General features: G+C 38.3%; 4 protein-coding genes and 1 long non-coding RNA gene across 6 annotated transcripts; 1 reads left to right on the top strand and 4 right to left on the bottom strand.

The window, feature by feature from the left end:
• Positions 1-13,479: 13,479 nt before the first annotated feature.
• On the bottom strand, positions 13,480-17,171 carry LOC110789917 (uncharacterized). Its single transcript, XM_021994638.2, has 4 exons — positions 16,372-17,171; positions 15,072-15,927; positions 14,621-14,649; positions 13,480-14,280 (listed from the first exon to the last, which is right to left on the bottom strand). Exons 1-4 carry the CDS (start codon positions 16,429-16,431, stop codon positions 13,903-13,905), a joined length of 1,323 nt encoding a protein of 440 aa, XP_021850330.1. The 5' UTR covers positions 16,432-17,171; the 3' UTR covers positions 13,480-13,902.
• Positions 17,172-32,801: 15,630 nt separating this feature from the next.
• Positions 32,802-34,029, bottom strand: LOC130459845 (uncharacterized). The gene is made up of 2 exons (XM_056827451.1): positions 33,754-34,029; positions 32,802-33,648 (listed from the first exon to the last, which is right to left on the bottom strand). Exons 1-2 carry the CDS (start codon positions 33,964-33,966, stop codon positions 33,061-33,063), a joined length of 801 nt encoding a protein of 266 aa, XP_056683429.1. The 5' UTR covers positions 33,967-34,029; the 3' UTR covers positions 32,802-33,060.
• Positions 34,030-39,166: 5,137 nt separating this feature from the next.
• LOC110789915 (uncharacterized) lies at positions 39,167-44,265 on the bottom strand. Of its 2 annotated transcripts, none has more exons than XM_021994637.2 (4): positions 43,048-44,265; positions 40,400-40,655; positions 40,200-40,321; positions 39,167-39,905 (listed from the first exon to the last, which is right to left on the bottom strand). In XM_021994637.2, the coding sequence occupies exons 1-4, from the start codon at positions 43,117-43,119 to the stop codon at positions 39,450-39,452; spliced, it is 906 nt and encodes a 301-aa protein (XP_021850329.1). In that variant the 5' UTR covers positions 43,120-44,265; the 3' UTR covers positions 39,167-39,449. The 2 variants fall into 2 exon arrangements, with proteins under 2 accessions (XP_021850329.1, XP_021850328.1); XM_021994636.2 differs by having other exon boundaries at positions 40,400-40,673; positions 43,048-44,259.
• A 10,008-nt stretch (positions 44,266-54,273) lies between these two features.
• LOC110789910 (uncharacterized) lies at positions 54,274-57,919 on the bottom strand. The gene is made up of 4 exons (XM_021994628.2): positions 57,096-57,919; positions 56,563-56,703; positions 55,205-56,123; positions 54,274-54,747 (listed from the first exon to the last, which is right to left on the bottom strand). The coding sequence occupies exons 1-4, from the start codon at positions 57,153-57,155 to the stop codon at positions 54,515-54,517; spliced, it is 1,353 nt and encodes a 450-aa protein (XP_021850320.1). The 5' UTR covers positions 57,156-57,919; the 3' UTR covers positions 54,274-54,514.
• Positions 57,920-59,172: 1,253 nt separating this feature from the next.
• On the top strand, positions 59,173-63,359 carry LOC110789909 (uncharacterized). The gene is made up of 3 exons (XR_002533680.2): positions 59,173-59,409; positions 59,599-59,745; positions 62,935-63,359. It is a non-coding gene; the product is annotated as an uncharacterized lncRNA (long non-coding RNA).
• The last annotated feature ends 8,730 nt before the right edge of the window (positions 63,360-72,089 follow it).

Raw genomic sequence — 72,089 nt, forward strand, 5'->3', positions numbered from 1 at the left:
TTGGTGTCATGCCCAATGTCACTGTGAAAGTGACAGTACAGTTTGGGGTCCCTACTTTCTGGTGGCGACTTCATGGGAAATGGACGATCAATGTCATATTTGGACCCGACGTCCATCAGAATTGTGTACATGTCTGTGTTATACTCAAATCGCTCCCGATCATAAGTTCTGGACCGTTTCTGACCTGCCGCTCCGGGGGCCCTGTCTGACTCTTTTGCAATAGCCCACGTCCCGTTAGGCCGGTTCTTCTTTTCGAATTTCTCCTTTTTTGCCGCTAGCTCGGCGATATCACTTCCTCTGGGATCTTTCGGGACGCTGCAAATCTCTGTTGCATGAATGAAGGCCTCGGCCTCATCCAGCACTTCTGGCATTGTTCGGACGCTTTTCTTTACCAGATCAAACTTGAAAGAGCCCTTTTTAAGCCCTCGAATGAAGTTATCGAATGCAACACCATCTGGCAAATCCGGAATTTGCCCTGCCTCTAGATTGAATCTCTTCACATAACTCCTCAGAGACTCGTCTTTCCCTTGCTGAATCCTACTCAGATGCATGCTCGTCTTCTTCTCTTCCTTGTGAGCCATGAACCGAGTAGAGAACAATAGCTCGAGCTCCGAAAAAGAGCGAATAGTTCCAGCTGGAAGTCTCTCGAACCACTTAGATGCTACTCCTTTGAGTGTGCCCGGAAAATACTTACAACAGGTTGAGTCAGTCGTTCCTTGGACATACATGTGATGCCGGTAAACCAAGAGGTGCATGTCTGGATCTGTGGTCCCATCGTAAGCATCAATGTTGGGCGGCTTGACTTTGGGTTCCCTCGGGGCTCTCATGATGGAGTCTGCAAAAGGGGTGGTGTGCCCTAGGGCCATGTTGGACACCCCCTCCTGAATGTGATACACAGGATCTTGACGCCTTGAGTAGGGTACCCGCTGGGAAGACTCGCGTCCACGAGTTTGACAGGTTGGACGGGTGACCCCTGGGCGCGCCCGGCTCAGATGCGTATAAGTTGGATGAGGGAGAGGTCTATCCGGCATGACGGGGGTTGACCCAGTGTCAGAAAGTTCAGACTCAGAGTCAGGCAATTGCTCTGCGCGTGGCTGCTCATGTCCTCGGGACATTTCTCCGATCAGCCGCCGTGGCAGTCGGCGTGGTAGGTAAGACATTGCCTGATTGGGCTGACTTGCTGGCGGCTGTCTCCTCAGGTCCTCGCCTGTCAGCCTGGTCCAGACGTTTGGGGGGCGCAAAGAAAGTGTTGGCCTATTGCTTGCCGGCCCCTCATGATTTGCAGCCACAACAGTGGTGTAGATCAACATACTCTTCTGTACCTCAGCATTAACTGTCTTTCCCACATCAGCTTGGAACTCAGCCAAAATAGCCCGAAAAGCACCCACAGAGACATGCATATCAGGGTTCTCCTCTATTACCGTATCCACCCGAGGATCCAGGTGTCCTCTAGGAGGGGTGCGATTGGCCTGGTCGTCCTCCTCGCTGAGCACCTCTACCTCGGCAGCGTGACGAGGGGTGTGCCCGGCCGCAAATATACGCGCGGCATCTCCAGTGATTCTCGTGGCCGGCGTATGATGTTCAGTCGGCATTTCTCTTTCGAGGGGTGGCCGCTCTACTCGCGTAGGCCGACCAGTATCGTTGTCCTGTCGTTGATCTTCCATGTTACCGTACCTCCGCACAGACGTCGCCAAATGTTGTGGGGTTTTTCCGGTGAGATACCTTGGAGGTTTTCCGGTAACTTTTAAAGATTTCACAAGATTGTATTTTTATAGAGAGAGAAAGTAGAGAGAAGGCAGAGCAGCAATTGCTCTTGAATGTATAGATTGTGACCCCTTTTTCTAGGGAAGTGGGACTATTTATAGTACTAGGTTTTTGTGGGAATGACCTAATATTCCCTTTACATGATTGGCTGGGGTATGGGAGGAGGACATGTGTCCTTTCTCCTTACAATTCTTTGGCCCCTTTTGGCAATAGTGGGCTATTTGGGCCTATTGTGCTTAGTCATTCACTTGGGATACATACTAATTAAGCCCCTTTCCAGGTATAGGTATAATACATACATTTATACACACTTAAATACAAATACACATACATTGTAGATACCTAGATTAATACTCATGCTCCGGAGTAGACTTCGTATGGTTTCTGCTTAGGGGGCGTAATACGTGCCATGTGTCACATCCTCATTGGTACACGAAGGCATGGTAATTTTGCCCACAACAAAGGGCATATAAGATAGAATTATATGTGCATTAGTAGCTAGTCAATGATAAGAAATTGATTGTTATGTATGTGCATGTGCTAATTGTTTAAGTGTTACATTTAAATGTGCATAAAGAATTGTTTGCTTCCACCAAACTTATTGCGTTATTGAACTTTGTTTATGATTTGGTTGGAAAATCGTTAGTGAGACATGAAATTATTTATTTCAGGAATAAAATGTTTCTTTCCAAGTACACCAATATAGGATCTTTCGAGAAACTTGATATAGAAACCCCAGATATTTACGTGAAGAAAATTGTGTTTGGATGTGAATATTATGCTAAAGTTCAAGGGCAACCTATCTTAATGAGAAAGGATATCATAGCAGCCACTATCATTAATTGCTTACCTAACAAATTTCCATACCTAGAACTCAAGGAAAAGTTTAAAGACATGCATTCTGATAATGGAACTCCAAACCTGGCTAAGTATGGGACTTGGGATGGTAGATGGAAGTATGATTCAGAAATTCTGACCACCATTATTGAGGCGGCAGAAAGTGGGTTTAGAGATGGTAAAATCGTAGGGAGTCATGTTGGGGATTCACTTATAGAAGAACCTATGTGAATGAGTGTAAATAATGTAGTTGTGGAGAATGGGAATGTAGGTGTTGAGGCAGAGAATCCTAACCCAGCGGCTCATGAGCCAACCATTGAGATTTCTAGTGATTCGGATGCAGAGCTCGAAAGTGAACAGGTGATGGCAAGTGAGCCTAATCAAGATGAAGACATGGGAGAAGATGCAAACCTTGAGGAAGACCCCGATGAAGACCCTGAAGAAGAGTTCGATGATCTTGAGATCTAAATTTCCCCCCGCAAGTTTCAGGAGCAATGGATAGGCAAGAGGCCACAAATATTTTGAAGTCATAAGTAGTTAATTAGCTCTTTTATGTTTTAAGAATAAGTAGCAAAGCTACAACTGTTTAAGGTTTAAGTTTATTGAAGTTTGAAATGTTCTTTATTATTTTCAAGGATGTAATAAACCTCTATGGAGCTAGCAATAAAAGTTAAAGTTTTCAAGGAATTGTTCTTTATTCTATTTTGAGGATTCCATAATACCCCAACCGTTAGGTAACACGTCATGGATTAATTTTTCTATTGGTTGCATACTCAGTGTGAATTGTGGATCAATTCAATTGACACAAAAATATTAAATGATTTGAGTACATAAAGGAAGTGAGGGCCAATCTAGACCCTCATGGCCAATATGATTCAAATGTTATGCCTTATGTGCAGTGTGTGAATGTCTTTCGTGAATTATTGAGGATGATTACTTTTCAATGATTATTGCATCTTGTAGACGATCGTTGCACCTTCGTAAACGATTGTCGTGCCTCCGTAAATGATGTATATTAATGTGAACATTGTTGGTTGATGCGATCTTTATGGTCAATTCAAATATTAAATTGTATGGGATAACGTAAAGATGATGTTTCAAACCTAAAGTAGGGTATACTAATTGCAGGTCGCGTCCTAGAATGGCCAACAACAATGATCTAGCTGCTGCGATTCGCCTCTTGGCGGAAAAGCTAACCCAAGAGAGAACTGAGCGCCCCGACTCTGCAGGGGAAATGTTTGAAAGACTTTCTAAGGTTAAGCCACCGTATTTCAAGGGGCAAGCCGACCCAACCTTCCTTGAAAACTGGATTAGGGAGTTTGAGAAACTATTTGAGGCTGTGAGTTGCCCTGGGAGTATGAGAGTAAGTCAAGCTGTCCTTTATCTGAAAGATGAGGCCGACCTTTGGTGGAGGGAAAATGGAAATAGACTAAGTGCTGTTGAGGGATTCAATTGGGATTCATTCATATTTGCCTTGAGGGGGAAGTTTTATCCTCCTTTTATGAGAAAGCAGAAAGCGCAGGAGTTCATCAACCTTAGGATGGGGAGTATGACTATTGCTGAATACTATAGCAAGTTTATAGATTTATCGACGTTTGCACCTGAGGTGGTAGCTACTGAGGAGCTAAAGGCTCAAAGGTTTGAGCAAGGGCTGACTGATGAAATTCAATTGAGATTAGGTGGAGAAACTTTTACATCCTTAGACATAGTGTATGGGAGAGCTGCTCATATTTATGGTCTGCAGTCTAGAAAGGACAAGAAAACTGTGGTAATTGGGGAAAAGAGAAAGGATTTTAATGCTTGGGGTAACCAAGAAAACTTTAAAAGGAATAGAAACAGAAATGAGAATGGAAATGGAAATGGAAATTTCCAAGGAGGAAACAATCAGGGGCCCCACAACAACTCGAACCCATCTGAGAGAGTACATCATTGCAAGATGTGCAGTAACAATCACCCTGGTAAGAACTGCAAAGGAGAATTAGTGACCTGCAACTATTGTCAGAAAAGGGGGCATAGGGAGTATGAGTGCTTCACTAAGCACATAAAGGAACAAAATGGTAATATAGGTGGAAACCAAGTGAGGTTTAACCAATCTGTAGGTCAAAATTCAAAGTCAGGAGGGGCACAAAACAATCAAGAGAACTATAATAAGCCTGCAAATGATAACAACAACCCGAATAAGGCTCCAGGAAAGTTGTACATGATGAATCAGAATGAGGATGAACGATTTGCCGATATAGATTCTGGTACTTTTTCTATTAACTCCGCGCAAGTTAAGCATTATTTAGTTCGTGGGTGACTCGTTCTTTTGTTTCGTCATCTGTTGTGAAAAGTCTAAAGTTAGTAGTTTTAGTGAAATGTGAATTTTGAGGATAGAATTCGTGAAAAGAGAATTTTGGTTAGTTATTCCCTGAGGTGAGTTACGAGGGCGTAACTCGTTTTCTTTAAGGGGGTAGAATGCGATAGAAATTCGCGCTTTTTACCTATTTTATTGCACTTTTATGCATTTTTATGCTTATTTTAGCAAATTTTACAAGTTGATGCAAAGCAAATAGATTCTCCGCATAAGAAAAGGTGTTCATGAGTAACACAAACAGCTTTGAGTTGGCAAAAGAGTGCACATAGGTGGCACAAGTACTTCTCTAGCAAGAATAAGTTAAAAGCTTTTGGGAAAATGTGGGAAATTTCGTGTCAAGTTTCGGGACGAAACTTCTTTTAAGAGGGGTAGATTGTAATCCCCCGCAAATTTATAAATTTTATTAATATATTTTAATGTATATTATTTATATTTAAATAGAATTTATGAATTTTAAGTAATAAATATATAATTAACATATATTGATTTATTACATTTTAATAATTTCAACTTTACGAAATCGAAAATAATTTTAGAATTTTAAGTTGAAAAGAATTTGAATTACGAAAATTGATTGAATTTAGAAAACGATCCTATTCAGTTTGGATTCGAATCATAAAAGCTAAATCCTAATTCTAGCCCACTTGGGAAATCCCAACATAAAAATCCAAAGATCAAACTATTTTCACGTAACACACCAAAGCACTTTCCTTCTCTCTGTTTCACGTACAGCAAACAAGTCCTCACTGCAGTTCTCTGCTCCTCCTTGCGCAACCGCTGCCCTCACCGCCGGAACCTCTCACGTGTCGCCGGTAACACTCATCTCCTCCGTCGTTTCTCTTTCCCTTTCTTTCTTTCTTTCTTTTTCCTTTCGTAATTCTCACCACTGCTTCCCTCCCCTTTGTTCGTTTCTGATTCGCGCAGCAACCCTCGTCGCCGCCGCAACGCAGCCACCAATCAACGCACGCAACCGCCCTCCTTGCACCGGACCACCGTTGTCCTTCCATACGGTAGTCATTCTCCTCCTTCTCGGTCCTTCCTTCTCTTTCGTTCATTCGTTGCTTCCCTCTTTCTCACTCTGTTTTCTTTGGTTGCTGCCCACGCAAAGCACCACCATGACGTCGCTCCTCACGACCACCTGCCGCCCAGCACAGCTGCCGTGCCTCCCTGCCGCCGGCCAGCACCCTTTCTCTCCTCCTTTTGGTTATTTCTTAAACCCTAAGTAATTAAATGCTTTAATTATACTTTATCAATTTAATTTATGTTTTGATTGAATAAATTTATGATTTTTATGATTTAATTACTAATTTTCAGATTATATGTTGTCGAAATTAATTTAATTATTTTCAGATTTGTTAATTACGTTTAAATTAGGGTTTTAATGAAGTTTTATTAATTTAATTCAAGTTTCATGAATATAAATTATAAGTTTTTATGATTAAGTTAGATTTTCATATTATACATTATGCTTAATTGATAATTTAATTTTCAGATTACATAGTTGAGTTGAAATAAGGAATTTAATTAATAAAGCATGGATTTTTAAGGTTTTAATGTTCTAAAATCATAATAGAATGATTATACATTATTAAAGCTATTATTTTTATGATTTTAAGAATGTTAATTATGTTTTGGAGTAGTTTGAAATTAGTTATATTTCTGAAAATTTAAAGTACGATGTTTGCAAAGAGTTTTCAACGAATTTCAATCACTAATTCAATAATTATGATGCTAGGAAATCAAAGGTTTAAGTTTTGATATTGGGGAATGTTCTAAATATGTTTAGGATGCATTTAGAATGCTTTGTTATGGTTGCCAATGATTAGGAATTGATTTGGGTACGTTTCTTGATTGTTTTAGGCGGAGAATTCTTTGTGGGCGACTTTTGAATTCGTTAAAGTGGCCTATCAGTTTGTTTACACAAGGTACGTACGTACATACCGTGTGCTTGGATGTGTGTTGTATTGAGAATATGATGAATATATTTATGAACTTGTTTATGTTGGAATTTCATGTTCAATGTCGTTGAATTAATGCGTTGAGCATAGAACTTTATTTATAAGAATTAAATCATGTTAGCATGGAATATTGATGCAAGCATGTTGGTTTTGTGGAACTTCATATTATTTAATATTGGTTTAGATCTTTATTGATCGTTGTTCCTCTTTAGATTTTCACTACTTTATAAGGTCCGAGGACCTTGTTTGGTAGTTGAACCTTATACCTAATAAAGGTTTTTAAATATGGATAAAGGAAGGATTAAAATAGTTGGAATTGGCTCTTGGTTGAATGTTGTGATCACTGGTTTAATTCAAAGATAAAAGAAGTTGTGTTTACTTGTTGAATATAATATTTATGTTTGATGAGTCATAACCAAGTATTAAAAGTTAAGTCATGTAAAATGAAAATGAGTAGCAATAGCTTTAGACTGTGCACGTCTAAAGTGACGGACAATCAGGAGTTGGGATCATGGGTAGCCTATGGCTTTTTCTGGGGCCGGATTGATCACCGGTTCTATTTTTATTTAAAAGTCCCTCGATATCGCAGGTCATTGGGGTTTACGGAGTCGCGCCCGTACCTCGTCTTCCTTAGTGAAGAAGAAGAAGTTTCTAGTAGACAACTCAGTCCATTGACTATTTCAATTAAAATAATGTTAATGATACAAAGGTCTAGTTCAGTCAAATATAGTCTTCAAGTCAATATATCTTGATTATCCTTGCTTATGTTTTATTTAGTACCATATTAGGATTGTTCGTTTAATAGAATCATGTTAGGATTATAATTGATTCAGTATGTAGTACTCAGCTTTGCTGATTACGTGCTTTTGCTTGTGCATGTTGATCATGGCTATGCCTTATTGATCCTGTGATGACCCAATCTTTGGTGAGCAGTCTCTAAGGATCAATAAGCATTGTCCATCTGCAGGTTTGAAGATGTTGCATCATTGGGATCGGGAATAAAGAGCTTGTATGTAGTTTTGATTTGCTAAGTTAACTTGGGTTTGTTAATTGGGACTTTAAACTTGTCGTACTATTTATATTTCCTTATTTTCGTTGGATGATTTTTGGGATTAAACCTGTAATCGATTATTTATAAACCTAAAGTTAGTTTTATGTTTTCCGCTGCAAAATTCTGAATAAGCCGTTACGTTTTCACACGGGCGATAATGCCTTGATAATTCTCTACGTTTTATATTAAAATGTTGTTTTAGAAAAGAGAGAATTGTCGGGGTGTTACAAAGTGGTATCTAGAAGCTAAGGTTTTATTTTAATAAATTTTTAGGCGCCTAACTATCTAGTTATTTAAAATAAATTTCTTAAAAATCGAGATTCTACGTATTATAGTGATAAAAAAAATTGGTACTTTTTTTTGGGGGGCCGATTTCCTTTTATCTTGTTTGAAAGTATATAATACTTCTTATTTAAGTTCGAAATCAAATTATTATTCAAGTTAAAGTGATACTTTCGACATTTTTATTTTTCTTATTATTTATTATTCAAAAATATAATGAGTACACTTTTTTTTAAAGAAGTTCAATTTTTTTTTTTAAAGTTGTTTCAAGAGTTAGAATTCGTTAATTAGGAATTATAAATATTTTCGAATTAATAACTTTATTTTCGAATTTATTCGCTACGCATTTTCTTAATTTATTTTACTTTATTTATTTATATTTTTATTTATGTTATTATTCTATGTTATAATTTTATTATATTTTCGTTCTTTTATTTCGTTATATAAATGATTCTAATGCTTTAGTTTATGAGAGATGGGTAGTATAAGAAGGGCATATAAGATAGAATTATATGTGCATTAGTAGCTAGTCAATGATAAGAAATTGATTGTTATGTATGTGCATGTGCTAATTGTTTAAGTGTTACATTTAAATGTACATAAAGAATTGTTTGCTTCCACCAAACTTATTGCGTTATTGAACTTTGTTTATGATTTGGTTGGAAAATCGTTAGTGAGACATGAAATTGTTTATTTCAGGAATAAAATGTTTCTTTCCAAGTACACCAATATAGGATCTTTCGAGAAACTTGATATAGAAACCCCAGATATTTACGTGAAGAAAATTGTGTTTGGATGTGAATATTATGCTAAAGTTCAAGGGCAACCTATCTTAATGAGAAAGGATATCATAGCAGCCACTATCATTAATTGCTTACCTAACAAATTTCCATACCTAGAACTCAAGGAAAAGTTTAAAGACATGCATTCTGATAATGGAACTCCAAACCTGGCTAAGTATGGGACTTGGGATGGTAGATGGAAATATGATTCAGAAATTCTGACCACCATTATTGAGGCGGCAGAAAGTGGGTTTAGAGACGGTAAAATCGTAGGGAGTCATGTTGGGGATTCACTTACAGAAGAACCTATGGGAATGAGTGTAAATAATGTAGTTGTGGAGAATGGGAATGTAGGTGTTGAGGCAGAGAATCCTAACCCAGCGGCTCATGAGCCAACCATTGAGATTTCTAGTGATTCGGATGCAGAGCTCGAAAGTGAACAGGTGATGGCAAGTGAGCCTAATCAAGATGAAGACATGGGAGAAGATACAAACCTTGAGGAAGACCCCGATGAAGACCCTGAAGAAGAGTTCGATGATCTTGAGATCTAAATTTCCCCCCGCAAGTTTCAGGAGCAATGGATAGGCAAGAGGCCACAAATATTTTGAAGTCATAAATAGTTAATTAGCTCTTTTATGTTTTAAAGAATAAGTAGCAAAGATACAACTGTTTAAGGTTTAAGTTTATTGAAGTTTGAAATGTTCTTTATTATTTTCAAGGATGTAATAAACCTCTATGGAGCTAGCAATAAAAGTTAAAGTTTTCAAGGAATTGTTCTTTATTCTATTTTGAGGATTCCATAATACCCCAACCTTTAGGTAACACGTCATGGATTAATTTTTCTATTGGTTGCATACTCAGTGTGAATTGTGGATCAATTCAATTGACACAAAAATATTAAATGATTTGAGTACATAAAGGAAGTGAGGGCCAATCTAGACCCTCATGGCCAATATGATTCAAATGTTATGCCTTATGTGCAGTGTGTGAATGTCTTTCGTGAATTATTGAGGATGATTACTTTTCAATGATTATTGCATCTTGTAGACGATCGTTGCACCTTCGTAAACGATTGTCGTGCCTCCGTAAATGATGTGTATTAATGTGAACATTGTTGGTTGATGCGATCTTTATGGTCAATTCAAATATTAAATTGTATGGGATAACGTAAAGATGATGTTTCAAACCTAAAGTAGGGTATACTAATTGCAGGTCGCGTCCTAGAATGGCCAACAACAATGATCTAGCTGCTGCGATTCGCCTCTTGGCGGAAAAGCTAACCCAAGAGAGAACTGAGCGCCCCGACTCTGCAGGGGAAATGTTTGAAAGACTTTCTAAGGTTAAGCCACCGTATTTCAAGGGGCAAGCCGACCCAACCTTCCTTGAAAACTGGATTAGGGAGTTTGAGAAACTATTTGAGGCTGTGAGTTGCCCTGGGAGTATGAGAGTAATTCAAGCTGTCCTTTATCTGAAAGATGAGGCCGACCTTTGGTGGAGGGAAAATGGAAATAGACTAAGTGCTGTTGAGGGATTCAATTGGGATTCATTCATAGTTTCCTTGAGGGGGAAGTTTTATCCTCCTTTTATGAGAAAGCAGAAAGCGCAGGAGTTCATCAACCTTAGGATGGGGAGTATGACTATTGCTGAATACTATAGCAAGTTTATAGATTTATCGACGTTTGCACCTGAGGTGGTAGCTACTGAGGAGCTAAAGGCTCAAAGGTTTGAGCAAGGGCTGACTGATGAAATTCAATTGAGATTAGGTGGAGAAATTTTACTTCCTTAGACATAGTGTATGGGAGAGCTGCTCATATTTATGGTCTGCAGTCTAGAAAGGACAAGAAAACTGTGGTAATTGGGGAAAAGAGAAAGGATTTTAATGCTTGGGGTAACCAAGAAAACTTTAAAAGGAATAGAAACAGAAATGAGAATGGAAATGGAAATGGAAATTTCCAAGGAGGAAACAATCAGGGGCACCACAACAACTCGAACCCATCTGAGAGAGTACATCATTGCAAGATGTGCAGTAACAATCACCCTGGTAAGAACTGCAAAGGAGAATTAGTGACCTGCAACTATTGTCAGAAAAGGGGGCATAGGGAGTATGAGTGCTTCACTAAGCACATAAAGGAACAAAATGGTAATATAGGTGGAAACCAAGTGAGGTTTAACCAATCTGTAGGTCAAAATTCAAAGTCTGGAGGGGCACAAAACAATCAAGAGAACTATAATAAGCCTGCAAATGATAACAACAACCCGAATAAGGCTCCAGGAAAGTTGTACATGATGAATCAGAATGAGGATGAACGATTTGCCGATATAGATTCTGGTACTTTTTCTATTAACTCCGCGCAAGTTAAGCATTATTTAGTTCGTGGGTGACTCGTTCTTTTGTTTCGTCATCTGTTGTGAAAAGTCTAAAGTTAGTAGTTTTAGTGAAATGTGAATTTTGAGGATAGAATTCGTGAAAAGAGAATTTCGGTTAGTTATTCCCTGAGGTGAGTTACGAGGGCGTAACTCGTTTTCTTTAAGGGGGTAGAATGCGATAGAAATTCGCGCTTTTTACCTATTTTATTACACTTTTATGCATTTTTATGCTTATTTTAGCAAATTTTACAAGTTGATGCAAAGCAAATAGATTCTCCGCATAAGAAAAGGTGTTCATGAGTAACACAAACAGCTTTGAGTTGGCAAAAGAGTGCACATAGGTGGCACAAGTACTTCTCTAGCAAGAATAAGTTAAAAGCTTTTGGGAAAATGTGGGAAATTTCGTGTCAAGTTTCGGGACGAAACTTCTTTTAAGAGGGGTAGATTGTAATCCCCGTAAATTTATAAATTTTATTAATATATTTTAATGTATAATATTTATATTTAAATAGAATTTATGAATTTTAAGTAATAAATATATAATTAACATATATTGATTTATTACATTTTAATAATTTCAACTTTACGAAATCGAAAATAATTTTAGAATTTTAAGTTGAAAAGAATTTGAATTACGAAAATTGATTGAATTTAGAAAACGATCCTATTCAGTTTGGATTCGAATCATAAAAGCTAAATCCTAATTCTAGCCCACTTGGGAAATCCCAACATAAAAATCCAAAGCTCAAACTATTTTCACGTAACACACCAAAGCCCTTTCCTTCTCTCTGTTTCACGTACAGCAAACAAGTCCTCACTGCAGTTCTCTGCTCCTCCTTGCGCAACCGCTGCCCTCACCGCCGGAACCTCTCACGTGTCGCCGGTAACACTCATCTCCTCCGTCGTTTCTCTTTCCCTTTCTTTCTTTCTTTCTTTCTTTCTTTTTCCTTTCGTAATTCTCACCACTGCTTCCCTCCCCTTTGTTCGTTTCTAATTCGCGCAGCAACCCTCGTCGCCGCCGCAACGCAGCCACCAATCAACGCACGCAACCGCCCTCCTTGCACCGGACCACCGTTGTCCTTCCATACGGTAGTCCTTCTCCTCCTTCTCGGTCCTTCCTTCTCTTTCGTTCATTCGTTGCTGAGGTCCATTGTGATATGGTGAGAGGCACTATTGTCGAGGAGCCAAGTTGAAGAGGAGGAGGAGCCTACATTAGCCATATGAGCCTGTGGTTTAGGATTAGGACGGTTGCTAGTAAAAGGGGGAGGTTGGGTGGTGTGACATTTGGAAAACGTTAATTAAACACAGGCAGTGAGCAAAAACATGACCGTGTTCCCTACACCATTGACATTATTACGAAGGGCTACTTAGAATGAGAAGTAGCAGGGGTCGGAAGAATACGTGCAGCATTATTACGACCATGGTAAGCCGTTGTTCCGAGTGGTGGCAGCAAAAGCAGTGGCTATAAGAGATGGATCCGGACGATTTTGTTGAATGTCGAGTTCCTTGTTAATGGGTGTTTCATGCAACTCTTCAAAAGAGATAGGGGTATCCCTAGCATTGACAGATTCGATCACAATTGTATGATTCATTAGGACCAAGGAGGATTCGGTAAATTAAGTTCTCATGCTCCATCTTCTTCCCCAGGGCTGCAAGTTGGTCTACAGAAGATTTAATAGCCTGCATAAATTCAGAAATAGATCGATTACCTTTAGTGGTGCGATTGAGTTGACCTTTCAATTGTTTGATATGACCCCGACTAGGTAGAGCATAAGTTCTTGCCAGGATATCCCACATATCCTTAGAAGTATGAGCCTGAGAGACAATAGGGATGAGAGTAGGTGGGAGGGTGCCAACAAGTGCACCAAACAGTAGTTTGTCTTGGCGAGTCCAAAACAAGAAGTCGGGATTAGGTTCTTTTGACATCGTTGGTGGTAACCATAGAAGGTGGGCACGCATGAGAGTCGTCAACATACTGATATAAGTCGTGGCCTATCAAAATAGCAATTACATGGTTAAGCAAAGACTGTTGAAAGAATATTTAGAGCTACAATTAAGGAGATAAATAAGTAGAGTATCTCATGGAATAATATCTAGAATATTTACATTATGCTTGGGATTATGCATATATGCTCGTATACATAAAGTATTTGAAGGAATTAAGATAAAGACATTAAGTTTGTATTCCTTCACGTGATAACTAAACAAGTGGAAGAAGATCTAAGAACTAACTGGTTAATGTGGTATGTTCGAGATCTATTAGATTTATCTATACATGCTAACTGAGTGACACCCACATTCTGGTTTTCTTATCCCCGTATCACGAAATAAAACTCCTTATTCTATACAAAACAATTCAGATAACGCAAAGTAAATTAAGGTGAAGTCTAGGAAGATCCTGCACTGCATGTTCGTTATTATACACATCGGAGAGAGACAACCAGAGGAAAATCCTCAAGTGTTGCGTGCTTGTGAAGTATTTGTATTAGCATTCTCCTTGTCATCTTAGGTTTTGTCTGATTCTGTAGGTTCCTTGTTCAAGTCTAACCTGAACCTTTCTTTGGCATCCTGTGTATTACCTAAGCATCCCTGTCTTTTTAGGTTTCCTGCTTCCTTTCTGCCATCTTGAAAGTTAACATTCCCTAATTTTCCCTTTTTTGAGTTTACATTATGCAACTTAGCTTCTAGCTTTGAAATGCGACCTGTGGTATCAATCAGTGATTTTTGATTCATTCTGACATCAGGAGCATTGACACCCTTCAGAAGCTGTACAAGGTGTCCTTGATATGCCTTTAGCATATCTATCTCATCTTCTATTGAAAGTCCACTTTTGAAATCAGCCAATATAGCCGCTTCATCTTCTAAACTGTCTCCCATAACCATCTACATATATTTGTCACACAACCTTCAGAGTTAGAATGCGGAAACCATCAATTCTAACTACTATTGAAAGTATAAGCTAGGTAGTAATAACGTACAACGTAACGGTCTTAATTTCAAGTGCCCTTACTCTTAGCAATGCATCTCTACTAGCATACATCAGCCGTCATTCATTAATGTTCATTGTCAAAAACAACTCAATAAACAGTAATGGAAGGAATTTAGTCCAGCATATTTACTTTGTCAAACATCTGAACTAGACCTGGTTATTCCATGCAAGAATATTACTCTCAAGATACTCTTCGTATGACTGAAATAAACCAGGTGCAAAGTTTGTAATTACCTGTAGGGGGGCTTGCTGCACTTGTCGACCTATACACATTTTGGCCAATACAATAAGATTGATGACAGGTTTGACATTATCATAAGACATTAGGTATGCAAGGAACGAACTGAACAGATTTATTCAAAATAGACAGCAATATTACTCATGTTTATTGAAACATATTTACGTATTCAAGTATGAACTTTTTGCTACTACTGTATGGTGTTAGCCCTTCCGAATTGTCAAGTGTGGACTTGCAACTTTGTTCTAGGATTCTCTAACAAAGACTTACAGAAAGCTGTTATGGCCTTAGGTTGTTACTCGAAAACTTCATCCCAATTCCCAAACCAAATAATGTCAAAATGATGAAAATAGACATATATCCAACCTTCTGGGCAACTATATAGAATCTGATTAACAAAGTGCTAGTCTAACACAAACGACTTGACTGTATCTCTACAAATCATACCTGAACCAGAATGAATTAGACTTGTACTTGCACCAGTTTTCCTGATATTAGAAACTCGATGAGACCCTGTTACTTGAGTTGGATTGATAATTGGCCTCAGGCTTTTTGGAGCAGTGGCCCTAACAGGAGCAAGTTGCTGATACCCCAAACCTTGAGATGGATTGATAATTGGCCTCGGGATTCTTGGACCAGTGGCCCTAACAGGAGCAAGTTGTTGATACCCCAAACCTTGAGATGGCTTAAATGCAGGTTGACTTGTTGAACTGGGACGAGGCTGCGACTCAACTTCAGAACGATTAGTTCTAGAAACTACTCCTAGCTGCTGTTGTTGACCACTACCAGGTTGAAGGCTACATAACCAGGGATGGGTTGGAAGAGGCCTCAGGCTTCTTGAAGTAGTGGCCCTAACAGGAGCAAATTGCTGATACCCCACCCCTTGAGATGGCTCAACTGCAGGTTGACTTGCTAAACCGGGTCGAGGCTGCGACTTAAATGGTGGAGCTTGAGCAGAGGTAGGATTCAATGGAAATCGAAATCTGGGAGGGCAAAGAGAGTAAGGAACAGGTTTACAAATGTTAGCCGGAGAAGCTCCCATCTGACTCAGAAAAAGAGATGAAATATGAGGTTGATTAACATTTGAAATGCTAGCATTATTATTTCTCTTCCTTTTTTGATCTTCACCAGTTAGGCTATTACAAATGCTAGCATTATTCGATCTCTTCCTTCCAGAATCATTACCAATTACCCTATTAGAGGGTCCAATTCTTTGAGTTTCAGAAGGATCATTGTTATTCTGCCTTGAAGTCCTTACTGTCAATCCCATATCTTCCTCGACATCTACATCTATAGGCTTCAACTGAAAACACAGAAATCAACTCATCATGTACAAATCTAATCCAGAATACTGCTACTTTGTCAAATAAACCACCAAATTAAACATCCATTTATTTCATTCAGAAGGCTAGTTATATGAACCAACAAAGTCACACATAATATCGAAATGCAATAATCAATTGAACAAAGTACGACATTATAATTTCATAATTGCAAGAAAAAATTAACGAGAGTAAAACATAATCAAGTCCAGAAGAAACTAGTTTAGCCAAGTTGAATTAATCAATAGTTTAAACACCCATTTGATTATTTTTCTCTCAATTTGCCATTAAAAGACATTCAAAAGGTATTATGAACACAGAAATGGGCAATGCAGAAAGTAACTGAGAGATAATTAACGAATAATACCAAGATTCTTACAAAAAAAAACCCAGTTGATCGAAGAAATTAAGTTTGAAAAACTTACATGAGAGCCAATCTCTGTTCTAGATTCATCTACATTGTTCTTGCCCTTCCTGTTATCCATGGCGTTTACAATCTTGAAAGATTATAGTATTTGGACTTTGGGTTTGATCAGAGTTGAGTTTCAAGGGAAGGAGAGAGATTTCAGGGAAAAGAGTTGAATTGTGTTTTTGAGCGCCAAAACATAAACGGACAGACGGTTTATACCACGTCACCAATTGTTATTTAAGCTCTCCCCTTTCTTCCTCAGATATTTCTGTCTCCGTCATTTCCTTCCTTCCTTTCTCTTTTGAGTTTCCCTTCTTCCTCCTTGAGCTGTCTGCTTCATCTCAGTCTTCTGGTTCATTATCATGGCATTCCATGAAACCTTATTTCTCTTCGGCATTGCACCGAACTCCCTTTCTGCACTAATCAAGTCCTCACAATAAACATACCCATCAAGCATACACGGGATACAAGTCCAAGAAACAATATTTCTCCCAAAACATTTCATCAAACACCTTCTGAGCATCCCTAGTTGACTTATTGAACTTCTATCTTTATTGCTAGAATCCCATACCAACTTTGTTAGAATGAGTGAGTTAACATTGGAGGTTCCACTTGTAATTTGCAATTGAATTCTTCAATTGCGGCGGCAATTTGATCAATTAATTTGAGAATTAGGAAAAAAAACATTGAGGAGAATCGAAGACAGGAGGGAAACAAAGTAAAATAAATAACGAAGGGAAATTAGGTAAAATTGAGGGAAATGGCTTTGTTTGAGGTCACATGACCTAACACAAGAATGGGTCAACGCCAGGAATTTTTGGTCTAACGGATGAAATTTGGGTACTTCCTCGTAGAGCTGTCAAAATAGGTCATCGTGTCGGGTTTAGGTCGGGTCATCTCGGGTCTCGGGTTATGATCAGGTCGGGTCGTGTCGGGTCAATATTTCATCCGGGTTGAGTTCGGGTTCGGTCGGGTCATGTCGGGTTTTTTCCTATCCCGGGTTCAGGTCGGGTTCGAGTCAGGTCACATTTTGGTCAGGTTTTATTTCGGGTTCGGGTCTTATTAGGTCGGATTTTAAGTCGGTTTGTAGCAGGTAATTTCGGGTTCGGGTTTAAGTCGGTTTGCAACACAATTATTTTCGGGTTCGGGTCTTGGTTTGGATAGGATAATAATCGGATCAGATCGATAGAATTCACGTCGGGTCACTCTCGGGAAAGGGTCAAACTCGAGTCTGATAATTAACTTATACATTTTAATTATTTTATATTGTAAAATATATTGTTTAACTTATTTTAGAGTCAAATTTTATAAATAATCGCGTGTTTTTGTCAAGTCAATACATATATAAAGTGATATGGATTACGAACTAATGATCGATTTGGTCATCTCGAAATGTAAAAGTGAAAAACATTTACTCCTGCAACTCGAATTTCATTTTTGGAATGAGGGGTAAGTGAGTGGGTCTCGAGTCAATGCGAGTCTCCTGTGTGATAGTGTAACCGTTTTTCTCGTTGTTGAGCACATTGACATAGGTCGCGTAGACAAAGAGAAAGACTGTCAGTTAGGATGTTAGACTCAATTCCTACATTTCATCTCATCCAAATTGCAAAATATAACTCAAAACTATTGTAAAAACAAAACAAGTTTTACTTTACTTTTGTTTATTTTTATAAAAACGTTAAGTTGTTCAACACGTTCTAATTTTTTCACATTTTAATTTTTCAGTATCTAGTAATAAATAATTAAAATAGATTTATTGTTGAAGTTAATATTTGGTCGAGTCAATGACAAGTCGGGTTATCAACAGGTCGGGTGAATCGGGTTATCACAGGGCGGGTCAATAACATATTTCATCGAGTTAATCGGTTTCGGGTTGACATCGAATCGGGTATCGAATCGGGTTCGGGTTATTGTTCGGTCGGGTCAGTTCGGTTATCGTTCACCTTCGGGTCGGGTGTCGGGTTCGGGTTCGGGTGTTACAACATCGGGTTAAAATCGGTTATCGGTTTTTTCGGGTCGGGTTTCGAGTTAACTATTTAACCATAATTTCAGGTCGTGGTCGGACACGGATTCGGTCGGTTCAGGTCGGATTTTCAAGTCGGGTCAGTTTTTGATAGCTGTACTTCCTCGGTTTTAATATTCTTGCACCATTCACAAGTAAATTTCACAAATATTACCCCATTTTTGTTTCAGAAAATAAAATATTTACTTCACTGTACAAATAACTAATAGTACTCCCTCCGTCCCTTAATACTCGCACCGCTTTCCTTTTCGAACCGTCCCTTAATACTTGCACCGCTTCTATAAATGGAAATCTCTACCAATATCACTTACCTACTACCTCACCTACACACCTACTCCCTACAAAAAAATCATTTAAAATTGCACACCCCTCACTCATCACTCCCCACCCCTTACACATTTCCCACTAACTATATTAAAAAAACACCCCACTATCAACTAACCCCCATTTGTTATGAATAAACAGGAGAGATAAGAGAGAGAGAATAGGGTTGTGTCTATTATTCCTTATAATACTGGGTATATATAGGATACAATAGTTAGGGTTTGACTGAACCCTAGAATATTTCGGAAATACTAATGGGGTATAATGGGCATCCATATTATATTTCATAACACTCCCCCTTGGATGTCCATTATACAAAAATAAAATTTCTCTCTTAAAATAAAATATTGCCTAATGCGCGAACGATGCTGCCTCATTAAAAACCTTACCAGGAAAACCCAGTGGGAAAACACAATGGTTAAGGGAAAAAGAGTGCAGCGCGCATCTACTCCCCCTCATGATTACATAACTTGAGATCTTTGATACAACACAATCCAATCTGGTAAACTAATTTCTTGAAAGTAGCAGTTGGAAGCGCCTTGGTAAATAGGTCTGCCAAATTTTCACTTGAACGAATCTGCAGAACCTGTACATCACCATTCTTTGATGTATCCATCCTTGAGCTGTGCAATGCATGCTGCATTATCTTCATACATAACTGTTGGAGCTTCTTTCCCTGTGGATATACAATCTTCTCGTATATGTTGAATTACAGACCTTAACCATACACATTCATGACTAGTTTCGTGGATAACTAAAATTTCTGCATGGTTAGAAGAAGTAGCTGCAATAGTTTGCTTCATGGAACGCCAAGAAATGGCAGTACCACCACATGTAAAAACATATCCTGTATTTTCAAACGTTCACTTGTATGTACTAGGTGAGTATTTATATCACCAGACTTTTGACAATAATACCTGAAATAAATATATTTTCTTGTACATAATATTACAAAATGTATCCTTAAATATTGGACAAATATAAACCTTCTTCTGGAGGTTATAAGTAGTAGTAATCATCAATGTTGATCAAAATTTCTCTAGTCATACTTTCATGATAATACATGATAAATAATAATATCACTGTCCAACTAAGGGTATAATGTAATTTATGGTTCTTCTGGACCATAAAATAAACTCAATGTAAGGACATTACATACTCTTATCTTAAAATTTTGAATCAACTCATATTTGTACAAGAATTCTTCCGTAAATAAACTAATATGTATATTTCATAATTCTCAAGTACTCAAACTAATGGTTGAGACGACAGTTCAAAAACACTCTTCAAGAGTTTAGATAATATTTGATCAATGTTATGACATTCATATGTAAAACTTAAAGGGCTAGATGTGTAAGAACATCATGTATAAGTTCTCCAGGAACTCTTCTTATTGCATGATTCATAACATGCTATTAAATCAATATTATATATATACTTCTTTCGCAACTATTCGCCCATTGGAGTAAGAAACTCCTCTTATAATATTCATAAAGTTGCAAATCCGTCTTACCATTCTTTGGATGCATATTCATATATGACATCATAATAATTTTGAAACATATATAACTTGATAAATGAAAATCAATCATGATAAAACACAAAACAAACTAAATGTATGATGAATGATGCATTTACATATTAACTACACATGTATACGAATAAGACTCAAAATGAAAAACACTGTACAGTGTGGATATTTTAAATCCATATCTTGTTGGACTTCAGGCCCATGCGCTCATTTAATCATTATAGTTATGTCTACATCGAAACAGACATAGATTTACGATCCCCTATTCAAAATCCATTATTTCTCGCATATGCATTATATTTCGGTTCCATCATCTACCGGTATCATCAAAATTCTTCAACATATATTCTGCATGCTATTCATCAATGATATCTGAATATTTATTCAATAGGTACCATTCATTTTTCCTCACGGGCCATCTATTATTATTCAGATATCTATACCACTTCAAGGGTATTTCATACACTATATAATTAATACTGTTATCTTAATTTTCAAAAATATCATCAACTGCATTATCTTGCCATCCTTTTCATATAACCACTATGTTGGAACCGTATATATAATCTACACTTCAGGTGTAGAGATTTAAATAAATATTGGCAAGATATATATTTCTCGACACTTACTGTATGTAACATCGAGCACTATGACTATCATACACCTTTATGCCTTTGAACATGTAACAATTTAACACAATCAAGTCATAGATATTTATTTCCAAACATACTAAGGACATAAAGCTGGCATGTACACTTACTCATATGGGGATCAATTTATTATCTTTCAAATTTGCCAACTTATTCTTGCTCGTCTCCCCTTAAGTTGGGAAAATATTTTCAATATGTTATGGGGCATAAAAAATTTCACCAACTAAATAATACACTTTCCAACGTGTATTTTGATAAATATTACATACTTTTGTTCTCTTCTGGAGATCAACATTGATTATGGGGAGTAGATATAATATGGAGTTGTTTTCTTCATATTTTCTCTTTTCGTGCTGACATATGATTGCCCCAATCAAGAGATTTACGATATTTAAATCAATTACAAAAAACTTGTAAACTTCTTGGTGATCTTCAAGTCACTTACTATCATTTTTGGTGAACTTCGGGTCACTTACTATCATGTTTCATTTTTTGTAAACTTCTTGGTGATATTCAAGTCACCTACCATCATTCTGGTGAACTTCAGGTCACTTACTATCATGGTGAACTTCATATCACCTATCATTATAAAAGTTTTCAAAGCTATTAATATCTCTTGTATTTATTTTCTCAATCGATTCATTATAACTATTCGATTGAAATAAAACTCAACCTCATCATTTTGTCCTGCCTTTGAATATATACAACATATGAGGGAGTGTCAGCACATAAAATTTTATTTGATAAGAATTTTCAAATTCTCATAACGGGTTTTCTTAAACCCGAATGGCCTGGATTATCACATCATGCGTATATAATATCATATAAAATATTTCATTCGATAACTGCTGGTTATCTTCTCAAAGTGATCACTGTAATTATAGAATACTATAATTTGAACATATTGTGATGTGATATAACGACACAAACTGGTGTCTCAATTATAACGGCAAGACAATCTAAACAAAACTTATGGAAGATAGCTTGTACTCTTTAAGAGGATCCATTACAACTTTGGTACATTTCACAAAAGTATAAATCTTCAGAATGTAGTATATTACTCATGCTCATAGAGCGAGTCAATAACATATGAACAAATATTTGTACCAAATTCAACATCATTGAATTATATTCTTGATCTCATACTACTAATTTTGTTATGTTGAGAGCTATCTCCCTTTAATCCTTCCATGTACATAAATTTGGTTCGGAGGGCGTGCTACAATGTCTATTAGACATATGTTTTCATTATCTTTACACCATGTTTATCTATAATTTATTCCCTTGTGATAAGTACTAATAAAGCTCAACAAGATGTTTTGGTGTGATGGGCCCAACTTTTATGTAATATTTTCTCCGCAACCAACCAAAAATATAAAGTTTGAGTTTTCTCATCATTAACTTTTACCTAATTTTCATCATTTACAATCTCACTTCTGGTGTGTATTTTGAAATCACATTCATGATTATACTATGTTTTACTTTCACATTGACTATTGACATTATCTTTACCATTTTAATTCATACATTTCTCATTCACTTCTCCGAATGGTTTACCTAGTTGAATGTGAGCAAAATATTTTTCTTCAGGATTTCAGTATTTTGTTCATCCACCAAAAGACAATATATGAACTATCTTTCTCAAAATTATCGTGTCTGCAGGAACACACTAGTTTCATTAAAGATATATAGGGTATCTTGACAACAAGATTTAGAAACTACTATAGTTTTTCGGGTCATATTTTCTTGTACTTCTCCAAAAGGTCTGCAGGCTTTTAATCGTCAAATGTCTAGACTTAAGTCGTGAACCTATTTTGACTTGTAAACAAAAGTTAAAGCTATATTTGCATTTCAACATATAAATAGTTTTCTTCAAGGAAGAGAAAAACCACATATTTAAGTTTTTCAATATCATATAGTAAAATACGTTGGTCACATTCTCATATTTATCTTTCTCTTGTTTGCTACCATCTTTGTCCCACTTCTGGTGGGAATACGAGTTATAGAGAAAACCACCTCGACCATATCCGTATCCATGCCCACGTCCATTTTCTTGACCATTATTATTGTGTGGTAATTTTCTTTCCTATTATGGATGTCACATTCGTTTCAGGGAATGTAGCAGAACCTTCTCAGCCATAAGGAGACAAGATATAAATTCCGAATATTTCTTAAATCTCTTTTCACGTTATTGTGTCTGCAGGACAACATTATTTGAGTGAAAGGTAGAATAGGTTTTCTCCATTATTTCTGCATCAATGATTTTCTCTCCACATGATTTCAAATGTGAAGTAATTCTGAACATAGCTGAGTTGTATTGAGTTACAGACTTAAAGTCTTGTACGTAGTCTTAAATGTAACCAATCATATCGAACTTTAGTTAACATTGCAGTTTTCTGGTGGTCATACCTCACCTTTAGATTATTCCACAGGACTGGTGGATCTTTTACAGTCAAAAACTCAATTTTAAGACCCTCGTCTTTTGCATCTAGGTAAATTTTATCATCTAACACCCAAGACAAATAGTCTTTTGTTTCTAGTAATATCAAGGGCCGCAAATTCGAGTTTTCTAAGATTCGGCATAATTCACTATACAAAATATTGCAAATTAAGAAGCGTCTACAACAATAAATTATTATTATTTTAAAACTTAGGTTTAACCAAATAATGCGATATATCGTATAATACTTGAGTAGTTAAAACAAAACAAACATAATGCAAATGCAAAGAATTAATTCGCATATTTCTTAATTAATCATAGTTAATCATAAACTGAAAATAATTAGCACGAATTGACATCCGGATAAAGAGCAACAATTGACATAAGGATATCATACAACACAAAATATAATGCAAATACAATAAAAGAATTATACAACAAATATTATGGTTAATGGCGGCCGCGGTAATGTATATTGCAGCATAATCTATAAACTTTGGGACAAATCCAAACATGAATACAATAGGAGAATACATGAATACGGTGTCGTTGTTTGGAATGGGATAAATCCAAACAAAGACAAACAAATACAAACAAAGTGACGTATATACTCAAACAATAAACTTTAAACTTTGCAATGAGATAAATTATAACATAATCATAATCAAAAGTATGCTGCGAGTAACAGAGACAAACATATGGCAAATAGTCTTGCGGTAAACAAAACATAATCCAAAACCTGGAACTGTTCGGTGCTGCATTGTTCATGAATAATTCGGTGAAAGACAAAAACATGAATGCGAAGCAATAATCATCGACTCAAATTGCAGCGAAACGATTAAAAGTTTGACCCTCAATGATAGATGATTTCCCTGGTTTCTCTTTTGCTCAGTCGGCTAGGGTTTGGTGCTGATAACGTGTTATGAATAAACAGGAGAGATAAGAGAGAGAATAGGGTTGTGTCTATTATTCCATATAATACTGGGTATATATAGGATACAATAGTTAGGGTTTGACTGAACCCTAGAATATTCCGGAAATACTAATGGGGTATAATGGGCATCCATATTATATTTCATAACACCATTAAATTAATAAGTCAATTCAAATGTCTTAAACTCCGCACCGGTCAAACCGGTGCGAGTATTAAGGGACGGAGGGAGTATATCCTTATCTATTAACTCTAGTTGATTTAATGATTCAATCACATGAGTAAGTTTATATTTTTGTATTTCTCTTTCTTTTTCACTCCAGAAAAATATGAAATGGATGAAATACAACATTTTTTAGGGTAAATGTGCTAAAAAGGACCTTTTATAACCCAAATTTTGCGAGAAAGGACCTTATATAATGATTTTTGTGAAATCACACCTTAATGTAAATTTTTTTGCGAGAATGGACCTTATATAATTAATTTTTTGTCTAATCACACTTTAATATAATATTTTTTTCACGAAAGACAACCAAAAGTAAGTTTCCGACATTGACTTCCGGCCATTGACTTGCAGAAGCACGTGTGGCTTTATTTTGCTAACCACACCCAATTTTCCTCCAAAATTCTAAGCAGTAAAACCTAAAGTTGAAAAAAAAATCGAAAAAAAAATCAAGTTTGAAATTTTAAGACTCTGGAAAATCAATGTCTTTAGCCAACTTAAGCCACACGTGCCAGTCAATTGCCGAAAAAAGCTCAATCAATGCCGGAAACTTTCCTTAGGTCCTTTCTCTCAAAATTTATATTAAGGTGATTTCACAAAAAAATTATATAAGGTTATTTCTCGCAAAATTTAAGTTATAAAAGGTCATTTTTGATAAATTTGCCTTTTTTTATATACAAGATGGTTTGTCATGAAAATCAATTTTTATAAAATAGTAAAAATGTTGACGTAAAGTGATAGTGATTTTCAAAGTTTTAGATAGTTCAATGTGATAATTTACAAACTTTATTATTTAAGGTGGTAAGTGTACGGGGTGTCCTACCGGCACCACCTGGTACCGGCAGAACTCCCCGTATGTAAACTTAACCTGCAGGTAACCTGGTCATCTTAGGTAAATATCCTCTACCGGCATTTCTACAAGACAGCCTACTGGCATTATCATGAAGACAACCAACCAAGGGTCACTATCAACAGGTCGCTATCTAACCACAAGGGACCTACCAGATCATACCCTTGGATTGGTCTATATAAGGAGCACCTCATTTATTGCTATGAGGTACACAAACACTTAAAGACACTTCTTTCTTACTCTCTAATCATTTCTTAATCATCTCTTAATCTCTCAGTAATCTTACTTAAGCATCGGAGGGGGGATCCTCGAACCACCCCCGAGGCTAGTTAACCCATTCTGTTGTGCAGATATCAACCGGCAATCTCGACAGGAATCCAGTATCCCACAGTCAGCTGTTCTCATTCCACACCCGGAACAATTGGCGCTAGAAGGAGGGGACCTTATCCCTTGAAACGGTAGAACAGTCAGCATGGATTTCTCACAGAAAGACGGTAAAAAATCAAAGAAAAGTCAAGAAAAAGCAACAACCCCACAACCGGCGACAACCTCCAAGTTCCAACCCTCACTTCTAAACCCCGTCCATCCGTCACAAGCACAATCAGTTATCAGCCCAATAACAAAAAACACCTCGATACCGGCACAAAGGGAATTTACAGTGGAGGACGATGAGGAGTTAGAAATAGAAAGCCCTGCCAGAGAGCAACCGAAAACTCCGCTGGAACAGACGCTGCAGGAACGCCTGTCTCCCCTGTCGGAAGTATTCACGGGAGAGCAACTGAAAACACTGTCAGCGGTGATGGCCGCTTTGTCAGAACTACCAGCCTCGCAGCAGCCAGGGTCAGTCAGCAGTCTAAGAAAGACCAGGCCGACGGTTCCCCAGTTACCTGTTAGGGATCTCCTAACCGCCCTGAATCAAGAAAACACCCCAGAAAAAAGAAAGCGCTCGGATCCGGCGGAAACAGAATGGCCGGAAACAGAGCAAGTCCCCATCGCGGAATACGAACGAAGAGCGCCGGTTCTACAGATAGCTAGACGGCAGACAATCCAGCCAAAGGATTCTCCCCTGTGCCGAGAAATTCTAGAAGAAAGGATGGAAAGGATAAAAATCCCGACAGGGAGATACGATGGGACGACAGATCCGGAGGATCACTGCACCACATTCGAACAGCACATGATGCTGTACACTGATTCTGATGCCATGTGGTGCAAAGTGTTCCCATCCACACTCCTAGGAGTTGCAGCGAGCTGGTATAAGGGCATAGAGGCACACTCCATATACAGCTTCCGACAGCTGCAGGTGTCGTTTTTGTCACGATTTGTGAGCAAACAGAAGAGAAAGAAATCATCGGGAGAGTTGATGTCGTTCGCTCAAAGAGATAGAGAGCCGTTAAGGGATTATCTCACCCGCTTTAACAACGAGTCAATCACTATCCCCAATTTGCAGCAGGAGGTTGCCGTTCTGGCTCTTATGAGGGGAATGCAAGAGTGCGAATTCAAGAAATATCTCAGCCGAAAGTCATACACCAATCTGGGTGACGTCCTGCACAAAGCCAACGAGTACATCAGGGGGGATGAAATGATGAAGATCTCCAATGTGGTAGTGGCAACCGGCGGAAATGTCGGGTACAATCCAGGCTATAACCCACAGACGGGAAAAGGAGGAAACAATTTTCATCAGAGCAATAATCAGCAAGGGGCAGGGCAGAGAAACCAGAATAACAGAAATGCCAATCCACAAGGGCAGAGAAGCTGGCAAGACAGAAGGGAGTCCAGAGGACTCTTTGATAACTACACTCCGCTGAACACACCGCGGACGGCAATTTATAACATAAACAACAAGATGGATGGCTGGAGAAGGCCGCCACCAATGCAGAGTAGGGAAAGGAATGTCAAGAAATTCTGTGACTTCCATAATGAGCACGGCCACCTAACAGAGGACTGCAGAGACCTCAAAGACAACATTGAGGATATGGTCAGAAAGGGGTATTTCTCACAGTATAGGGCAAGGCAGGGAAATGGTAACAACAACTCGGTGGGAGGAAACCCTACCAATTCATACCGGCCACAACAGCAAAATCAACAACAATACCCTAGAATCGAGCAACCATATCAGCCGCCTAGAATCGAGCAAAAACAGCCGGAAACCAGTGCCAGAGCAGAACAGAGGGATGGCGGGAAAAAACCACCCGTGTATGTAATTTCTGGCGGCCCAGTCCACGGAGGGACAATAAGCGGCGCCAGTAGAAGCTTGGAGGAACACAGGCACATGGTAAACTTTCATAACACAAGAGTGTGGCCTAACCCACCCAGCATACCAGTGATGACATTCTCGGAATCGGATTGCAGAGGCATCATTTTCCCGCATGATGACCCACTAGTTCTTACAATTGATATAGCAAATGCCGATGTGAACAGAGTACTGGTAGACGGCGGCAGCTCAGCAAACATCATCTTCTGGGAAGCTTTCAAACAATTGCACATACCAGAGGACGAACTTCAAAGGGTAAACTACCCAGTAATCGGTTTCTCAGGATCTACAGTGTACCCAGAGGGTAGTATAAGGCTGCCGGTGAAAATCGGAGAAGGATCCGAAATGCGAGATCTCATGGTGGATTTCATAATCATTAAAGTGCCAGCGGCCTACAATGTGATCATCGGTCGCCCATTCATACATGACGTGCAGGCGGTAGTCTCCACCTATCACTTGACAATGATATATATGTCGAACCTGGAAAGGCCGGCAAAGATAAGGGGAAGTCAGTTGGCGGCAAGGTCCTGTTACTTGACTGCTTTGAGAACACCGGGAAGAATGGTCCCAGAAGTGAACTTGACCACTGAGCCGGCAAGGCAAGAGATACACTTGACTACTAAGCCGGCAAGGCAAGAACAACTGTCAAAAAGAAAGAACTGCACAAAAAGGGGTCGAACCGACCTAAACATGGAACACTTTGATGAAAGGCCGGTATCAGCACCAAGACCAATGCCAGATGGTCTGACAGAAAATATCGAGCTGGAGGCTGGAAACATGGATAGAACAGTCGTGATCGGTACGGAAATGGGGAGTGACATGAAGGTCAACCTCATAAGCTTGCTGAGAGAGCACGCTGACATCTTCGCATTCTCGGCGGATGAGATGCCTGGTATCGATCCAGAGATAATGGTTCACCGATTAAACGCCGACAGAAATGTTAGGCCTGTACGGCAGAAAAAACGTAATTTCTCCACGGAAAAAATGACAGCAATACAAGAAGAGGTGGATAAACTTCTGGCGGCAGGTTTCATTGAGCCATGTGACTACCCCGAATGGTTGGCAAACGTGGTAATGGTAAAAATTCAAGTGGGTCATGGAGAATGTGCGTAGATTTCACCAACCTTAACAGAGCATGTTCGAAAGATTTCTACCCCCTGCCACGGATTGATAGGCTGGTAGACTCCACTAGCGGTCACGCAATGCTCAGTTTCCTAGATGCTTTCTCAGGGTATCATCAGGTCAGCCTGCATAAATCAGATAGGAAGAAGGCGGCCTTTATCACAGATGCAGGAGTTTTCTGTTATAAGGCGATGCCGTTCGGGTTGAAAAATGCAGGGGCAACATATCAAAGGCTGGTTGACAAGGTGTTTGCCGACCAAAAAGGCAGAAACGTGGAGGTCTATGTAGATGACTCTATCGTAAAAAGCCGGAAGGAGGAGGATCATGTTAGCGACCTCCGAGAAACTTTTGAAACTTTGAGAAAATACAGGATGAAATTAAACCCAAAAAAATGCGTCTTCGGAGTAAGGTCGGGAAAATTCCTGGGTTTCTTGGTCAGCGAGCGTGGCATAGACGCCAACCCTGAAAAAGTAGAAGCAATCATCAGTCTGCCGCAACCCAAGAGCGTAAAAGACATACAGCGGCTGACAGGAAAAATGGCCGCCTTAAACAGATTTGTGAGCAAGTCGGCAGATAAGCAAATGCCCTTCTTCACAACCCTGAGGCAAAACAAGAAGTTCAAATGGGGGCCGGCAGAGCAAGAGGCCTTTGAAGCTCTAAAAAGTCACTTAAAAAACCTGCCAACAATAGCAAGGGCAAAAGAGGGCGGCAAATTACAACTGTACATATCGGCGTCGCCAAAGACAGTTGCAGCAGTACTGGTAGCCGAAACAGAAAACAAAAGGCAGCAGCCGGTATATTTTGTGAGCCATGTGCTAAACGGCCCAGAAACAAGGTACACGTTGGTGGAAAAAATGGCATATGCAGTCCTCATCGCGGCTAGAAAGTTAAGACCATACTTTGATGCGCATACAATCGAAGTGCTAACAAACTTTCCTCTCGAAAAAGCCATCAGCAAGCTAGATACATCAGGCCGGTTGCTAAAATGGGCAATAGAGTTGTCCGAGTTTGACTTGGAATTCCGGCCAAGAACTGCAATCAAAGCCCAGGCATTGGCGGACTTCATAGTTGAAGCGTCATACCAAGAGGATGAAGTACAAGCTGAAGTATGGGATGTGTCAGTGGATGGCTCAGCTGCACAGACAGGCAGTGGGGCTGGAATAATCATGAAATCGCCAGCAGGAGACATTTTTGAGTATGCTATAAAGTTTACGTTTAACGCGTCAAATAACGAGGCAGAATACGAGGCAGCAATTGCCGGCATCCAAATGTGCCTCGCAGCAGATGCCAAAAGAGTAATACTGACAACAGACTCCCAGCTGGTAGCAAGTCAATTCAGCGGAGAATATGAGGCCAAAGAACCTTCGATGGTCAAATACCTGGAGAAGTTGAGGTCGGTGTCGGCTCAGCTAGAGAAATTCAGCATTAATCTGGTACCCCGAGCAGAGAACACACTGGCAGACGCCCTATCAAAGTTAGCAAGTTCAAATGTCGCTGACTTGAAAAGAACAGTCATGATGGAAGTCATGAATAAGCGAAGTACGGAGTCGGAGATAATACGGGTCATGGCCATCACAACCACCTCAGAATGGTACGATAATATCCAAACATACATACAGACTGGAGCCCTACCAGCAGATTTTGCAGAGGCCAAAAAGACAAGAAGGGACTCGGTTTGGTACATCATCCTGTGGGACGGTTGTACAAAAAGTCATTTAGCCTGCCATTCTTAAGGTGCCTGACAGCATTCGAGTCAGCAAGGCTGATCGAAGAGATGCACGAAGGAACATGTGGAAACCATGCCGGTGGAAAACCCCTTGCCATCATCTGTCAAAGGCAAGGCTATTACTGGCCAACAATGTTAGAAGATTGTCGAGCTTATGTAAAAAAGTGCGAGAAATGTCAAAAGTTTTCAGCTGTAATAAACTTGCCGGCCAATGATTTGATGCCCATTCTGAACCCAATCCCATTCGCACAATGGGGAATGGATATTGTTGGACCATTCCCAATGGCGGCTGGAGGGCGCAAGTTCTTGATAGTAGCAGTGGACTACTTCACCAAGTGGATAGAAGCAGAGCCGGTAGCAAAAATAACGGCAAACCAGGTGAAAAAATTCATATGGAAAAATATAATAACGAGATTCGGGCTGCCGCAGGCAATAGTTTTTGATCATGGATCACAGTTTGATTGTGCACCCATACAATGCTTCCTGGGATTATACAGAGTAAAGTTAGCTCACTCATCAGTATGTCACCCACAGAGCAATGGGCAAGCAGAGGCGGCGAATAAGCAAATCCTGGCTGCTCTGAAAAAGAAACTAGAAGACTGTAAAGGCAAATGGGCAGATCTTATGCCAGAAATTCTGTGGTGCAACAGAACTGCTATCAAGGAGGCTACCGGCGAGAGTCCGTTCAAATTGAGCTTCGGGTCTGAGGCTGTCATACCGGCAGAAATGGCTCTGCCAACCATGCGAATCCAGCACTACGATGAGGAGAGAAACGATCAGCTGCTGCGACACCAGTTGGATTTCATGCCAGAAATCCGCATGAAAGCAGAAGTAAGTTCGGCAGCATACAAAAGCAGAATGAGCAGAGCATACAACAAGAAAGTGAAGCATCGGCCTCTAGGAGTGGGAGACCTGGTACTGCGGAGAACGGCGGCAACAGGAAAAGGAAATGCTCAAGGAAAGCTGACAGCCAATTGGGAAGGACCATACCAGATATGGGAGGAAATAGTTCCTGGATCATACCGGTTAATGCAAATGGATGGTACCGCGCTCAAAAACTCCTGGAACGCCAGTACTCTAAGAAAGTACTATGTTTGAAAAACTATAATGATTATGTATGAGCAGACTGATTGCAATAGCAGTCTGCATTTTGCTGTTATGTATGGTTAGGGCGGTCCTCAAATACGGCCAGTCCATAAATGAAGGAAGAAAAAAAAAGCAAAAAACAAACGCGGCACAAATCAGCACACAAGGTAATGTATGGATGTGATCAGTAGCAGTAAAGAAAATAAATGCCTTCTGGGCACTTTACTGTGAAGCGTAGCAGTCCATAATAAAGTTGTTGTGATCAGTAGCTTTGGAGAAAATAAATGCCGTTAAGGGGCACTCCATTGTGAAGCGTAGCATTCAACGAAGTGTATGGATGTGATCAGTAGCAGTAAAGAAAATAAATGCCGTCTGGGCACTTTACTGTGAAGCGTAGCAGTCCATAATAAAGTTGTTGTGATCAGTAACTTTGGAGAAAATAAATGCCGTTAAGGGGCACTCCATTGTGAAGCGTAGCATTCAACGAAGTGTATGGATGTGATCAGTAGCAGTAAAGAAAATAAATGCCGTCTGGGCACTTTACTGTGAAGCGTAGCAGTCCATAATAAAGTTGTTGTGATCAGTAACTTTGGAGAAAATAAATGCCGTTAAGGGGCACTCCATTGTGAAGCGTAGCATTCAACGAAGTGTATGGATGTGATCAGTAGCAGTAAAGAAAATAAATGCCGTCTGGGCACTTTACTGTGAAGCGTAGCAGTCCATAATAAAGTTGTTGTGATCAGTAACTTTGGAGAAAATAAATGCCGTTAAGGGGCACTCCATTGTGAAGCGTAGCATTCAACGAAGTGTATGGATGTGATCAGTAGCAGTAAAGAAAATAAATGCCGTCTGGGCACTTTACTGTGAAGCGTAGCAGTCCATAATAAAGTTGTTGTGATCAGTAACTTTGGAGAAAATAAATGCCGTTAAGGGGCACTCCATTGTGAAGCGTAGCATTCAACGAAGTGTATGGATGTGATCAGTAGCAGTAAAGAAAATAAATGCCGTCTGGGCACTTTACTGTGAAGCGTAGCAGTCCATAATAAAGTTGTTGTGATTAGTAACTTTGGAGAAAGTAAATGCCGTTAAGGGGCACTCCACTGTGAAGCGTAGCATTCAACAAAGTGATATCAGTAGAAGGAACATTCATTTCAAAATATAACATTCAAACAAACGCGCAAGATAGTAATACCGGCATAATCGGAAGTAACATACGCAAAAAGAAGGAAATATGAAATCGAAAAATTACTTGTCATAAATACATGGCCACAAAAGGGAGTACACGAAAAACCGACAGCCATCACCCAAAAAACTTGCGAAGTGATTAGCTGATAACAAGGCACAAAGGGATGCCGAATAAAACCAACACCGCCACAATAATACGATGTTATAAATTAAAATTACATCAAAGTTGAAGTGCCCTAACAGCATTTGCCAAAAAATCTAAAGCCAACCGCCAAAATAAAAATAAAAATCCTAACAAGTATGAGGCCGGCTGGGAAAAGAAGAAGATCCGCAAGAGGAGGAAGGTGATGACTGCCGAAACCGTCAAACGGCAGGCTCATCATCAGACCAATAAGCTGCTTCCGGAACATCCAAAGGAGGCAGGGTCCTCTGATTAGCATTGCAAATCACCGCCTCGGGTAGCTCCTGAGGCTCAAAGCCGGTTGCAACCTTATACAGCTCTTTCTCCTCATAACCATCTTCAAACTCTTGCCAGCCATCCTCGTCCAGCTTCTTCACATGGCAAACGACCCGATGTGCAGCACACCAACCGCCGTTATGGCGCAAAGTCAGAATGTCGTTAAACCAGTCAGACTGGAGAAGTTTATCAACGGCTTTCTTGGCGGCAGATTTCTTTACGCCCGGCAAGCTTGCATTAATACTTGCCAGCTGTTGATCCAAACCGTCTGCTCTCTCAGCCTCAGCCTGCAGCTTTGGCTCAATATCACTGAGCCGTTTATTAGCCGCCTCCAAATCAGAAGCCGCAGCATCCAACTTCTTCTTGCTGTCTTCCAGCAAAGACTCAGCATCCTCAGCCCGCTTCCTCAAATCGGCCATATCAATGTTATTCTGAGTCAGCTGCAGCTGGTTCCAGCGGTAAACGTAGTACAGGTCCATGCTGGACTGAACGGCCTGAAAATAAAACAAGGAAGGGAATCAAAATAGCCCTCAACCGGAAAAACATATTGCAAATAAAAAATATATGCGTATAATAAATGTATACACAAGATAACATACCTTGTAGAGGTCATTAAAGTGTTGAGCAGCAGGGGCATCAATCTGACCTTGTGGCCTGTCAGCAGGCGTAATCAAATCTTTAAAGGCACGGTAGCCTAAGTCGCCACCGTCCTTAGCCGAATCAGTAGCCACCGACTCCCCACACAACAGGTCAATGGTGGGATAAAACTGGTCGGTAGGTTCGCCGCCAGGAGTCTCGAACCATGGCTTCATTTGCGGTGGAATCTTGAAAGGAGTATCCTCGATCCAACCACCGGTGCGGAGGGGTAGGTGATAATTCAGATGAGAATCCCCAGACTTGTTCTCGCTGCGACTGGCGGGAGGCATACTAGAATTACCACCGGTAACAGCAGCAGAAGTAGCTTGCCGGTGGAAGTCCTCAATAAAACCGCCGACAGGACCCTCGTCCAAAATCTCAATAGACGCTGGTGGAGACGGCTGCGCCTGAAGGGCGGTTTCAGTAGTTTTCTTGGCAGCAGACTCCAAGACCGGCTCATTTGCCTCGTGATCGGCGTAAGCATCATCTTCACCAGTGCCCCTTGCCCTCTTAGTCGGATTAGACCGACTGGAATTAAGAGACGACCTTTTCCGGCGGGTTCCACCTCGGCCTGTTGGATTGGACTGCATTGTGGATGAAGGCGGAGCTTGAGAAGCAACGACAGAGGAGGATTTGGATTTGCAGGCGGCACTCACACGATTCTTTGCAACAGTGGTAGTAGAGCGACGAGAGGAAGCTCGGGTCGAATACGTTGCTATTGTGTCGTATTTAGCTTTAGGTTGAGGAGGCTGCGTGCACACAGGTCTCCAATTCTCGTCAAAACCAAGAAGGTCCCTATCCAAGGTTTTCGTACCTGAAAAAGACGACAAAGGAATTAATACCGGAAAGACACTTGTACAAAATAAAAAAATTGATTATTTTCAGGCGGGCAAATCAACTAATGATGTGTTTACCAAAGCAATGAGTATTGCATAAACCGACAGCAGACAACGGTTGGCTACCCAAAATATAATAGGCATTAGGAAGCCAATTTCTATTTACAGCCTGCTTCTTGCTGAGGCCGACATCAAGAATGTCGCACTCTAAATAATCAAATGCTTTTCTCTCCCGGCGGCCCAAACCACGCTGGTTATACTGCTCCATTCGAGGCCTAGGTTTGGTAAAAGTCCGCCGAAGAAGAAAAGTGTCGGGAACTTGAACAAAATAAAAACGATCCTGCCAGTCTTTACAACTCGACAGCGGCGGATGCACAGTCTTCCTTTTTGTTGCACTATAGGCCGACATCCACCCCGTCTCACCGTCCTTCTTTAGCCACAGCAATCGCTTGAATAAATTTAATGTCAGCGGCCATTACTTAAACAGACACAGCCAGACGAAAGAAATAACGGTTCTGATAGTAGTAGGTGTAACCTGGGCCAAACAAACATTCCAGGCGCGAAATATCTTCTCAACGAAAGGATGCAAAGGAAAGCGAAGCCCAAAATCAAAATGCTTCGCATAAACAGCAATATGGCCGGGAGGGCAATCAAAAATTGTAGCACCTTCAGCCGGCACTACCAATTTATATTCAGCAGGTAAGCCAAGAAAAACCCCCCCATGTACTACATGATTCTTCTTAATAATCAAATCGCGCCATGTCTTCAAAATCTTTGTCGTGCGAGGAAGAGTCTCTAAAGGGGGAAGCTCTTCTTTCCTGTGAACGTCCGTGGAGTCGTCGGTAAAATAAGGCTGCTCCTTACCCTCATCCGCGAGAACTTCGGCCACTATAATATCGGCAGGGTCATCATCATCTGAGCCAATACCCTCATCGTTGGCTTCCACACCCTCATCGTTGATTTCCATACCGTCTCCACCAGACACGCCGGCTTCATCGCCACCACCACTTCTGTGTTCGTCAACACCCTTACCGGCGGAATCCTCAAAAATGGAATCACCATCAGAATATTCCCCAATAGCAAGACCAACGTCGTCAGTAGCAGGCTCTTTACCAGGGCGGCGACCGCTAGTGCTAGCTGGTTGTTCTGGTGCCATCCTATCAGCCTGACCAAAAGAAACACCGAGGTTGCCAGTATTAGTTCCATACTGTCCATGGCCACTACCGGCGGAATCCAAAAATTCGCGATAAGAGCGAATGTGATACCGCACTGAAATAGGGGAGACATCTAAAGCGGCCTCGGTAGCCGGAGTAGGGCGTTCTTTAGATCGCGTTTCCCTTATCATTCGAGACCGCAGTTGATGTAGGGCAAAGCAACGCTCTCTCTCAGCCTGACTCAAACCCTCGTCATACACCTCACGAATGGCGGTTCGTCTTAAATTAGATTGAAAGTACGGCTCCTCCCGGGCCCAACTACAATTACTCTCTCGAGGAACACTCCAACCAGAAAACCCAGAAGGTTGAGAAGAAGGATTGTCCCCGCCCAAAGTTTTGGTCATTTTCGAGGCGGCGGGTAGTAAAAAGTAAAACACAACAAAGAAAAGCAAAAGCTAAGTAATCAAAGAGGAGCAGAAAAGAGGGGGGGGATACCTACGAATTTTCTGAAGTTTGAAATACAATGAACCACGTCAAAGAGAAACACAGAAAAAACCTACAAAAAACACAGAAACAAAGAAAAATCAACCACAAGGATAAGAGAGGGGAAGGAAAACCCAGAATTCAGCAACGAAAGGAAAAGAGGCTAAGAACCTTAGCAAGTACAAATCACCACAACAGCAAAGACTGGGTAAAACAGCAACAGAGTTCAACACAAAACCGCAAGGGAAGAAAGAGAAATCGAAAATTCAAACGAAGTAAAAGTGGTTAAAAAAGTAAAGTCTCGAAGAAGTTTTGGGGTCTTATAGGTCAAAGAGGGGGGATGTGAAAGGTCATGCCCCTTAAGTCGAGCAGTTGAAGAGACAGTTACGATCGAAATCAACGGCCCAAAATAAGCACAACAAATAAGGCACAGGATGAAGGCCACGTGGAGGAACGTGGCTAGCAATCTCCCGCCACTTGTAGGGGAAAAATTCGAAAAGCGGTAGTCATCTGAAGTATCCCCAAGGGGGCTAGTCGTCAGAATCTTTTACAAGGGGGCTAGTCGTCAGAACCTTTTACAAGGGGGCTAGTCGTCCAAACGGCAATTTCAAGGGGGCTAGTCGTCCAAACGGCAATTTCAAGGGGGCTAGTCGTCAGAACCTTTTACAAGGGGGCTAGTCGTCCAAACGGCAATTTCAAGGGGGCTAGTCGTCAGAACCTTTTACAAGGGGGCTAGTCGTCCAAACGGCAATTTCAAGGGGGCTAGTCGTCAGAACGGCAATTTCAAGGGGGCTAGTCGTCCAAATCTTTTTCAAGGGGGCTAGTCGTCCAAACGGCAATTTCAAGGGGGCTAGTCGTCCAAATCTTTTTCAAGGGGGCTAGTCGTCAGAACCTTTTACAAGGGGGCTAGTCGTCCAAACGGCAATTTCAAGGGGGCTAGTCGTCAGAACGGCAATTTCAAGGGGGCTAGTCGTCCAAATCTTTTTCAAGGGGGCTAGTCGTCCAAACGGCAATTTCAAGGGGGCTAGTCGTCCAAATCTTTTTCAAGGGGGCTAGTCGTCAGAACCTTTTACAAGGGGGCTAGTCGTCCAAACGGCAATTTCAAGGGGGCTAGTCGTCAAAATCTTTTTCCAAGGGGGCTAGTCGTCCAACCCTTTTTCAAGGGGGCTAGTCGTCAAAATCTTTTTCCAAAGGGGCCAGTCGTCCAAATATTTTTTCCAAAAGGACCTAGCAACAAAGTTATTCTTTCAGAGCGAAGGCAGTCGTCAAACTGTTCGCGGTCTTTTCTCATAAACACTCGCAACACAGTCAGCACCTGCGCTTCACTCTGAGGGGGCTAGTTGTACCACCAGGTATCAAAATAATACTTATTTTTTCCCATTAAACTCAGAGCAAGCGCAACAATGGTCATAAATGCCCTTACTCTGAGGGGGCTAGTTGTACGGGGTGTCCTACCGGCACCACCTGGTACCGGCAGAACTCCCCGTATGTAAACTTAACCTGCAGGTAACCTGGTCATCTTAGGTAAATATCCTCTACCGGCATTTCTACAAGACAGCCTACCGGCATTATCATGAAGACAACCAATCAAGGGTCACTATCAACAGGTCGCTATCTAACCACAAGGGACCTACCAGATCATACCCTTGGATTGGTCTATATAAGGAGCACCTCATTTATTGCTATGAGGTACACAAACACTTAAAGACACTTCTTTCTTACTCTCTAATCATTTCTTAATCATCTCTTAATCTCTCAGTAATCTTACTTAAGCATCGGAGGGGGGATCCTCGAACCACCCCCGAGGCTAGTTAACCCATTCTGTTGTGCAGATATCAACCGGCAATCTCGACAGGAATCCAGTATCCCACAGTCAGCTGTTCTCATTCCACACACGGAACAGTAAGTCTTAAATTATCTTATACGAAGTATATATTATTTGGTGCAACTAAAAGAACTTTTATGAAGTAGGTAATAATTATCAAATTATAATCCTTTAATCTACTCATAGTGACGATTATCTCCTAATTAATTTGTACTTTGTACGGCTTATTAGATTATATCTCGTGCACGCACGGATATTCTAAAATTATTACTCCCTCCGTTTCAGATTAGTTGTTATACTTTCCTTTTTCGTCCGTCCCAGATTAGTTGTTACACTTCTAAATTAGGAATGACCCAACAATTATTATATTGTCTCTCTCTTCCCACTTTTTTTTTGTCCTCACACTCTCTCTCATTCAATTAAAAAAATGTCCCACTAACTCCTATCACATCTACTTTTTCAATAAAATAACAATTGATAACCAACCAATCACTTATGACCTAAAACTTTGTGCAAAGGTAAATATAACGACTATTCTGAGACGGAGGGAGTATTTGACTAATTTTTTTTTCTAAAATTATTATTTGACTATTTTTTTTCTTCTTCCAAAGCTACTGCATAGTTAATAAATCTCAAGTATACCCATTTAATCATCGTTAAAAAAATATTTATATTAGATTTGACAAAAATATTGAGTAAATATATTTTCCATCATTGAGTAAAAAGGTGCGGATAACTTCAAATACGATAAGATAAGTTCAAACATAATTAAGACATTTAAGACAATTTCAGACATAACATACTTCTAGACCATGCCCATTGAGTGATTCTTCTTTATTTTGCTTGGGTTTGGGTAGCCTTGTCTTTGATCAACTTTGTGAACGAAAACCAACTAGTTCAAAAAGTACAAGTCTCCTATACATCTCATGAAGAACACTTTGTACTTTACAATGCTGTAAATCTTCCTTATTCTCTCAAAGAACATACACGCACGTTTTTTCGAGCCTGATAAAAAAATTCATCACAATGCATAAATTGCTTTTACAGACCAATGATATGAGGAATGAAATAACAACAGTGATGTAAAGAGGTAGATTGCTAAGTGAGTATCATCCACGTTCCCATACCACGAATTAAATCCTTACTGTATAGAAAAAAAGTTGAGATAATAGCAGAGTAAATTCAGGAAAATCATGATTCTTATAGAAATCAGCTAGAAAAAACAGGAAGTTAAGCTACAAAATTAAAAAAGTTAATCTGCTGCAATAAGATCACAGAGTTGGATTAGCATGGTCCTTCTGATCTTGTGTTTTGCCTGATTCTGTAATTGGCTTGTTTAGGTCTGTATTAACTGCAGATGGTTAAGAAACTGTATTTACCAGCCCATCATCCTGATTCAGCATACCCGAAGGCCCATCAGCATTATCCAGTCCACTTAAGGATCCCTGTCTCTCTAAGTTTTCTGCTTCGTTTCCAGCATCTTGAACATTATTAGTTGGATCACTTGTTCTGGCTCCAAGAACATTACCAACATTAGTACAAGGAGATGCATCAATAATAGACTTCCCTTGATCTGTTGCCAAATTACATCCTGTGTCATCATTTGCAGGTTTTCTCTCTAATGACTTGAGAACATCTTCTAGCATTGAAATGCGATATCTAAACTCAGTATTATCATCCTCCAAGCCATCAATGAATTCATTCAGATTGTTCATCTTAGTCTCCAGCTTTAGAATGCGGCCTTTGGAATGTTTCTGTTCAGAAACTCTTTTATCCAAGCTATTAAGTCTATCCCAAACATACTTATTCCGTAATTTCTGCACAATGCACATGCCAAGAATTATAAACAGGATTATCCTCAGAAAACCTTAATTTCAAGGTCCTTCCCTCACTGAGAACAGTGTCATATCTGATTCATGAATCAAACTTCTAAGGACTATTGAAAATAAAAGGTATGGAAATGAAGTCCACTAAGTGGTCTTAGAATGGTATTAATCTTAATTTCAAGTGTCCTAAGCCAATGATCAGTATTAATTGTTATTCATTCTTATAATTCCTTAGTAATAAACCAAGCATCAAAAACTTGACTGTTTCAAACATCAGAAACAGACCTGATAATGCCATGCACAATTATTTGCGTAAAGATATGGTGAATATGTCTCAGATGGGAAGTCTGTAGTTAGCTGCGGTGCTGGTGGAATAAGGTTGTCTCCAGGTTGAGTGGCTTGTTGACCTATACACATTGTCCATAAGATTCATGACATCAGCATGAGCAAAAGTGTTAATCATAACTGATGGTTCTCAAGCATACCTGAACCAGATTCCAACTGATGATGAAATTGACCCTGGCTACTTGAACCAGTTTCCCTCATTCTCTGCCTTCCAGAAACTTCTCTAGTTAGTCTCTGAGATCGTCGAATTTGAATTCTTCGATCTCTAGGACTACAAGGAACTGCGAAATCTCTACTTATCTGTCGGAGGGGCTCATTTGGCTGAGCTATCATAGATTTTTCACCAGTTTCAGGAAGCTCATTGTCACTTGAACTGCTACCAATTATATCTGGATTCTGCTTTAAAGTACAAATCTATCAAAGAAAAGCAAGCATGTCACATGAAATTGTTATTACACCTAGCATTTCAGCCAACAAAATAAACACCCATTTACTTCATTCATAAAGGTAATCGAAATACATTAATGAGTTGAACAAAGTACGATAGGAACGATTTCAGGTAACAACACCAATATCATTGTAACGAGATTAAAAACATAAACCAAAATCATAAGAAACTAAGCATTTCTTCTAGTTTATGCCAAGTTGAATAAAGCATAGACAAGGCAATCCTATCTCTCCTCTTCTGTTTGTTCTAAGTATGGAGTACTTATCAAGGATCATGTCCTATATAGGTTCTCAAACTGAGTTCAAGTTCCATTCTAGGTGCAGCAGCATGAAAATTAATCATTTGTGCTTTGCCGATGATTTAGTTATGTTCAGTAAAGGATATATGCAGTCTGTTCACATGTTGTTACAAGGATTCAAGCTCTTTTCAGCCACTTCAGGTCTACAAGCTAACAAAACAAAATCTGCTTTCTATGTTTGTGGCATGAGTGATGAAGAAGTGCACGACTGCACGGAATATCTGATATTTCTGGATTTAAATTGGGCTCTGTGCCTTTTAGATATCTGGGAGTGCCAATCAGTGCTAAGAAACTCACGGCTGCTGATTGTGAACACCTTATTGAGAATTAAGGTTTGGAGCACTAGGAACTTATCCTTTGCTGGACGCTTACTGCTAATAAATTCTGTCTTACTGAGCATAAATGTATATTGGGCACAAATCTTTATCTTACCTAAAGTTGTGTTCAAAAAGTTGAATAGCCCGAAACCTGGCTATGTTAAGTGGGATAAAGTTTGTAGCCCTAAATCTGCAGGAGGGCTTGGAGTTAGAAATATCCTACTTTGGAATAAGGTGGCAATTGGTAAGCAAGCTTGGCATATAGCTTGCAAAGCAGACAACTTATGGGTGAAATGGGTATTCAGCTCGCAAAGCTTGGCATAACGTCTACATAAAGGGCAAGATCTGGAAGGAGTATTCAGCTCCTGTAAGTTCCAGCTGGGCCTGGAAACACATATGTCAGTCAAAAAATGAGCTCCTCACAAGTAATTTAGGTGGTGCCTGGCTAACTCAAGGTAACTTCTCCATTAGTGATTGTTATGCAAAAATAACGAGGGTGGAACAAAAGGTGCAATGGTGCAGACTAGTTTGGGATAAATTTAATTGTCCTAAGCACATAATTATAGCATGGCTGGTAATGCACGAAAGGTTACAAACCAGGCAAAGGCTACAACATCTTCACATTGTGGATTCTGATAAATGTACAATATGTGATGCTGCTAGCGAAACACACAGCCATCTACTGTTTGAATGCAAGTACAGTGCTGAGTGTATCAAGATGTTGAAATCTTGGCTTGGCATTAAAGCAAGAGCTGTTCTGTTTCATACTCTCCTGTACTGGGCTCACAGGAGGTTTAACGGCTCAAAGTTCAGGAAAAGAGTCATCACTGCTGTGTTTGTAGCTGCAGGTTACAAAATTTGGCAAGAGAGAAATAATGCTTTGTGGAATGCAAGAGTTTCCTCTGTGCAGAAAATTTGTAATGATATTAAGCATGATGGAATAGGTAGAATTAAGAGTATTGTGCTTTGTAATAGGTGTTTGCTGGTGTGGTTCTTGTTGTTGTAAGGCTGCTGCTTTAGTTTGTTTTGGTCTTTTGAGCAAGAGGGGAGGCTTCCTAGAAGGGTTGCCTCTTCTCTTGTAGTCCTTAGGTTGTATGAAGTGTTCATGGCTTTATCAATATATCATTACTTTCTTACCAAAAAAAAAAAAAGTTGAATAAAGCAATTATTTTAGGTACCGCTTTGATTCTTTTCTGTTAATTCGCCATTAAAAGTCATCCAGCAGGTTCAATTAACCCAAAAAATCGATAATGCAGAAATAAATTGAGAGGTAAATAAAAGTCAGTCTCATTAACATCAAAGTCAGACTCAAGAACTTCCTCAACATCCATAACATTAAACTGACAAGAAGTAATCAATTGAACACAAGTATGACAGGATGATTTCACTAATATTCTGATCAGGACAGTAAATGATGATAAAAATGGAAGAAACTAATCAGGAAAGTAGACACCAAGTTGAATGAAGCAATAATTTAAACACCCATTTGATTTTGTTCTATTAATTTTCCATTAAAATTAATTCAGAAATGTATAATAATCCCAGAAAATCGATCATGCAGAAGTAAATTAAGAGATAATCAAGGAATAACATCAAGATTCTAAAAATAAAGTCACCCGTAAGATATAATTAACAGAAAGTCGATAATGCAAAAGAAATTGGAGAAGACTAACATTAAGAATCTAAAAATAAAACCCAGTTAAAGAATTAAGTAGAAGAACTTACGTCAAAGTCATCTTCATAATTCTGTTCTTGATCGTATTCATCTACTTTGTTCTTGCCCTTCCCGTTATCCATGGCGATTACAATCTTGAATGATTTTAGTGTTTGGGTTTAATCAGAGTTGAGTTACAGGGAGAGGAGATAATTTGTTCTTGAATGAAAGTGTTGAATTGTGTTTTTGAGCGCCAAAATATGAAATGGACGGAGTACTTCAATTCTTGCAACAATGTTTTCCTGACAGTTATACCACGTCACCAATTATTATTTAAGCTCCCCTTTCTTCCCAGATACTTCTCTGTAGAGATGGTTCAGGCCGTGCCATTTTATAGAAGATTTTTCCTTGTTTTTTGGAGCCCAATTCTCTTTCTTTTTTAGTATTCCCTCCTTTGCTTCCTTCCTTGTTCTTTTGATTTTCCCTTCTTCTTCCTTGAGATGTCTGCTTCAATATCATGGCATTCCATGAGACCTGATTTCTCTTCGGCATTGCATCGAACTCCCTTTCCGCACTAATCAAGTCCTCACAATAAACCAGCATACACAGGATACAAGTCCAAGAAACAACATTTCTCCCAAACATTTCATCAAACACCTTCTGTGCATCCCTAAATACCTTACATTTTCCCATGACATTATCAAAACTCAAACCCACAAACACATAATCTTCAATGAGTTCAATCACATATGTAATCAACAACTCACATGTCACGTATTCCCAACCCGACAAAACAAAAAAAACCCGGATTTATCTTCAAACCCAGAAAAACAGTACTACCTCTTTTTAAACTAATTAAACATGGAAAAAAAATATGCAGCTTCATTCTCTTGCATAGGTTACATAGCAAAACTCTAAACTAATTTCACGATTTTGCAACAAATTACTGAACTTGTATCTTTATTGCTAGAAACCCAAACACCAACTTTGCTAAAATGAGTGAGTTAACTGTGGAGCTTCCAAGCCTTCGATTTCGGTGACAATTTGAAAGCTAAGAGGATTTTATCAATTAATTTGAGAATTGGATTTTTTTTTTAAGGAGAATCGAGAACAGAAAGAGAGAAACAAAGCAAAGTAAGTGAAGGATGGGAAATTGGGCGAGCAAAATCGAGGGAAGTGGCTTTGTTTTTTAATATGGAAAACTGGTTGTTTTAGTGTTTGGCTTTGATCAGAGAAGAGTTACAGAAGGGGAAAGAGTTGAGTTGTGTTGCGTTTCTGAGCGCTAGAATATTTTTTTTTTTTTTCGGATTTTTCATGAAATGCCCCCGAGGTTTGCCTTAATGCACCAAATACCCCTAAACTTTTCAGAATGCACCAAATACCCCCGAGGTTTTAAAAAAATAACACAAAATACCCTTAGTGAGCATTTTCCATCTATTCCGTTAAGTCTCCGTTAGCGTGAATTTACTTTTTTGCCCTTTCTCAACCATTTTCTCTACTAATCCTAATATTAACACTTAATTATATTAATTAACACTAAAAAAATAATTAACTATTATTTTTTTAAAAAAATCAAAACTTTGGGCTTTCTTTCACTTCTGCTACTCTCTTCTTTCACGCCATCAATAATCATCATTATCATCTTCTTTTCCTTCTCTTCCGCCACCATCATCTGCTTCTTTTTAGGCTAAGATGATGATTTGGAAGCCAACATTGCTCCCCCCTTTCTGCCTGGAACGAAGCCCACCTCTCGATCTCCTTCCTTGGTGCGCCACCGGGACACAATCCACCCATAGCCACCGGGATTGTTGGGCGGTGGTGGCTATGGGTGGACTGCGTACGTACGACGAAAAACATGGCTGGGAGTAGAGAGGGTAGTTGTGGTGGAGCTTGGCTGGGAACCTGGGAGGAGAGAGAAAAGAACGCCCAGCTACCACCGCCCATGTTCCTTCTTCCCTCTGCCATGGAAATCGCCGCCCAGCTACCAAAACATAGCCATTGCCCTCCCTTGTCTCTCCTCTTTCTCCCAAAACCCAGAAAAAATCCACCCAGAAAAAGACCCAAAAATCCAAAAAACACACAAAATTATCAACAATCACAGAAAATCGATACAGCAAGCACGAATTTTGTCAAAGAAACAAACAGATCCATATACATTTCCGTCAATTAGCGACGAAAACTTCCAAATTCGAGAAATTAACGCTAAATATCTGGGAAGTCGGCAGGTGTTTGAACAACAAAATAGAAAGGTACAGCTCCATTAATGGGTCCAATTTTCCATATGAACTGATGTAGGTTTTGGGTGTTGGATTAATTATATACTTCTCCACTAATCATCCATTTTTGGAGGGGAGTAGAAGTTGAGTTTCTGGGCGAATTGTGGGTGTTGGAATTGTGAAGGTGGCGAATAGAAGGGAAGAAGAAGGGTTAATTGTTTTTTTTTTGGGGGTTAATTGATTTTTTTTTGGGTTAATTGCATTAATTAAGGGTTAAAATTTAATGTTAACGGAGACATAACGGAATGGACGGAAAATGCTCATTAAGGGTATTTTGTGTTATTTTTTAAAACCTTGGGGGTATTTGGTGCATTTTGGAAAGTTTAGGGTTATTTGGTGCATTAAGTCAAACCTCGGGGGCATTTCATGAAAAATCCGTTTTTTTTTTAAAGAACCCATTGTAGGGGTATTAACTTGATAAATCAGCAATAGCTAAGTCCAAAACATTACAAGGAAAATCATTAGCCCAGGTTCTTGTTCCAAATTCCCAAGGTTGAAAATGGGCAAGATTGTGGGCTAACACATTGGCACTACGTTTAACAAAAACAAAACTAACATCTTCAAAACCAGAGGACAAGCTGAATATATCATCTAACACCAAGTCAAAGTTGCTGCGGCCTCGCACACCATCCCGTAAGGCTTGAACCACCATCAAACAATCACTTTCGACTACGACACGACAGAGCTCTAGTTCCCTCCCTAACTTCAGACCCAGCTAGACAGCTTTTGCTTCCCCCACTTTCGGATCCCATTTCTCTATCCCTTGATACACCGAGCAACCCACCACCTCTCCTCCATGACCTCGTGCGACTGCCCCTAGCCCTGAACCTACCTCCCCTATTTGACCTGCATCAACATTGATTTTGTGCCATCCCTCCGTCGGCCTTTCCCACTTCACCGTCCAGCCCGACCCGCACCCCCCACCATCCTTTTCGCTCTCCTTTAGACCCTCCCTGACATCCCCGCTAACTTTCAGCGCTAGAATATTAATGGACGGATCGTAGATACTTCTCGAAACAATATTTTCCTGACGTTTATACTACGTCACCAATTATTATTTAAGTTTGATAAATTCGGTAGAAATAACATTTTGAAAAACAACTTTTTAATTTTTTGACGAAGAAAGACCTTAAAGTAAAAAAACAATTTGCAAAAGATAACTCAAATCCATTTTCTAACATCGACTTCACAATTCCGGCCTTTGACTCGCAATGTGCAAGGCACGTGTTATAGTTTTTGCCTATTTACACTTATTTCCCTGAATTCCCTCCAACATCCAGCATTATTCACAACTCTCTTAATCATCATCAATCCATCCCTTTCTTGCAATTTCCTCTCCATTATTGTTCTTTTCATAGTTTCTTCAAAGCTAGAATTAAGATGATGGAAAGCGGAGAGCATTACTCGACACTAGAAGTAGAAGGCGAGAGCAGTGGAGCACGCGAAGCAAAGGGGAAGACTCCCATGATGGATTGATTTTGTGGTTAGGTTGTTGGCTCTTGCTGCTACTATTATCACTACTAGAAAAGTGGCATATAACAATGCTAGAAAAAGCAACAATTTTTACACTGTTGCAATATGCGGTCTATAGTAACGGTTTTTCACTAATGAGGTTTATTTTAATTTCTATGAATACAACTGTTGCAATAGTTTTTTAAAGGCAACGGTTACACGTTCTTTTTTTTTTCTTCTGCTTAGCTAGTGCAACAGTTTTCCATTATTATATAATTATTCATTCACTTTTATTTTATACTAGTAACCAGACCGCGCACGGATGCCTGCAGAAGAGAACGATGAATTTTGTTTATGAAGAAGAGTGACAACATGTATATGCCTAATAGACGGAGTGAACTCGACCTTGTAGTACATACTGTCGAAGATTATGTAAAAGTGAAAGTGTACTATCTTTTAAACATGAGATTGTGCTAAAAACAACTAAATAAAATTGTATTTACAACAACCAAATACATAGTACGTCATAAAAGGTTCATCCCTTAGACCCCATTGCATGTAACTTAACATGTGAATATATACAAGCAATGTGATAAAGGTATGATGCATAAGAAAGATATAAAGAAACAATTGAAATATGAAACATAAGAGTACAAATTTCTTTAATTTCTTTTAAATATAAAAATAAATAGCGGTAGTTTATATCCTAAAGAAAAAGAGATCATGGTAATGAAGTTCTTAAACTGGTAATTCCTTCGCTCCTATAAGAGTACCGAAAATGTATATACTCCATACTTGTTAAGAAACTAAATGATGTACGTGATGATTGACTCCTTGAACTGTTTCTTGTCGATCTAAAGCTTGAATCTTTAACATATCAGTAAAAGTTGCATTCAACTTGGGAATGTGATGAGTGCAGCCCCTCGGACACTCAAATAATTCCCTCTTGTAGTTTTGAACGTCCATTTCATCTGAGAGCACTCCAGATTTGATTTTCCTACTACAACATTGATATTGAGCCACTTTGATTTTCCTACTTCAACAACATTGATATTGAGCCACTTCAAAGTAGGACAACTTAGAAAGTACTTCACCAGAATGTAGCTTGGACGACAACAACAAGTAAAGATACCTTCTTTGACAAAAATTAGCACCATACCCATGTTTTATGATTTCAGGTACAAAGCTCAACTACAACACATTTGGCAACAAAAGAAACTAGCATCTTTAATAGTGCCACCTCCTTCTTAGGGATTTTCACCTTAATTTAGGGAACTCCACGTAAACTTGCTGAAATAATTTAAACACCCATTTGATTTTGTTCTATTAATTTTCCATTAAATTCATTCAGAAATGTATAATAATCCCAGAAAATCGATCATGCAGAAGTAAATTGAGAGATAATCAAGGAATAACATCGAGATTCTAAATATAAAAGTCACTCGTATATCATTAACAGAAATTCGATCATGCTAAAGAAATTGGAGAAGACTAACATTAAGAATCTAAAAATAAAACCCAGTTAAATAATTAAGTAGAAGAACTTACGCCAGATTCATCTTCATAATTCTGTTCTTGATCGTATTCATCTACTTTGTTCTTGCCCTTCCCATTATCCATGGCGATTACAGTCTTGAAAGATTTTAGTGCTTGGTTTTATTAAGTGTTGAGTTATAGGGGGAGGAGAGAGAATTTGTTCTTGAATGATTTAGTGTTTGGGTTTTGATCAGAGTTGAGTTAAAGGGGAGAATTTGTTCTTGAATGTTTTAGTGTTTGGGTTTGATCAGAAAAGAGTTACAGGGGAAAGAGTTGAATTGTGTTTTTGAGCGCCAAAACATAAACGGTCGGATCGTAGATACTTCAACTCTCGCAACAATATTTTGGTGACGGTTATACCACGTCACCAATTATTATTTAAGCTGTCCCCTTTCTTCTCCAAAGTTGAATTGTGTTTAAGGACGAGATTCTCTTTTGATTTTCCCATCTTCCTCCTTGAGCTCTATGCTTCATCTCTGTCTTCTGCTTCATTCCATGAGACCTGATTTCTCTTCGGCGTTACATCGAATGTTGAAATATTAATCTAGAAAAATCTAGATAATATGTTTGTAAAAATCTAGTAGAAAAACAGAATTATCCTAAGAAAAATCTAGTAAGAAAAATCTAGATGTATGACAAGTGTAGAAAAATCTAGAAACTAGGATACACCAACTATAAATATGTTGTATGCATAAGTTGAGAAGTGAGCCAATCAAGAGAGGTCCCACAAATATGAGGGGTAGAAACAAGTGTTCTACCAAAGAGATAAGTGAGAGACATGAGCTCTCGCAAATATTGTTGTAAAATTTTATCAATGCAATTTTGTTATATTATCCGGGTCTAACAAAACTTCCGCGTGCGTCCTCAAATTTCTATCATGGTACTAGAGCCGGAAAAGTAATTACATTGAAGACCGAAGACCCAAGATATGAAGGGTTACAAGATTTGAAGAAAATATGGAAGAGAAAAAGAGGTAAGTGCGAAATCTCTTTTTAAAGAAGATAACAAAGATAAAAAAAAATTAAACTAGAGATATTTTGGTGGAAAATGGAGTAAATAAAAGTGGATGATAAAAATAAGGATGAAAGAATTGAAGAAGAAAATATGTTTTGAAGAAGAAAGTATTTGAAGGATGCTTATGACACGGGCATTAGCGGTGATGGGTGGTGACATGAGCACCACAACAAAATAAAAATTTGGAGAAACAAATGCCAATGGAGAAAATGTAGAAGAAAATATTTTGAAGAAAATTTTGAAGTTTGCTAATGAAAAGAGCATTAGCGGGATGGTTGGTGACATGAGCACCAATAACAAAATAAAATTTGAGGAAAAATTTCAGGAGATGACTGGTGACATGTGCATCAGTGGGATAGTTGGTAACAGGGATACCAACAAGAAGATCATCAAGATTAATAAAAGGTATCAAGAAGATGGAGGTTGGTAACACGGGTGCCAACATTATTGGAACTCAAGCGTTCATATCGTTTGGTGGTTGGTGACAAGTGCATCAACGAGATTTTTGAAAGATAAACATTTTGGAGTACAAGTTTTTTCAAGATTAAGGGGGAGTGTTGAAATATTAATTTAGAAAAATCTAGATAATATGTTTGTAAAAATCTAGTAGAAAATTTTCTAGAATTATCCTAAGAAAAAACAAGTGTAGAAAAATCTAGATATATGACAAGTGTAGAAAAATCTAGAAACTAGGATACACCAACTATAAATATGTTGTATGCATAAGTTGAGAAGTGAGCCAATCAAGAGAGCTCCCACAAATATGAGGGGTAGAAACAAGTGTTCTACCAAAGAAATAAGTGAGAGACATGAGCTCTCGCAAATATTGTTGTACAATTTTTTCAATGCAATTTTGTTATATTATCCGGGTCTATCAAAACTTACGCGTGCGTCCTCAAATTTCTATCATCGAACTCCCTTTTTGCACTAATCAAGTCCTTAAAATAAACATACCCATCAAGCATACACTAATACAAGTCCAAGAAACAACCTTTCTCCAAACATTTCATCAAACACCTTATGTGCATCACTAATTAACTTTTTGATGCCGAATTTGGTATCCATCGCAACACTGATTGAAGAGCCAAGTGATTAGTGCAAGAGAGTGGCGATAATTTCTTAACCTGCCCTAACCATCACATACAACATCTTCAGGACAATCAATCTCTATAGACGTCTCAGTATTCAAATTAAAGGATATAATATTGTCCCCGCAGTTCCCTATTCGTAATGGTCTCACCCCAGTAGACAAAACCACCCACTTTGCAGCCATTAGGACAATTAAACTCGTAATGCGGAAGATAATCAAGGAAAAAACATTCACTGAAGTTTCAGTTCACAAAATCTTATTTACAATGGGTGTACAATAAATATTGTACACCAGATTAAAAGTTAACTCAAAATGCTTAAAAGTTAAGCATATATATGTAAAAGTTATCTATTTTTCAGTGATAAATTTTTTCATTTTAGTAAAACTTATTACTTCAAAATAACTAATAATGTATAAAATTAATCATTTAACCCTTTAAAATGTTTATCTATCAAATTTTTTTTACTAATATAAAAGTTAATCAAAACTAGGTTAAAGTTACAAAAAAAGGTTAAAGTTATCTTGGTGTACAATAAATTTATTGTGCACCTTGTGCGCGCAAGACCTTTTGGTTTCAGTTTTGAAGTGTGTGGTTTCGCAAAATCAGAGTTGAGTTACAGGGGAAGGAGAGAGGTTTTCTTCTTGGATTCTGAGCTTGACTGTGTTTTTACAACGACATTTCTCCTGAGTGCTAAAATATAAAAGGTAGCTCTAACCAACCATATGGTGCCGTGACGTGATCTTGTGTTTAAAAGTTTACTAGACTCAACCCATGTCCATATCATGATCCATCCTACTAATTATGTCATTGTGTGTTGTAACTAGGGGTGGACATGGGTCTAGGACCCGGTCCAGACCCGATCGGACCCGATCCATTTTTAAGGATTTGGGTCTATCTATTTGAGATGAGACAAAAATGGGTCCAGACCCGATTGGACCCTTGCCCATGTTTTTGTTATTTGTTCTTTGTCCGATTAATGATTGTTTTCTTTGCAAAACTTTTTGTATTTGTTTTATTTAATTTGTTTCCATATTACGTACATCATATCCTCTAAGTATATGAGGGTTACCAGAATAGTTCTTATGTTCATATACTTTATTTTTTCAAATCTAACTTGATTGGTACTTCGTATAAAACTTTCTTTTTTTCTAATTCATTTATAAACATAAGAAATTTCTTTAAGTATCAATTATTATAATTTGAAAAACAAAAAATACATATTTTTGGAAAAACAAACAATTGATTATCTAAAGAAGTAGTGTACTCCCTCCATATTTATTTAAGAGATACACTTGGTCGGGCACGGGTATTAAGAAAAATAATTGAATGAAATAAAGTAATAAAACTAGTGGGATTGCGTAGGTATTTTAATAAGAAAAACAAGTGGGGACCATGTCATTTTAGGGAGTAGGGGGTGGGGGTGTGGGTGGGTGTAGATATATTATTTAATTAGATGGTGGGGTTGATAAGTTACTAAAAACGGCAAGTGTATCTCTTAAATAAATACGGCCGGAAAAGGCAAGTGTATCCCTTAAATAAATACAGATGGAGTAACAATTAACTTTTTTTTTAACGTATGATATGAGTAATGAAGAAAGATTAAGTAAATAAATTTATAATAGGTTATTAATCAAATATGTATTGGGCATTAAAGTTTTAATATTTATAAGAATGACTTTTGTCTTTTTTCATTACTTTAGAGTCATACGTTATATCATTGTAGAGATAGTTATAAGTTATAACTTTACGTTATGAATAAGAGGTCATGGGTTCGAACATTGTTACTAACATTTTTCGTGATAATAAAATTGAGTATGCATGTGTGCACATGCATGACATGTAACATCGTCATTTCATTTGTCAAATCACAATGACAAATGGAAATGTGGCATTTCTTGACTTGGAGATTTAATAAAAGTATATGTAACCTAATAATCCTTTTATTAAATATGCACATACCAAAAAGTTGAAAATATGGAACCTAGATAGACGGACAAATCCCGGTCATTCCTTTTTTTTTTCTTTTGAAGGGAAGATAGAAAGGGCATCTCGATCTTTCCCTAAGAGAGAGAGAGAGAGAGAGATTTCTACATATTCTTCAAGATTAGCGGAAATATGCATATCGGGTGGCATTTTCCTACATATGTTGAAAATAATATATAATCTAAAATATATAATTGCTATTTTAAAATAAATATAAATAAATAAATAAATTTATTATAGAAAAAACTGTAAATTTAATATTCAAACTGTACTTTAATATTCATATTTTATATTTTGACAATTTTATCGCTTGTGTTTTTGAGCACTAAATAAAAAGTTATGTTTCTTTTACAACGATATTTATCCTGACGTGATAATTTTTATTAGTTCACACTATCCCAGACACTTCATTTAGGTGGCTACCATGACCATAAAGATGGCTCTGGCCGTACCTCCCGTGTCAGGCCGTGTGCTTAGAAGCTGACTAGAATCATTATATGTCTATGTCCAAAATTGTGTTGTGACGAATTTTTTTAAAAAGTCGGCACTTAACAAAATGTCAAAGCCACATTTAACCTTTCATGTATTGTCGTTCTTTAAAAAAGAAAGGTATAGTCGTATTTTTTTTTTTTTAACATAAGGTATAGTCGTATTGAACATCCTGAGTTGGGCATATTTTCATTATTCTTGGAGATGCTTAACATGCATTCCAATGGTTGATTTTATTACTTTTTTCTTCAAATTTCTCATCTCGGAACCTAAAGTATAATGTTATACCTCTAGCTAATTCATATACTTATTGATTTATCCTTTTACTATACTTTTCACAAAAAGTAAGAAAATCAAGAGATATACAAATTGATATTAGAACTTAGGTGTAAGAACTAAATCAAAAATAAATTATTTAGAATTTCCTAAGCATGTGTAAAATGACTACATGCACTTGAAGAAAATACAGGTCTATTGTTTAGACATTAGTCAACAATACGAAAACTCGGTATACAACTTCATATAAACAAAGAAATATGGAAGTTCAATTAAGCAATGAAATGTAAACTAACTTATTCATACTCAACTTACGCGCGTAATCAAACAAAATAGATGATAGAAATGACACATAACTAAACATATGACCAATTAGTACCTAAAATATATTTATTTTGTAAAAATCAACTAACAATAAAATATGAATTAATATAATTATTCTTATAAACATATTTTAAGCTAGATAAATATGAAAATTATATAGGGATTTTATGCCCGTTGATCGTCCCTACTATATTTTCTCCTCACATGTAAGGAGAAAATATAAGGGGGTGCACGTTTAACTCGGATGCATGTAATATGCTCTAAGATAAATACGATAAAACAAAATTTAAATGACATACTCAGAAAATTCACACGTTACTTTATTAGAATATGACATAATTGGTTAGGCATCAACTAACATTTAAATTATGAAGTACATTATTTTATTAGAATATAGCATTATATAATCTAAAGTTGTTTTTTAATTAGCTTTCTACTTTTATAGAAATCTCGTGCTAATACACGGGCACAAACTAGTATTGATTTATTGATGAAGGAAAACAAATAGGCCCTTAGTAGATGCCCTCACTTTGGGGAATATGTTTATGTTGAAATTTTGGTTGGGATTTATTTTGAGTTGTAATTGAGTTTTTGTTGAAATTTTGATCCAAACTATGGAGCGAAATGTAGAACATTGCATGAATTTCATGCTTGAAACTGCCGATGAACATCCAGATCGTGAATTAGCTGCTTGGATCATTGATATTTCTTCTCTTAAGGCAACATGGAATGAGCCTAGTAACAAAAAAATACATCAGATGCATAAAAATCAGAAAATAATCTTCCGTAGCACATACAATGAGCTTAATAACGAAAAAATACATCAGATGCATACATTGCTTTCACGGACGTATCATATCAGGAACAAAATAACAATCTATTAGCTTTATCTATACATGCTAACTGAGTAACATTCACAATCTGGTTTTCTTATTCTCGTATCACGAATTAAAACTCCTTATTCTTTACAAAACAATTCAGATAACGCCTGCTTGGTAATTTCAGGTGAAATCAGAGAGAGACAACAAGAGATAAAGCTACACAGTGTATAGGAAGAGACTCAAGGTCTGCATTTTCTGAAACACGGCCACTGAGTGTTAAGTATCTGTATCAGCATTCTCCTGCTCATCTTGTGTGTTGTCAGATTCTGTAGTTTCCGTGTTCAAGTCTCTATTAGCTGCAGTTAACCTTTGAGTCAGCGTATCGGAAAGCTCCCCTGTAATACCTAAGGATCCCTGTCTCTGAAGAAACTCTTCGTATGACTGAAATAAATCAGGTGCTGATGGAGAAAGGTTGGTTCCAGGTCGGGGGGCTTGCTGCACTTGTCGAACTATACATATTTTGGCCAATATAATAAGATTGATGACAGGTTTTACATTATCATACGACATTAGGTATGCAAGGAACAAACTGAACAGATTTATTCAAAATATTACAGATCTTTTATCAGACATATACCAACGGCAGGAAAACATGTACATGTATTCAAGTATATTAACTTTTTGCTACTACCCCTCCTAATTGTCAAGTGTAGACTTGCAACAGAGACTTACAGAAAGTTGCTACGGCCTTAAGTGGTTACTCGAGAACTTCATCCCAATTCCCAACGCAAATAGGTGCAATGTAAATAATGTCAAGTACCATGATTTCAATGTTTAAACAGCGCCATAGGCATACAAGAAAGATGAAAATAGACATATATCCAACCTTCTGGGTAACTATAATACAACCAGTTAACACATAATGGAATCTGATTAACACAAATGACTTAACTGTATCAAGCATACCTGAACCAGAATGAATATTAGAAACTCCCTGAGACCCCGTTACTTGAGATGCATGTGAGTTATCAGCCTTCATCCTCAGGCTTCTATAAGGAGCATGTTGCTGAGACCCCGTTACATGAGATGGATATGGGTTGATATTTGGACTCAGGCTTCTACGAGGTGCAATTTGCTGATACCCCGTTACTTGAGATGCATGTGAGTTATCAGCCTTCATCCTCAGGCTTCTATAAGGAGCATGTGGCTGAGACCCCGTTACATGAGATGGATATGGGTTGATATTTGGACTCAGGCTTCTACGAGGTGCAACTTGCTGATGCCTCGTTACTTGTGATGGATATGGGTTGATATTTGGCCTCAGGCTTCTACGAGGAGCAGGTTGCTTATACCCCAACCCTTGAGACACAGAACTATTAGTGCTAGAAACTAGCCCTAGCTGCTGTTGTTGCTGATACCCCAGCCCTTGAGACACAGAACTGTTAGTTCTAGAAACTAGCCCTAGCTGCTGTTGTTGCTGATACCCCAGCCCTTGAGATGGCTCAACTGTGGGTCGAGGCTGCGACTGAAATGGTGGAGTTTGAGCGGTGGTAGGATTCAATGGAGGTCGAAATCCGGGAAGGTAAGGAAAAGGATTAAAAAAGTTATCTGGAGAAGTTCCCATCTGACTCAAAATATGAGATGAAATATGAGCTTGAGCAGAGGTAGGACTCAAAAATTGAAGTTGATTAACATTTGAAATGCTAGCATTATTGGATCTCTTCCTTTTTGGATCTTCACCAGTAAGGCTATTAGCATTATTCGATCTCTTCCTTCCAGAATCATTACCAATTAGCCTATTAGAGGGTCCAATTCTTTGAGTTTCAGAAGGATCATTGTCATTCAATCCCATATCTTCCTCAACATCAACATCTATAGGATTCAACTGAAACACACAAATCAACTCATCAAGAAAAGCAACCATGTCACACAAATTTTGTACTTTGTCAAAATAAACACCAAATTAAACACCCATTTATTCATTCAGCAAGCAATTTATACCAAGGTATATGAACCGACAAATTCACACAAGCATAAAATCGAAATGCAGTAATCAATTGAACAAAGCACGACATGACGATTTCACAATAGCAAGAAATAATTAAAGAGAAACATCAATGATATGACAATGGAAGTAACAGGTAATCAGTTTAAACACCCATTTGACTTTTTATCTCAATTTGCCATTAAAAGACATTCAAGAGGGATTATGAACACAGAAATCGGTAATGCAGAAAGCTATTGAGAGTTAATTAAAGAATAAAACCAAGATTCGGAACAACAGAAAACCCTGTTGATCGAAAAAATTAAGTTAAAAAACTTACATGCGAGCCAGTTAGGCTATTAGACTGTTGAATTCTTCGAGTATCAGAAGGCTCGTTGTCATTCTGCCCTGAAGTCCTTACTGTTGATCCAATATCGTCCGCAACATCAACATCACCATCATAACCATCTACAGGATTCAACTGAGACACAGAAATAAACTCGTCAAAAAAAAAGCAATCATGTCACACAAAATTTGTACTTTGTCAAAATAAACACCAAATTAAACACCCATTTTTTTTAATTCAGCAGGCAATTTATACCAATGGATAAACTCGAAATTCAGTAATCAATTGAACAAAGAAAAACATGACGATTTCATAATAGCAAGAAATAATTAAAGAGAAACACCAACGATATGATAGTGAAAGTAACAGGTAATCAAATCCAGAAGACTGCAATAGTTTAAACATCCAATTGATTTTCTCTCTCTCAATTAGCCATTAGAAGACATTCAGAAAGTATTATGAACACAGAAATGGGCAATGCAGAAAGTAATTGAGAGATAATTAAAGAATAAAACCAAGATTCTTACAAAAGAAGCCCAGTATGTTCTAGATTCATTTACTTTGCCCTTGCCCTTCCTGTTATCCATGGAGTTCACAATCTTGAAAGATTTTAGTGTTGGGTTTGATCAGAGTTGAGTTACAGGGGAAGAAGAGAGAATTTCTTCTTTAATTTTTTGTGTTGGAAAACAGAGGCTGAATGTTTTAGAGAGGAAGAGTTGAATTGTGTTTTTGAGCGCTAAAATATAAAAGGTGGTTGTAATTGGGTTGATCGTAGATACTTCTCGCAACAATATTTTCCTGACGTTTATACCACGTTATCAATTATTATTTCAGTTCCCCTCTGCTTCCTTCCTTTCTCTTTTGAATTTCCCTTCTTCCCCCCTTGAGCTCTCTGCTTCCTCTCAGTATTCTGCTTCATTATCATGGCATTCCATGAAACTTGATTTCTCTTCGGCATTGCATCGAACTCCCTTTCTGCACTAATCAAGTCCTCAAAATAAACATACCCATCAACCATACACTGATACAACGTCCAAGAAACAACATTTCTCCCAAACATTTCATCAAACACCTTATGCGCATCCCTAATTTACTTATTAGATTCCAAATTTGGTGTCTAGCGTAACTCTGATAGAAGGGTCGAGTGATTACTGCAAGAGAGTCACGATAAACCACCCACATTGCAGCCATTAGTACAATTAAACTCGTACTGCTGAAGATAATCAAGGACAAAACATTCACTTAAGTTTCAGGGGAAGGAGAGAGGATTTCTTCTTGAATTTTGAGGTTGACTGAATTCACTGAATTTGTCTTAAGCGCTAAAATATAAAAGGTGGTCGTAACTTGTAAGTTTGTAACCATGTTCAAAATTTACTGGACTCGGCCATTGTCCATGATCAATCCTACTAATTGTGTGTTGTAACCCAATTTTTAAAAGGTCGGTCCAATCACGATCCCGACTTACCGTGACAGCGTCGAAGCCAAATTTAACTTAACATATTTGGCGTCCTTTATAATACACGAAATACGAGGAAGTATTTTCCCATCTCATATATGTTTTTACAAAAACATATCAGACCAAAATAAGTTTGAATATGGTATTCATAAGTTGAAAAATGGTACTCAAAAGTTCAAAATTGGTGCTCAAAAGATCAAAAATGGTACTCAAAAATTAAAAAATTGTGTTCATTTCTCAAATATGGTACTCAAAATTTTCAAAATAATGGTGAAATTACCGCCTAATCCTCGGATATGTATTTAAAAATACATCTCTGAGATGGGTCTCTCCGCCCTCAATACAAAATACATAGTTACTCCCTCCGTCCCAGAATAGTTGTTACACTCTCCTGGACACACAGTTTAATGCGATAAGTAGTAGTGTGGTTATCAATTGTTATTTTTATTGAAAAAATAGATGTGATAGGAGTTAGTGGGAGATTTTTTTAATTCAATGAGAGAGGGGGTGGGGACAAAAACAAATTTAGTGGGAACAGAGAGACAATATTATAATTTCCTCCATTCATGTGAACAACATCATAAATCTTGACTAACGTTGACCACTAACCTAAACATTATTTTTTTTAACGGGGAACAATAATATCATTTAAACATAAATAATCTAATCTATATAACATATATATATATCAAAAGGTCTTGCGCGCACAAGGTGTACAATAAATTTATTGTACACCAAGATAACTTTAACCATATTTTTTGTAACTTTAATTTAGTTTTGATTAACTTTTATATTAGTAACAAAAAATTGATAGATAAATATTTTAAAGGGTTAAATTATTAATTTTATACATTATTAGTGATTTTGAAGAAATAAGTTTTACTAAAATGAAAAAATTTATCACTTAAAAATAGATAACTTTTACATGCATATGCTTAACTTTTAAGCATTTTGAGTTAACTTTTACTCTGGTGTACAATATTTATTATACACCCATTGTAAATAAGAATTTGTGTATATATATAGGACCAGGTTCTGGTGAGAACCTCCTTATAATGAGAACCTCTTATCACCGTTCGATTAAACCTAGATTCATGGATGAGATCGAATCTTAACAAACTCACTCCCGATCACCTTTGGTTCCAAAATTCAAACGCATGCGTTTCTCTCTCCTCCTTCCAAAAATATAACGACTTTCTCTCTCTACTCCCCTGAGAAATCGACCGTGATTCCTATCTCTTCAAATATCTTCAAAAATGTTGCGATTTTTTGTGTGATTTTTCGGAGCTGGATTTTATGCCAATTTCTAGAGATGATTTCGATCAGTTATTTGAGAGTTTTCAAGTTATTTGGTGAATTCACTCCAAAAGTTATCAATCGTAGAGGTAATGTTGCTAATAAATTCAATTAGATTTCTCGATTTTTAATTTCGCTAATTTTAATTGTTAATTTTCTTTGATCTTCGCGTTGATTGAATCATTTTTCGGCATGAATTGCAAGTTCATCAATAATTTGCTGTGAAATTCCCTTAGATAGAGATAAGTGTTATTAATTTAGTCCAATTCGATTTCTAGGTTTTTAAATTGAATACTGAGAAGATCTATTGTTCGATAATCTTCTCCTCTTGGTTACCGGACTGATTGTCGTCCTCCATCATCATTGATTGAAACAACTCAGAATTGAAGCGAGTACAACAAAAATGAAAAAAAAATCCAAAAAAGGTAATGGGTAACCTAATTTTTGTTTACTTTTGAAGATATTTTGTTTACTTCTGAGTATATTAAGTGTAATTTTGAAGCAATGTTTTGTTTACTTTTGAATCTTGATAGTCAGTTTTGGTTCTGGAATTAGCTAATTTTATAAACTGTTCTAGAGAAAATTGATCTATTGAGTGAGAGAAAGGTAGTTGGAATTAGCTGCTTTAGAAGCAGTTAAACTTGATTTTGAGGCTGTTATCATGTGATGGGGTACTGAGTGTAGTTTCCTCGATCTGTCGTCCTCGAAATCAGAAGCAACTGAGAAGTCAGCAGCACTAGCAATTATAGCACTCCACTCGATGCTAGCCTCGTTAGGTGTATATCGAGTTGTTTGGGTTGTACTGCCATCAGAGGGTACTCCTAGCCTAGGCATCTGATTCACTGGGTTGGAAGTACACGAAAGGCACTCGATCTCAAACAAGTCGGAGCTAGCATCGCTCTCTGTGTCCTTGTACGTCTCACTAGGCGCGTCTGAGGTGCTAAACTCCTCAGTTCCTCTGGACAAATGAACAATACCTGTTTGTGTGTTCTCTCCCCCATTATTCTGTACACTGATGTTTTTAGCTCTCTGGTTTTGTTAAGGCTAAAATCTCCTACAACACCTCTGAAGTAGTTTCTGATACAACTTGAAGAAGGTTTGGCCCTATATTGGAGACTGCAATATAATCCAGATCAAGTGAAGTATTATTGAGGTTCAGAAGTAAATCAGGCTCAGAAGTAAATCATTGAGGTTCAGACGTAAATCATTGAGGCTCAGAAGTAAATAATTGAGGCTTAGAAGTAAATCAATTAGATCAAAAAGTAAATTCATGCAAAACTGTTACTGAGGCTTGTTCTAGCTCTTGCTTGTGTAGTCATTTGAGAGTGATGCAGTCTCAGTTGCTGTTGTTGTTTAGAATCCGTTGCTGCATTTTAGGATTTGGTTTTGGCTGGGTCTGACTGCAGGGTTCAGGTTCTAAGCTTGCAGTCTGTCTTAGGGTGCTGCGATTGGGTTGTTGTTGCCGGTTGTTAGTCAGTTAGGGGTTTCTTTTATTGATGTAGCTGGGGCAGGGATTTCTGTGTTTTCGGCTTGTTGTCGAGGCATGACAATAGGCAGTGCCAGATAATCATCTTCAGTCCAACCGGGTTTTTTCTTCTTGCTTCTTGGCTGAGTTAGGGTAGATAGTTTGTTATGAACGTCTGCAGTGTGCCATCTGAACTTCATGTTAGGATTGTCAAGTTAGTTAGTATTGTTTGTAGAATTGGTTGTTGGAGATGTATTCTTTACTGCAGTGTGATGATTTAATGTCTGTTGGAGGTAAACTACCATGTTAGTATATCTAGTCTGTTAGATGGTTTTTTTTATGGTTTCTGCTGTTTGAATTTTTTTTTTTTTATGGTAAACTACCAGGTGTGCAAACTCTATGGACCTAGGAACTAGAAAGAAATACGGGTAGTTGATATCATCTATGATTTAAATTGACTTTTAAATTAGTTCCATTTACTTTTCGGAGTTATTTATCTACTTTTGAAAATGTGATGCAACTTGATATTTTGTTTATGAGATTTACTTTTAAATTAGTTTCATTTACTTTTCTTAGTTATTTATCTACTTTTGAAAATGTGATGCAATTTGAGGTTTTTTTTGCACTAAGTGATCCAAAAGTAAAAAAAAATATAGCCAAGTTTTGGTTGGTAGGCATTGTAGGTCATGTGAAGCAAGTTGATTAGTTGACTTTGTGCTATTAGTTTCTATTTCAGTCAGGCTGCTGGCTAGTTGTTGACCTTAGTTGACTAGGGATGGTGCATAATCTGTTGTTGGTCTGCAGTGGTTGTAGACCATGTATGTGGATGGCTAAACCTCTTGCCTCCTGCACGTGCAGCAACAGATTTTTGTTGTTGTTGCTGATGCTGCTGCAAGATTTCCTGATGTGGTTGCGGTTGCAGCTGTCGTTGCTGCTGCTGTTGCAATTTTTGTTGTAGCAGCAGCTGCTTTTCCAGCATTAGCTTTTGGGATTTTTACTAAGCCTCTTCTCTTTCCTTAAGCAAGATGTCTGTAGGATGGTCAAGCTCTGCCAAGCTAGACTGTCGTTGCTGTTTCATTTACTTTTATATTATTTCCGTTTACTTTTTTTAGTTATTTATTTACCTTTGAAAATGTGATGCAACTTGAGATTTCCTGATATGTTTGACAGAAACATTATCGTGGGGATCAGTTGTTCATCAGCAATAAAAGTGGCATGCCGACAGCAGCTCCTTGATTTGTTGTTAATGTAACAGCAAATTTAACAGAACATTTTTAATATATCTATTGTGAAAGTAAGAAAATGTAGCAGCTAGCACAAGTAAAATGCAAGTAACAAAAAAACAGGTTCTTCATTCAATTTTAGGCTCTGTTTTTACCGTCATCAAATTCCCTATTATCCAGTGAGATCAAGCTCCTTGTTTGCTGCTATACCCACTGCAACTGACCTTGACATACCACCTCATTTTGAAACTTCCCGCCAGGAGCCATTCGTTGATCTCTTACTTTAACATGTCTTACGTTGCTTTTAACTTGGTACCTTGGGAATGACTTGAGTTGGACTGGCGTGATATGTGAATAATGTGATGTATCTTGTAAAAATTCATGAAAAAATTCATCTGCTATATCCCAGTCTTCATCTATTCTCAGACGTTGAGCATACCACTTATGACCCTGTGTTTGATGCCAGTTACAACTTACAACGGTTAGTATAAGAACTTGAAGGAACTGTATGTGCACACTTTGATATAGTAACATGGGGATGTTTATATATATATATAGTACAAAGTATTACCAAAGCAAGAAGGCATATAATAAAATAAGCTTCTATATAATGTACGAGTACTAAAGCAAAGTCATTGAAGCTTATTTTATAAATTCTACATAATTGTCTTTATGCTAAAATTATTTTATAAATTCTACAGAACACAGGATAATTGGTAAACCTCTTAAGCATTGGATATTAGAGTGCAGGTAGTGTATAGGTTTTCTTACTAAGTGAATATACTATTTTATAAAACCGATGATGGCTAGGGTACTACTAGGAGTGTAAGGTAATAGTTATACTAGGTGACAACAGCAAGACACCATGAGCTTAGTATAAGTGGAGTAGCACACCCTAATTTATCAATGGTGGTTGTTTTGAGCAGGCAGAACAGGCAACGACGAGGACAAGGGAGGAGAAAGAGATAGCAAAGGAGCTGCGGAAAGTGAAGGAGGCAGAAGCCAAGGCCTTAATTTATTTCTCTGCAGGCTGTCATTCGTGGAATGGTGTTTCCTTCACGATTAAACCTGATTGGAATACCAATAAATTAACACTTCCATGGTTGCTGCTATCTCAGCCGGAGCCTAGGGTCTGCTAGTGTCTGGTTTGCAGACTAGTTCTCTTTTTTTTTGCTTTGATTGCAGGTGTGAGGTGCAGTTGCTGAGTACAAGCAAGAGCAGTCAGTTAGGAAGTGTTAGATGTTGGCTTGGAGAGTGGTTTATGTTGTCTCTTTTGTCCTTCATGTCCTTTTCTTCTCTTCTTGCCATGATTGAAATTTTTAATGATTTTCTTAAACCTATTAGCTCAAAATGGTAGAGCACTATGCAGATGCATAGGGGATGTAGGTTCGATTCCTACATAGGTTGTCCATAAAAGTATATGAAAAAGAAACTCAAAAGAAAATCATAATAAATAAAAAATAAATCAAAATATTTCTGGAGCACGACAATAAGTATACACTAAACTATATATAAAAAAGATTTATAAAGTTGTTTTCAAGAGGAAAGCATAAAATAAAAAGTAAATAAAATAAACCTATAAGTAAATGGAAATGTTCCAAAAGTAAATCATACCATAGACTCTGGTATTTACTCAACTTTCTTATTTAAAAACTAGTTACTCTCCCATTATCTTCATGAGGCTATTAATAATTCAAAAGTAAATCAAAATATTTCTAAAGTATATACAAAGAAGTAAATAATATAAACACAAAAGTAAATCATAATAATTCAAAAGTAAATCAAAATATTTCTAAAGTATATACAAAGAAGTAAATAATATAAACTCAAAAGTAGATACTATAAACTCCAAAGTAAATAAACTAAACTCAAAACTAAATTTGAAAAAACTCAAAAGTAAAATAATACCAACTCTATAACCATGAGACATGATATCCTATCTATAATTATCCTTTTGTTCAATTCAAAAGTAAATAAAAAACTTTTAAAAGTAAATAGAATTGATTCAAAAGTAAAGAGTAATCAAATATGAGAATTAATGTCATAAATGGAATAAAAAAGAGTGGCCTACGTAGGATTCGAACCTACATCATCGTGCATTGCACAAAGCTCTACCAATTGAGCTAGTAGGCTAGTGTTTTTAAATAGAATAAAGAAAAGTAAAGCAAAACTCCAAAAAAGTAAATCAAAATAATTCAAAAGTAAAGGCCCCGATTACTTGTGAAAATTAGCTAAGTAACGTTATTGATGCAATCATGCAATTATACACACACAATATTGAGCAGCAGCCAAATAAAGCAGAACAACTGCCCAAGATGTCAATCATGGCAGCATACCACCCCTGACTGACCTGCAAGTCTGCAACAGCCCCTCCCTGAAAAACAAACAGGCTGCAACAGTAGCTTGCAGCCACCTAAGACTAATATCAATCTGTGCAACACCTATACTGGCCATAATGTTACACCTGAAAACACAACACAACTAACCATAAAAATTTCAGACCATAAAAACAGGCCAAAAAATAGACCCAACGTACATTCAGACCATAATCACCACCACATACAACCAACCACTGCAACCAAACGACACAACAAGTCCTCCTAGTCACCTAAGATCAACGACCATGAAGAGTAGTCTGACTGAAACCAATAGCACAAAGTCATCCATGGCCAACTTGCTTCAAAAACCCACAAACATAACATGACTAAAAACTGATCAAACTCTAAGCATGACCTACTCACCTTAGAAAACCCTACAACAACAAGGAAACCATAGCAGCTACACTAGGAACAACATAGCGTAATCGAGACAGATACATTATACCATAGACTCTTCTCACACTCTAGTCTCTTACTTAGTTCTCTTATGCGTAACTGGTTATCTCTCCTACCAAACACAACTGGTGACAACAAGCTTGAATCAATTATTCACGTAATAAAAAAATATCATCCATCACTACATTGTGTTGAACAATATCAAAACTCGTGACTTTGAACATTAATCCAAGTCAAAGCAATAAGCTTTACTACTAAGGTGATTTTACATTAATCATTTCGATTTTTCGTTCAACATATAACATCTATCGGTTGGAATAAGGGTAGGAGAATTAGTTATCTTAGCTGATAGAAACAGGAAGTGTATGAAAAAAGGAGCAGAATGTTTCAATATTTTCAAGAACTACCCAACATACTACTATATCATATTGCATCATTATTTTTTCCAGCATATGGGGCAAAAAAAGATCAGAAGTCAGCTGGTCAGGCTATAACAAAATACACTTTGTGAAAAAATAAACCGAATATCAGGAGAGGAAAAGAAAAGTGTCCTAGAACCCAGTTTCTTCCACCACCCTTCCCTACCCCTGCTCTTGGTAAACAGTAATAGACACACATATACCTGTAAAAGCAATAAATCATGGAAAATAAGAAGTAAGAACCATACCGGTGTAGACACCTACTTTTGTCCCCATTCCCGAAAGGGAAGGTTCGATGATGAGAACATAAATCTCCACTTGGCAACGCATCTCCTATAAAATAACGAATCTCGATTACCCTTTTCATTGCACCCGAACCTGCTATTTATAGAAACCTGCTAAAAATAGTAACTGCCATAATAGGTAGTTGTTAAAAGTGGCAAGTCATAAAAGATAGAAACCTGTCAGAATTAGGTGTTGCACTCCAACATAAATCCTAAATGAGATAGAAATTACAAGAAGAATCTTATTCCTAATATGATTCGAAAATAAGAGTTACGTATTAATTAAAATCCTAACGAGCCTAGAGTTCATAACGGGCCCAGACGCATTCCGTCATAAAGCTTTTCTTTTTTTTGCTAGGCAAGCAAGATCGAATAATATTAAGTTCAAAACAGATTTACAACCTAAACTAACTCAAGGATGAAACAAACCAACTAGGTTGGACCATTCCATCAAAGAGCTAGAAACAGAAAGCTATCTTACAGAGTAGCAAACCACAAGCTATCTCTCCTAGATACATGTTTAGGTAAAACAACCAAAATTCGATCTCTAACATTTTGCTTAACTCTAGCTACCATATTCTGAACAGTGGGAAAGGAAGCATTCCAAAAACAACCATTCCTACTTGACCAAACAGCATACACTGCAGCAGCTAGCATTGCAAAGCTAACCTGCCTTCTAAACTTTGACATTCTGCCATGAGCAATACACCTCATGAGCTGCTTCAGATTACCAGTGGAATAAGTAATCCCTAACCAAGCTTTGAGAGCACTAATGCATCTGCTGCTATAGGGACAAGCAAAGAACAGATGCTTATGATCTTCATCAGCTTGTCCACAAATCAGGCAACTTGCAGTATTACTAACACCAAATCTTGCCAATTTTGCAGTGGTTTGAAGCCTGTCCTGCACTGCCAACCAACATATGAATCTATGCTTAGGGATATTCAGCCTATTCCACACCATATTATCCCACTGAATCACAGGTTTTGGACCAATAATTTTCTCATAAACTGTTTTCACAGAATAATGAGGCATAGCAGCTAACTCAGCTTGAGTATAGACTAGTTTCAACCTCTCTTTTATGGCACAAATCTTCTTCCAATACCAGCTAGCAGAAGCTACAGGTTTATACTCCCACCAATCCCCATCCTTAATGTACACAGCATGAACCCATTTGATCCAAACATTATCCTGCTTGGAAGCAATGGCCCAAACATATTTTCCAATGCTTGCAATATTCCATCTGATAACATCTCTAAATCCAAGTCCACCTTGCTTCTTATCACAACATGAACTTTCCCAAGAAATGTTACTGTTTTTCTGACTATAAGCTTGCCCACTCCAGAGAAATGCTCTACAAACTTTAGTAACTTCCTGCAGTACTTTCTTGGGTAAAATAAATACCTGAGCCCAGTACATATGAATACTCATCAACACAGAATTAATGAGCTGCATTCTTGCTGTGTAGGAAAGATTCCTTGAACTCCAGACTTTAATCCTAGCAACCATCTTATCCACTAAGACATCACATTGAGCAGCAGAAATTCTTTTAGCACAGATGGGAACACCTAAGTACTTAAAAGGAAGCTGACTCCTAGTAAAACCAGAAACATTGACAATTCTGTTGATTTCATTCTCAGCCATACCACAGCAGTAGATAGCTGACTTCTGCTTGTTGGCTAACAAACCAGAAGAGATGGAGAACAGCTTAAAGGCTTGAAGCAGAAGATACACAGAGGGGAACTCACCTTTACTACACAGGATTAGATCATCAGCAAAACATAGATGAGTGAGCTTAAGTTCTTTGCATCTAGGATGAAACTGGAATTGAGACAACTCACTCATTTTGTAGAGAATTCTGGACAGGTACTCCATGCAGATCACAAACAGAAGGGGAGACATGGGATCACCTTGTCTTAAACCCCTTTTTGACTTGAAAAAGCCATGCATTGTGCCATTAAGCATTAGAGAGAACTTAGGGGTGGTCACACACTCCATTACAAGAGCCACAAAAGCTACAGGAAAACCCAGCTGTACCAACATTTCTTGCAGGAAATCCCAATCAACTGTGTCATATGCTTTTTGAAGATCAATCTTCATCATACAACTTGGTTTAGCACTCTTCCTACCATACTGTTTTACCAAATCCTGAACCACCATGATATTATGCACTATGTATCTGCCATGCACAAACCCCCCTTGATTCTCAATGATCAAATCTGGTAATACTTGCCTCAATCTGCTACAGATCACCTTAGTAATGCATTTATACAGAGTATTGCAACAGGATATAGGTCTGAATTCACTCACATTCTTTGGACATTTAGTCTTAGGAATGAGAGTAATGACTGTATGATTTAACTCCTTAAGCAACCTGCCTTGTTGGAGGACATCCAGCACAGCACTGACAACATCATCACCAACAATGCTCCAAGCATCTTTATAGAAGTAGGATCCATACCCATCAGGCCCTGGTGCTTTCCTACCAGGAATAGAGAACAAAGCTTTCTTCACCTCATCAGCTGTATAAGGAGCATTTAGAATATTTCTATGAGCATCTGTAATCAATGGACCAGCTTGGACAATATGACTAAGAACAGGTCTTCTATCAGTGTGAGTAGTACCCAACAAAGTTGTGTAATAATCCAAGAAAGCTTGAGAGATATCAGCAGGGTTATCTCTCCAAATCCCATCCATGCCATGAATGCTGTAAACTTGGTTATGATTATTCCTAGCTTTGATACTCTGATGGAAGAGGGAGGTATTTTCATCACCATCCCTAATCCATGAAACCTTTGCCTTCTGTTTCAAAAACTCTAAATAGGCTTGATGCTTATTTTTGTAATTCTGCATTACATTGAGTTCTGCATCAGCAAGACTCTGATCAGCAGGATCAAGATGCATTGATGTCTGAGCTGCAATCATGTCATGGTATGCTTGAAGATCAGCAGCTTGAACATCAGAGAATCCCTTTCTATTCAACTCTTTGAGAACCAACTTCACCTTCTTCAGTTTGTGAACAACACCAAACATCTTGCTCCCTTGAACTGTACCACTCCATTGTGCTTGGATAAGAGTCAGAAAATGAGGAGCAGATTTCCACATTGTAAAATACTTAAAAGGCTTTTTCCCCCCTGTATCCCTAGGATAGACAGTCAACAATCCAGGGGAATGATCAAAACAACCCTCATTCATAAAACACACTTCAGCTGAGCTATAAACACCTAACCACTTAGGATTAGCCATTATTCTATCAATTTTAGAAAAAACTCTAGCTGCACCATGCTGCTTATTGTTCCAAGTGTAGAAATTACCCACACTCTTAATATCTTCCATACTACAGAAATGCATACAATCACACATATCCACTATTTCAGTATTCCTAACAAGGGAGCCAACTCTCTCATCAGTACTCATAACACAATTGAAATCTCCACACAAGATCCAGGCATCCTGTGTGTTTAAAGCTTTCAAATCTTTCCACAACACTTCTCTATTAGAGCTATCATTGAAAGCATAAATGAAAGTACAGAAAAAACTAGGCATACCACTCACTGGTTGAATGAAGCAATGCATAAACTGACTAGAAGCTGCTTGGATACTCACAGAAAAGCTTCCTGGATTCCAAGCCAAAATAATTCTGCCACCATTATGATAGCTTGCATTACTAGAGAAACACCAATTTGGGAAAACTCTTTGGTAAAGCTTCCCTAAGTTAGGAAGCTTAACCTTATGCTCTAGGAGACCAACTAACCCCACATGATATTTATGAAGAAAATGCTTCACAGTATCCTGTTTCTGAGCTAGGTTGATACCCCTAACATTCCAAGATAATATCCTATCCATAAGATTTGGAAGAGTTCCCTCTTCCTGTGCTACCCTCCTCAATGTCATCTTCCCTATCCAACTCAGCAGTACTGCAAGCACTGTGACCACCATCATCATTCAGCATTTGGAAAGAATTAACAACTGGTGTTGGAACCAAATTGGTAGGTCTAACCCTGATTGGCCTGAGAGTTCTCTGAAACCCCTCCTGATCCACCTCTGGTGCCACCACTTCTGTGTGATTCTGAACTTGTTGTTTTTTCTGCACCCATATTCTCTTAGTTTTCCCCTTCCTACACTCAATGGTTGAATGTCCAACTAGTTTGCAATTATCACAAACAGTTGGTCTCCACTCATAGGTGATAGGTACCTGAACCAGCTCACTATGCTCATTCATAAATGAAACTTGATCAGGAAGCTTTTGTGTGATTGGCATATCAACCAACACCCTAGCATACTGAAGTTTATCCCTACTCACAGTGGCTGCATCCCTCTCAATTGGTTTGCCTAACTGACTCACAATCTTGAAAAGAGATTTTTCACCCCAATATTTAAAATTCAGAATCAACTGAATCCAGATGGGGACAGATTTGATCTCTTCCTTCTCCATATCCATATCAACACTCCAGGGTTTCACTATCATAGGTTTGCTGTCAAAGAAAAAATGGGCAGAAGTGACTTTGTCTCTCATGTCCATAGTCAGAAATCTCACTAAGTAGATCCCCTTTTTCACCAACACCACCTTATCAATATTAAAGTTCTTCCAGATTCTCCTAATAAACCCTTCCATAACATGTATTGGGGGATTAGCACCAATAATATAGCAGATTATGGAAGAATTCCAAAAATCCACCTCATCCTGTATATCATTAAAATCAATCTGTACAGGGCTAGAAACAGGATGCATTTCAATTGGATCAGGTGGCCTAAATTCATCATCAACACTATCAGCATGTTCATTCATTCCTTCATCAAATTGTTGCAATATTGGAATGGAAATCGTACCAATGTCAACATTAGATGGAGTATTATTCACCTTGTTAGCTGATCTGTGAACAGATTGCATCCACTCATTGAAGGAATGCCTGAGTTCAGAACGAGCTTGCAAGTGTTTCAATCCAGATTTGGGGGTGAGAATTTCATTTTCAATCGTCAAATCCAGTGCTTCGACTCCTAAAACCTCCTTAATCGATCGAGTCCTAAGAGCCTGAGAATCAGATGAAGGTCCTCTTGGTTTCTGCTTTGCATTGCCATGCTTACTACCTTGCATTTTGCCCCCAGACTTCCTTGCCATGGCAGCAGTGCACAATGGAGATCATGCACCGAAGGGAAACTTGGGGGAGAAGGCAAGGTTTTCTCTCGCTTCTCTCTAGAGTTTCTCTCTCTAGAGTTCTCCGTCATAAAGTTAATACGCACTAAAAGACTCGGATAAGTCTCAAACACTCCGGATTCTAAGAGTCCAAATCTGACAAAGAACTCGGCCCAAACATCATTTCCAGCGCGCCCAGCCCTGGGCGCTGAAATTGCCTGGATCCCATTCTCAACGCCCAGAGCTGGGCGCCGAAATCTTTAACGCCCAGCCATGGGCGCTGAAAATACCTAGGTACGTGTTTCCTCCTAATTCTTCTTGGATTAGAGCTCTACAATTCTATGTTTCCACGAACTCTTCCCTATAAATATAGCCCCAAATTCGACGTGAAACACACACAATTCATATTCTGAGTATTGACTCCAACCCCTAAGCCTAAGCCTCACGCTGCGAAATTGATCTCGCGTTCTGTCGCAATCGATCCATAAATCGAACATAACGTATCCCGTCCCATAATTTGAGATTCGTTAAATAAAAGGAGAAATAGCAAAGTCAAAGTGGTTAGTTTTCTGAGAACCATGACGCACCTCTCAAGGGTGCGTCGTAATGTGTCCCTTTTCCATGGTTTAATTGCTTTCCTCGCCCTTTTATGAACTGTTAAACTAACTAAATCTGATTGTTCGATCACGCTTAATAAATATGATATTTTTGGGAAATTGGATTATCATGCTAGGTCCCTTAAAACAATCTAAATAAGATAATCGCGTTCGATCTAGTACTATATGTTGCATATTGTTAAAATCAACTCAGATTAGTTCAATAGTTAACGCATGTCCCTTCAATTATTTATGCTGAGCTAGTAAGGATATCCTGCCTCTGGAGTTATCGAAGAGCGAGTACTCCTCTCGGTAGTTACAGTCCCCCGAACCCTCACTCTCTACCCTGCGGGTGTACGTTGAGCGATCCCCACCACCAGGGATCACAAGGGAACCTACGGCCGTCGTGGTCAAACATAATTGCACTCCCTTTATGTCACGATAACCGGGTTTTGTCAGTTTTTCTCATTGTCGTTAAAAACTGAATGGCGACTCCTATATTACTAGTCAATTGGGTGTAAACTCACAGGAAATCCAATTACACTTGATTTGACAAAAGAAGCGTCACACCCACGAGGGACGAGGTCACGCATTAGCCTCGTGCTTTTTCGACCCCCTCACAGTGGCGACTCCGCTGGGGAAAGTGAAGGAAATACTCGTGCTTGTAGGTAATCAAAATAGCCGAAGGGTGAAACGATCCTACCCCACGTTTATTTCCCCATCAAGTTGGGACGACCTGAAAATCAGCATATTAATGTGAACGGGCAGAACCGCATAACGAATCTTGGCTCCCTCAGGGAGTTTGGACTAAGGATACCCATCGCCAACCGGGGGGTGCATACGCTTCGAATGTTGTCCACTCGGCACTTTCGCT

This window comes from Spinacia oleracea, chromosome 4 (assembly GCF_020520425.1).
Source record: "Spinacia oleracea cultivar Varoflay chromosome 4, BTI_SOV_V1, whole genome shotgun sequence".
NCBI classification, from domain to species: domain Eukaryota; kingdom Viridiplantae; phylum Streptophyta; class Magnoliopsida; order Caryophyllales; family Amaranthaceae; genus Spinacia; species Spinacia oleracea.

What these genes read in the sequence shown, in the direction of transcription:
- LOC110789910 (XM_021994628.2), bottom strand. Translation starts at nt 57,155, where the DNA reads ATGGATAACAGGAAGGGCAAGGGCAAAGTAAATGAATCTAGAACATAC. An exon ending in GAACATACTGGGCTTCTTTT is followed by an intron (nt 56,704 to 57,095) that starts GTAAGAATCTTG and finishes TCTGTGTCTCAG; the next exon opens with TTGAATCCTGTAGATGGTTA. An exon ending in ATAGCCTAACTGGCTCGCAT is followed by an intron (nt 56,124 to 56,562) that starts GTAAGTTTTTTA and finishes TGTGTGTTTCAG; the next exon opens with TTGAATCCTATAGATGTTGA.
- LOC110789915 (XM_021994636.2), bottom strand. Translation starts at nt 43,119, where the DNA reads ATGGATAACGGGAAGGGCAAGAACAAAGTAGATGAATACGATCAAGAA. An exon ending in ATTATGAAGATGACTTTGAC is followed by an intron (nt 40,674 to 43,047) that starts GTAAGTTCTTCT and finishes TTTCTTTGATAG; the next exon opens with ATTTGTACTTTAAAGCAGAA. An exon ending in TCAGTTGGAATCTGGTTCAG is followed by an intron (nt 40,322 to 40,399) that starts GTATGCTTGAGA and finishes CAATGTGTATAG; the next exon opens with GTCAACAAGCCACTCAACCT.
- LOC110789917 (XM_021994638.2), bottom strand. Translation starts at nt 16,431, where the DNA reads ATGGATAACAGGAAGGGCAAGAACAATGTAGATGAATCTAGAACAGAG. An exon ending in GAACAGAGATTGGCTCTCAT is followed by an intron (nt 15,928 to 16,371) that starts GTAAGTTTTTCA and finishes CTGTGTTTTCAG; the next exon opens with TTGAAGCCTATAGATGTAGA. An exon ending in TCTAATTCATTCTGGTTCAG is followed by an intron (nt 14,650 to 15,071) that starts GTATGATTTGTA and finishes AAATGTGTATAG; the next exon opens with GTCGACAAGTGCAGCAAGCC.
- LOC130459845 (XM_056827451.1), bottom strand. Translation starts at nt 33,966, where the DNA reads ATGAAGCCATGGTTCGAGACTCCTGGCGGCGAACCTACCGACCAGTTT. An exon ending in ACTTTAATGACCTCTACAAG is followed by an intron (nt 33,649 to 33,753) that starts GTATGTTATCTT and finishes TTTTATTTTCAG; the next exon opens with GCCGTTCAGTCCAGCATGGA.